This window comes from Cupressus sempervirens, chromosome 8 (assembly GCF_028749045.1).
Source record: "Cupressus sempervirens isolate cs-2001-9-10 chromosome 8, ASM2874904v1, whole genome shotgun sequence".
NCBI classification, from domain to species: Eukaryota; Viridiplantae; Streptophyta; class Pinopsida; order Cupressales; family Cupressaceae; genus Cupressus; species Cupressus sempervirens.
The window spans coordinates 759658967-759731055 of NC_143125.1; the positions used below are offsets into that span (position 1 = coordinate 759658967).

The following is a 72089-nucleotide window of genomic DNA, read 5'->3' on the forward strand; positions in this document are numbered from 1 at the left end:
AGAATATGAACAGCTTACATAAAAATTGCAAACAACTATCAAACTCATTAATAGCCCCTTCAATAGAAAGAAAAAATTATAACATCCTCACCAAAATAGCATTGTCATACGAGTTGTTTTAGGTAATCATGAAAATGAATCTAGAAAAGGAAATTGCTGACTAATCTAGCAACAAAATACGGAACTTGGCATTTAAAAATAGCAAGCCCAGTAAGCAAAATCAAATTACAAGCTGTTATTTCATGGATTCATTATAGTGTCCGTAAGATCCAGTAAATTAGTGAGTTAAAAAGAGTTGAGACAAAACATATATAAGTCAGGTTAAATGCACATGTGAGGAACAAAATGGTTATGTAAACAAGTCCTTTAGACTCACGGAATCTCAGTACAGTATTTGGGAGACATCCCTGGATCCAAATATTCTTGTATTCAGAAAATACATACATTTAATTCTTCGGTACCATCAATCCAATCTTTCCTAATAAACTACAAATTATCGGCAACATACATTAATCATGTATGAAGGTAGTTCGCTGCCATCATCAACTCTAAAGTAATTTCGGGTTCTATATGGAACTCGGTTTCCTTCCCACTGTTCACAAATTGCAAAAAAATGTTAGCACAGAGGAAACAACAAAATCTTTAAATGAGCTGATGGAAAGTAAGAATAAATTTTCTGCCAAAAGTTTACGCCTCCTTTAGTAAAAGCCAAAACATAATTGTTAAAGCCTTTTGCTCTCTAGAGCTTAAAAATTAGACGAAAAAGAAAATTATAAATCATAATAGCAATCCATTTACAAAGGATGACAAATGTGTAGAGGTAATTCACTTGCGCAGGTTTTCAAAAATAGGTAACAAAAAGAGAGTATTATATTTGTAAAAATATAAGAAAAAATTGATATTGTTATTTCAGTATTATAACGCATTATCATTATTGGACTGCATAATTTTTGAGTCAAACCCATTAATCTTCTATTTTCTATTTCCTGTCAAATATAATGCATAGGGACAAGAAATATTTAATAAACATTATAAACTAGTAAAAGCCATTTGTAACATTAGGGATATGTTTTAAAAGATACATTTTACTTCTATTTCAGAATTCATGTAATCAACTTATTAGTGGTCTTACAATAGTGAGCAGGCACTACCGTGATAAAAAACAACTTACCATTACAACTGCAAACATTAGACAACAATAGTATATGGTAGGTAAGCATGAAGATAATAACAATAGCCCCTCCTTATGCTGCCCGCATTTAGGGATATTTGTTAATTTGTTTTAAGATTTATCAAAATCACTCATTTAGGATTTGTTGAAGGAGGTTTCCTATCGTGTGGGATGCGGATATCCTATAAGAATGTAATCAATGATTGCACAAATCAACGAGTAATAAAATATTATCAGTGTGATGTTTGCAGCTGTAACGTAGCATCCAAAAAACAATATGGTATCAGATCAGATCTGGGTGGGAATTCCTCACAGAAGCACCCAGGAACATGAAAGAGCTTTGAACATTAATCCCACAGGTGAGCCATATTTCCTTCAATCAATCTATGATGAATACTCTACAGTCTACCCAATACTCACTATGATGATTACTGAGTTTGTTGCACTCATGTGACTGAGAAATAAGAGTGTCAGCAATTATTTGCTAGGTCAAGGTGACCAAGCGAAGAGGTCTTACATTAGAGGATTTCAATTCATCATCGAGCCATGGTAGATGCAGAATCTTGAAAATGTAAAAAATGGAATGAATAATTGTATTAACAATGCACTCTTAATTAGAGTTTGCAGATGCTAATAATAACAGTCTCAAAATAGACTAAATTAAGAAAAACTTAAAAAGAAAGCCTAAGTGACCATTAACTAAGAATCCACCGAAAGATGCATTATTCATGATCCTGGACCCTCCCGTGAGAGTCATACCCAGGCCAGCACCTGTGCTCTAATACCATGTTCAGATATTTGATATAATCCAATGTATTAAACTAGGAGGAAACAAGGCTCCGTAAATAAAGATTACAAGGCTGAAGCACAACAATAGCAAGCCTAAAAATAGTTACAAACTAATATAACCATAAATAGAGCAAATAAGAAATGCTAAGGATAGCAGACTAAAATCCAAACTAAAAATAGAGAATAATCTAATAAACCTGTTGATCCTTGATCACTTTTTGAGGAGTCTTGTTAACCAAATTGACTATAGCCACTTCTTCAGTACTAAGCATGTCGCAAGAGCAAGGAAGCAAATGAGATTGGTCGCAATGGAGATATTTTCCATTCTCAAGTAATAAGATACCATGATGACAACAATATATCAATGACTTCTGTATATTGACTATTGCTAAGTAATTTCTCTTTAAATCTCGATTGTTTTGTCAATGAAGATTGAGAAGGGGCTACTGTTATTCTCTTCATGCTCTTATACCATATTGATGTTTAGAATGCTACGTTACAACTGCAAACATTACACACCAATAATTTTATAGTACTCTCCTTACTTTATTCAATCATTGATTCCATATATAATTTCCATATCCTATAATATTCAACTACTCCTAATTATATCAGTGATTTTAGTAGCTCATAAAACAAATGAACAAATACCCCATAAATATTTATTTTTCTCACATAGAATAGATTTGTGATTTGTTACTATAATTCACTTTCCACACATTAAACTTACCAATGTGAATACTAACATGATTTCTAAATATCAGTCTAGACATATTTATGACTATACATGCAAATTTTGGAATCTTTTTAGTGCTGTCTTGAGCGAAAATTTCAAAATTCAAAAATCACATTGATTGCAGACATTTTGGACCTTATAACTAGAAAAATGAGCATTACATATTAGCCTATCAAACTACTATAATAAAAACATAAACAGGTAGAGATTCATGTTATTGTGGGATAGTTCAGTTGTGGCACTGTTGTTGTTGCCACTAAGGTTCCAATCTCTATTGTGCTGTTGTGATCATGGGCAGTGTGCCCTCACTGACCCAATGTGCTCACAGGTTTGAATCTTCCCACTGATGCTGCTGGTATTCATGCCAAGTGACTTAAAGATCACTGTGCTTCAGACCCTCACTGGGCTAATGTGTTTGCAGGCTTTGCACCCGTGTTGGACTACAGAGCTCACAAATCTAGATTATTTGCATTGGCATTGTGCATTTTGCCAGGATAAGGTCCCCTATTTGTGGCCTCGCCTGGCTCGGGCCAGTCTAAAAATTTTGTGCTTACCAAACAAAACACAAATAGGTAGGTAAAACTTACCAATAGATGCCCGAAAACAATTTGATAAACAAAACAGAAATATTATTTAAATCAGAAGTAGAAATATTTACATATGAACCAGAAAAAAAATATTCACAATTAAGATTTGGCCTGTCATTAAATTTCTATTCATACATTCTTCATAGCACTTTACCAAAATTTCAAGCTTATTGTATTTGGCCAGCCTTCAGCCAACTGGTCCATTCATGTAAAAAGCAACCTTTTGAAAAAAATTATATTTATAATTTGCTTAGAATAAGAAATTATGGTTTATCTATATCTGCAATTCAAAAGATTAAGATCCAAAACAATAATAATAAATGGCCTATAGATACACACCTGGCAAATTGCAATGACCAATAAAAGTACTGACAAACTTTTTCCAGAACTGGAGTACTTATTTCTGGAAACCTCACTTCTCCAAGTGTTGTCTCTGTAAAACCCCCTGCTTGCAGGAACATTGAAAAATAATCAATTTTCCAAAACAGAACATGGTTTTGATGAATGATGGGAACTAAATCAAAATGGTAGCTCATTGACAAAATTTAGAAATCCACGTGCTGCCGAAAACTCCAACCCAATACAAAAAGTAAACTGTGATGGGAGTTAAAAACACCTACGTCTATTTACAAGGATGCCTAATTTTGAGTTTTGGCACAAAAGACACCAGCAAAGTCAAACTGTGAGTTTGTAGCATTAAGTGATTATTATGGCATTGGTTGGAGCTTGGTACACTGCTTCACAATAGAACCCTTTTGTAGGAATATTTAAGAGATACTAAAAGAGTAAATCTGTTTAATTTGGCAAAAGATAATTATTTCATCATGTTAATAAATATGACATGATCCTATACAATTCATGTACAGATCGAAGGGGTCTATCAATGCCGAATAAAGTTAAGGGTTGCATCGTTCCATAAGAAAGTAATTGAGACAACACAACAACAAGGCAGCTTTGGTGATGAAAGTAAATGTAATGTCCCCTTTCTATGTTTTCGGAGTATATGGACTTTTTGTGTTTTTTTCAATAGTTACAAACTAAAATAACAAGAAATGCATTAAGTTACAGTAACATTCATAACTTAGTTCTCCTCCAATCATAAGACTCACATTTGTCAATTTGAGCCAGCACTGCATACCACAAACAAACTGGAAATTGATTAATGAATGACATGCAATGCTGATTTAATAATACTCTGATATGGACTACACCATATTAAGATCATTTTTCTTAATCGGCAATTTTGAGATACGATGACATGCCTTACCTTTTAGCACTCAGATAGTAGCCACTAGCAAAGGCCAGTATATAATTATCAGAGCTCCAAAATTTGCCCAGGTCTGCAGTGCATGCCCCAGCAGTCCTCCAATATCGTGCAATAAAATCACAAAGTAGTGTTTAGGGCTTGTGCAGCTGCAGAACCAGCTTCAAAGTCTCCTCTATTAGTTGTGCTCACTAGAACATATTAGTCACCCTTCTTAGTATGCAGGTATGCAGTGATTCCCTAGCGAATGTGAGGAATGTTGTGAATCATCAAGGGATTTCAGCAGATCAACAAATTAGCGATTAAAAATGGTGCTCCTTCAATATTTGCTTGCAAATCTTGATCACTCAACCTGAAAGTATGCACAAAGTCTCCAAATCAGCTCATCATGCAACCCCCGACTGGAATTGCCAATGCTAGGGATGAGGGTTTTCGTCCTCACCTCCAAAGTACAAATCCAAGAGGGGTTTTCAACCTCCTAGATCTCTGAAAACAGACAGTAAAATGTTTATCCTTGAATGTAAATTCTAACAAAAAGCTTTAAAATGACAAATGCCAACTGAAATTGTGATACCAAATAATTTCGTGCCACCTTTTTAAATGTTTCCAAAATAGGGCCCTGGAAAAAAATTACTCTCTTTAAAAAAACATTTTGTAATTAAGTTTTATAGAATATTTTGTAAATTAATTTAAATTATAATAATATTATTAAGAAGCCCCTTAAAACAAGTTTGTCAGCCCAACATAAAATAATAATATTATTTCTTTAGCTTTGGAAAGGGAACATGATAATCTGCCCTTTCCAAAATTGCTCTCCCTCAAGCAATAGCAAACCTCAATGCTAAAGTATTACATGCCAAAACAATAAATTGTGTTGTAGTCCGTCAAAAACACTATGAAGTCTACTCTCTCCATCATCTATAACATTGTTAAACAATCCATATAACGTAATCTCTTCTTCAAAGGAATAATAAAGGAGTGTGCATAATTTGCAAAAATATAAATGCAAATCTTTGGGATGCCTGTGATAAGATATACAATTGTAGCTTACACAATTGTCTCAGATGAGGCAAGCAATGCTGCTGTCTGAAAATATGTTCTTTGGTGTGATGACAAGTAATGCCTTCTCCCATAAGCTTGATGATATCTTCAAACTCCCAAAAGGCCAAGGGTTGTCCTATCACTATGTACTCATTAATACATTATCGTTTTTTGTAGCACCACTTCACAACTCCTATGTGATAAAGAATTGGAAACACTTCTTTGATCTTCACAACCAAAGATTCAATGGGTTTTCCAATGATGTTGTAGGCTGTATACTTGAAAATGTGCTTCAACTCGAATTGTATATAGGCTGGAAACAAGTTACAACAGCCACAAATCAAAAGGAATCTTCCCCAAATCAATAGTATACTGGTTGAAATGATTGTTTCCGACAGTTGAAACCAACACCATCCACCAAAGAAACTCCTTCAAAATGTACAAGATTGCAGGCTTGCATCTATTCATGACTACTAACATCAATTCTGATATTTTCAAAATCAGCAACATAAAAATGCTACAGCAGCTGCAAAACTTCCTGACAAAAGTTAGAAATGTGAGCAATGTAGAAGCTGAGAATGGCCATACAAAGAATGAAAACATTCCATGGCAGTTGCAAAGTGAAAAATCATCCTTCCAGTGTCCAAAAACACTTGCAACAGAATTTGCATGAGTGCAAATGAAGTAATGTGACAGCAGATAATAGTGGTGACAGCAGCTTCAAAGCTTGAAATTAGATTTATAACTGTCTAGAGTATGTTTCCTCTACCATGTAACAGTAGGATGCTATCACCAACTAGTCCCTTCATACCTTGTTGGTTATCCTTTGTACAGCTACCCAAATTTGAGGTTACTCAATGTCCATGTTGCATTACTCTTAACATTCGTATGAACCTCTCCTTGTGATCTTCTTGTGGTGCTTCCAACTTGCACAATAGGACGCATACATCCAACACAATTATCCCCAAATTCTTGATGGTTACCTCTACTCAATGGCAATCTCTGAAGTACAAGACCAAGCACCATGCAAGGCTATTCCAAAGTAGACCAAATATCATCATGTGAAAATATCGCACCTTTAAAATGTAATCACGGTCTGATGCTTCGTCCTTTAACCATGACAACTTATGGAGCTCCTCCTCCAAAGCCATGAAGTACCACCTTTTTACATCAAATTTGAATTAGCTCCTAATTTGATAGTTAAAAGGCAAACTCTCCAAGCAAAAATAACCATTGCATACCCAAAACCATAGCAATTTCTCCTAATCCTGCAATATAGAAAACATAATGCATTTCATACATTCCCAAGGTAAAGTTGAGCAGCCTTATTTTCTATCTCCATAATGTGGTGAAGCCATCCACAGCTATGACATTGAATCCCTCAATTTTTTTAAAGTCTAGTCCTCTCCTAGAAACGAAATCCTCATCTATGAAATTTTGAATGGCTCCACTATCAATTAACATTATAATCCTTAGCCCAAGAAAATCCCCACGAGCTCTAAAATTATGATAATTAGGTGCAACAAAAAGTGAGGCAAGAGTATCCCTTAAATCCTCCTCTTCTTGGATTCCCCTATGCTCTCTTTCTTCAATTTTGTGTTCAAGATCCTCTAAATCTTGATCTTCCTTCACAACTGCTTCAATGTAGATTACCTAGCCTACCAACACAAAAACATTTGCACTCATAGGTCTCCTTACAAGAGAAGCCCAATGTCTTCCTCCTAAGCTCTTTTTTTGTATCTTCTTTATTGAAACCTTTTGGCATGTCCTTTGGATGAGGAACTTCCTTCAACAATGATTTCTTTTGCAATGCTAGAGGTGCTTCCTTAGTCTAAAATTTGATTTCAGCAACTGAAGTCTCCAAGTTCAACACTCTTTTGATGGCATCCTATTAAAATTCTAGTTCAAACTCTTTTGGATGAGGAACTTCCTTCAACAATGGTTTCTTTTGCAACGCCAAAGGTGCTTCCTTAGTCTAAAATTTGATTTCAGCAACTGAAGTCTCCAAGTTCAACACTCTTTTGATGGCATCCTATAAAAATTCTAGTTCAAAAGCCTTAATTAAATCTTTCAAAGGTTTGGCAAGTCCTCCTATAGATAACACAAGAAGTCTTGTTTCTATAACATTTGGTACCATCACAAACAATTTCTCAAAGTTGGCCACATAATTTTCCACACTTCCCTCTTGTTTCAATTATGGTAACTCATTAAATGAAGATATGGATTCTTCCTATCAAATCTTTCTGTAAACCTGTGACTAAATTCTTCTAAGAGCGCAATGGTGACACTACGCACTTGTGTAAGTGTACAATACTCCCAACACTAATAAGCTACACCCTTATCTCCTCTTCATACATAGGTTTCAATGGAAATTATTTATTCACCTTTTGCGCCCAAGTTCTTGTAGTGCTTCCAACTTGCTCAATAGGATGCATACATCCAACACAATTCTCCCTTAACTCTTGATGGCTACCTCTACTCAATGGCAATCTCTGAAGTGTGAGACCAAGCACATGCAAGGCTATTCCAAAGTAGACCAAATATCATCATACGAAAATACTGCACCTCTAAAATGTAATCATGGTTTGGTGCTCCATCCTATTAACCATGACAACTTTTGGGGCTCCTCCTCCTAAGCCATGAAGTACTACATTTTTACATTAAATTTGAATTAGTTCCTAATTTGATAGTTAATAGATGAACTCTCCAAGCAAAAATAACCATTGCATACCCAAGACCATGGCGATTTCTCCTAATCCTGCAATATAGAAATCATAATGCATTTCATACATTCCCAAGGTAATGTTGTGCACCCTTATTTTCTATCTCTATGATGTGGTGAAGCCATCCACAACTATGACATTGAATCCCTCAAATGTTTTTTAGTCTAGTCCTCTCCTAGAAACCAGATCCTCATCTATGATATTTTGAATGGCTCCACTATCAATTAACATTATAATCCTTAGACCAAGCAATCCCCCACCAACTCTAAAAGGATGATAATTAGCTACAGAAAAAAGTGAGGTAAGAACATCCCTTAAATCCTCCTCTTCTTGGATTCCCCTACTATGCTCTCTTTGTTCAATTTTGTGTTCAAGATCCTCTAAATCTTGTCCTTCCTCCACAACTAATTCAATGTAGATTACCTAGCCTACCAACACAAAAATGTTTGCACTCATATGGCTCCTTACAAAAGAAACCCAATGTCTTCCTCCTAAGCTCTTTTAATTGTATCTTCTTTATTGAAACTTTTTGGCATTCCTTTGAATAGGGAACATCCTTCGACAATGGTTTCTTTTACAATGCTAGAGGTGCTTCCTTGTCTGAAATTTGATTTCAGCAACTTTAGTCTCCAAGTTCAACACTTTTTTGATGGCATCCTATAAAAATTCTAGTTCAAAAGCCTTAATTAAATCCTTAAAAAATTTAGTGAGTCCTCCTATAGATAACAAAAGAAGTCTCATTTCTATCACATTCGGTACTATCACAAACAATTTCTAAAAGTTGGCCACATAATTTTCCACAATCCTCTCTTGTTTCAATTATGGTAACTCATTAAATGAAGATCTGGATTCTTCCTATCAAATCATTTTGTAAACCTGTGACTAAATTCTTCTAAGAGGGTGATGGTGACACTATGCCCTTGTGTAACTATACAATAGTCCCAACACTATGAGTTACACCCTTGTCTCCTCTTCATACATAGGTTTTAGTGGAATTATTTGTTCATCTTCTGCACCCAAGTCATAGCTAAAGTTTTGTTTGATACATCATACGTAGATATGGTAATCTTATCCAATCAATTTATGTCTGTAAGAGCTTATCATAATGATATATGCCCTTGTGTAACCATACCATGGTCCCAACACTAATGAGCTACACCCTTCAAATGAAGGGGTAGCAAACTTAATTGTCTCCTCTCCATAGGTTTAAATAAAAATTATTTATCCATCCTCTGCAACCAAGTCCTAGCTAAAGACTTGTTCGATATATAGTAATCTTATCCAATCAATGTATGTGTCTTTACAGAGCTGATTATAATTATAGCTCCTCCTTCTCTTATACCATTCTCTGTCCTTGAATCATAGAACCCACTAAAGAATAGGTTGTGATGGATTGACTGACTTAGATATTGTATTCTTCATGATATTGTGCCATTTATCTTCCGTGCAATGTTGAAATTCTTATTCCTCTTCCAATGGATCTCCTTTGTGTAGAAAATTTGTCCACGAAATCTTAGTGGGATAGTCAATTGAAATAACTTATATTTGCAGCAATAATTGAGTTTAGAATTCAACATAATAGTGTAATAAAAGAAACTGCCATAGAATTCAAAATGAAACATCAATTAGTCAAACATATATGTGACTATATGTATTCACTGTTCAAACATGAAAATTGAAATAAAAAATAATATCAACAAACAACTATCAAGATTCAATGTCATATATGAGTCTTCCAAAATGTCATCATCATCATCGATTGTAGATGATATTGGCACTGGTATATTAGAAGAAACACAATTAGCGCCATTGGCTCTTGCATGCTTGCTATTTGGCTCCTCAAATGTAATGTGTGGGGAAGTGGAAGCATACAAGTTATTGTGCTTTCAATTGATATCATAGGCCCATGTAACCTATTTGTTAGTGCAAAATGAAGTGCAAGTTGACATGTTGGCATACATGTACATTGACTTCTCCTCCTTTCTTGACTATTGTCAATAGTTTGAGAGGATGGATAATGTATGTCAAATCCTCTTAGATGTAAAATAACTAGCAACCAAGGTCACCGAGAGACAGGGAGACTTGGAGGTCTCTGGTACTGGTATTGGTATTGTTATTGGTACAGCAATTTTTCAAAAATAGGAGATGAGGGTACTTGGAGACGACCATTTTTTTAATAGTTTTAAGAGTCTAATACCAAATAAAAAATAGTAATACTATAAAACCAAACGACTAAAGTAAATAATAATAGTTATGTCACATTAATATAGAGTCAAAATTTTCAAAACTCACATAATCACATTACTATATCGCATAGTGATACTTGTTTTCCATTGCATATGATCATTATCATATGAGATTGATAATAGCTGAGATTATCATTACATATTCAAATTTTAAATTAAAAAAAGTATAGTTTGATGCTAAATTGTTGATATGCAAACAAAAATGAACAAACTTAGTACAGTAAACAAACCAGAAATCTATCCAGTACTAGTATGTTGGTGGTACTATCATCTACTCCACAAGGTTGTGATCATCCATCTCAAGGTCTTCAGCTATAATGCTCGCAACACCATTTAAATTGTCATTAGTCTTAATTTTAGCATTAAAAAACATCAAAATGAGGGCTAAATACATAAAATAATTTAATATTATATTTAACTTTTAGTTTTTATCAGGAGACTTTGGGGAGACTTCACTTTTTGGATTAGGAGACTGACGGACTTCAGTAGACTTCGTCATGAAGTCTCCAACCTTTTTTGAAGTCTCCGGAGACGCAAAAAGTCTCCGAGACATACCTTTTAGGGGGTAGACGGGTCTCCAAGTAACCATGCTAACAACCCATTTATTTAAACAAAGTTAGAGTTAAGAATTCAGATTTTAAATTATAAATTAAAATTAAAAGATAAAAATAGAAGTATATTTAACTTACTTGCAATAAAAATTTGATTGTGAGAGGTTATAGGTATTGCTATGCTTGTCATGGAAGTACCTCCAGCTATGAGCATCTTTCTTGAATTTGTCGTAAAAAGCCTCAATACTTTGAGCATCAGAGAGGTCCAAAATCAATGAACTTAGTCTTGACTGCACCTTCAAGTCAACATCAAGAAATCTCCATATGGTGCAACCCTTGTTGTGACAGAAATAATCTCAACAGTATAATATTTCAAACTCAATGCAAAGCTAAGAAGATGCATGTTGTTGTGTTCTATCTTGTTCCAAATGCACTTGTTTAAAGAAAGTATCTTTAGGATCTTTCTCTTTTGCAGTTATACTTGTTTGATCTTCCCAATCACTGAGTCAATCCCACCACAGATATCTTTCAAACAGGCTTATCCATGGTAGTATGACAGACCATAGTGACAGTGGACTGGGTGAAACTAAGAAGAGATATTTACATGATCCTAACAGATTTCATCTAGAATTATTTGCTCAATCTTTGTTACTCTCTCTGTGTTGGAGAGTCTCCATATGGATCAACTTGACTGATGATTTTTGTCACCTGTTGGAGACCCTAGCTGAAAATGGAAAACCCAGTAATCGATTCACATCTGAGAAAATTGGCTTAAAATAAGACTTCATGGTTTTATCCGTTTGACCAACATTGAATTACCAAACCACAAAAGGATATCATGGTCAATGAAAGGAATCACAATGAAGTATTTTAAGTGAAGTGATTAAACCACAATTATATTTGTTGAGGAGGTGATCAGAATTTCAACTAATAACTAGTGACTATTATGATGCAATTAAGAGTTGTCAATAAACAAACTGGTCCGCAATGAAGGGATGTGATCTGTTATGAGACATATCCCTTGGCTTTCAAACATTGCAACTCTTCAGTCTTATAAGGTATTTAATCAAAACTGAATCCAGATTACATAGAGCAGATTACAAACTCAGACCTGTGATCTGTGAATGGATAATATATGGCAAGTACAGCACAAAAGAAATCTATTTGTAGTTATCTTCATTGAATTATATATGCAGTTCTGACTCATGATATTATGTGATTGTTCATTTATTGATATATATTATATGCACAGTTCTTACTCAGTCCATATTGCACTTTGATCTGAGAATATTTTAGTATAAGTTTTGTTGTGTGAAATGCTGTGTGTATATGTAAAGTTCTTATTTAGTCTGTATTGCATTTTGATCTGAGAATATTTTATCATAAGTTTTGTTGTGTGAAATGCTGTGTGTACTTTCTGCCTGCAGTTGATGCAGCAGCGTACAAGGTGTAAAAACAACCTTGAAAAAAAATAAAATTAATTAATTAAAAAAATCACATCATAAAGTTGATTTTTGTAACTTGTCATTTATCAAGGTGCATTGGTAGCATTTATTAAATTACATCATACACTTAATATTTGTAGCATGGTGGTTGCACCTACCTTTCATCCCACAATGCTTGTGTTTGCAATCTCATAGGTGGGAAGTATTCTAGATACTCGAGGAAATCAACTGTAAAGATTATTAGAGTTTTGTAAGGTCCTCAAAAAGAAAAGATTACATCCTTTAGACATCGTAAGCTTGTAAATTCTAGCTTGTGTATGTAATGTCCCCTACTTAATGTGACCATTAGGGTCAATAGATTAGCCTATGACAGGAGCTTCCGTAGGCTAATGAAGTGGTTAGGGAGCTCATTTGGCAATATTTTCAAGAGTTACTAACTTTAGTAAGTCAATGGGAGTCAAGTGATATGGAAATTTCAAGTGTTCGGCTTGGTAGATTTGATTGAGCTCTTCCCGATGAGCTATTATACATGGTATTCTGAGTTCGAATCTCATGTGATTTTAATACCGAAGTTAATTTACTTAGTATAAAATGATAATTAAATAAAAGACTTATCAATTAAGTCACTTTATTATAAAGTTGTTTTAAAAAGGTATTTCCCATTTATCCCACATTGCTTATGCAAATGAAGTCAAGTTCGGGGGCTTTATATTCTCTTGGCTCAAATGAGTTGGGGCATGCTTGGATGATATTATTATTATGCCACTGGAATTTTGGGTAATCTAATTGTTGAGCTTGGAAGACGAAACCCCTCTTTGCTAGCCCTCTTAGCTATTGAAAGACACAATCAGGAGGATTATCAGGTGTTTTCATCTAGGAAACATAGTGGGATTTATTGGTGATTTTACACATGATTTAAGAGCTTTTAAGTTCAGGTTATGCAGCCATGAATAGTGTTTTGCTATAGTGCACGTGAATTGTGTTTTTGCTACAATGTCCATGAATAGTGATTTGCTACAGTGCACGTGAATAGTGACTTTGCTACAATGCGCATGAATAATGATTTTGCTACAGTTACAGTGGGTGTGAACAGTGTTTTGCTGCAATACACGTGAGCGATGAAATTGCTACAGTACAGTGAAGAGTGCTACTACAGTGCCTGAATAGTGTTGCATTGAGCTTTCTTGCCCACCCTTGCCGGTTAAAAGTTGGGATGCTGTAATTTCATCTACAGATCACTATTTCCAGGTTCCTTCCATCATACTATTCATTTTAGACATTGTAATTGTTAAATACCAGTCTGAATATTTGCTGCAGCCTATAAGGCATTTGTATGTAAACATTTATATTGCAAAATCAATATTGTATCAACAAATACAGAGGTTCTAGACTCTGCATAATTATTGTTGTATGTTGCTAAGTGTTTGACAAAATGCCATTTTCAAAATAACACTATAATTGATAATACTTAGTAGTTTGCAAGTCTCCTCAAAAAACAAAAAAAGGGTGGTTATTACAATGTATTTGAAAGTTAACTTGGCTAATATCTGTTGGAATACAAGTATCACTGAGAAGGGGCGTGAATCAGTGATACAATAATTTTAAATTTAAACAATTTTTAAATTCCAAACTTCAATTTAATAAACTTAAAGCATAAAGTAAATGCAGTATCATAACATTGCAAGAGAAACTCATGCAAAAGATTTGACACAACATTTGTCCTAAGTGGAAAATCCTTCAGCTAAAAAACCACTCAAATTGCCTCACTGGCTTAATTTAAAAAGCTTTTTGCGAATGCCTCACTTGCCAACTTGTCTCGCTGATGAAATGCCTCACTGGCTAATGTGTATCACAGACAGAAAAGCCTCACTTATCTTATCAACAACTTCATGGACATGCAATGCCCTACTGGACTTACAATGCCTCATACATGAAAGAATCAGTTACAGAGGTTTGCTCTGTTTCATCATATAACATTTCACTTTCCAAAATAACACATTCTATATCCTAAAATTCATTAGATCTGGAATCTTTAAAATATAAAATATATCAGTCATACAACTGGTTTTTCATATTTGCTTGCAAGACTTCATTAATGGAATCTGATTTCTTTATCCACACAGTCTCTATATCATAATGGAGAAAACATAAGCTCATTTATATAATACTTCTCTACAGAATGAAAAACCGAATAGAACTGCAATATGATAGCTTAAGAGTAACTGTCACATTGCAGTTTTTAAACTACCATCACTTTTCAATAATATATCTGATATGCAAATGCCAAACTAAAAATATGATAATATCCAAAAGATAACCAGCTACATATAGTTTAAGCAAAAAACAAATTCTTAATATTTTCAACAACTTCCTGAAGTATTCACTCCAAACAATAAACCAAATCACATAGTCAAGCCTCAAAGGATAAACACATAAGATAATCGCAACTGATTTCAACAAGTTACCCATTCTTCTATACTTGGATAAGATATTAAACAACACAGACCCGACAAGGGTTTAGGATGAACCAAGTGGAACTTAAACCCTAAACTCCCAACTAGGGTTTAACCAAACAGAGCTCAGGTATAAACAAAGGCCTTTCTAATTTTAAGATAGAACAAAAAGATATTAAATGCATTAAATAAATCTGGCCATCACCCTTAAAAAATCATCAATGAACCCTAACTAGGGTTTCAAATTTTCCAAAAAGAACACAAACAAAAAGATTGTTTTATTTTGAAACATAATTTCAGATTAAAGATAAAAACCCCTTAACAAATAATGGTAATGAAAAACAACTAACTGAAGAATAGAAAAACTAAACACGAAGATTAAGGCCTCTTACCCAGTTTAAACAAACAAAACTAATGAGAAAGCAATAAGACCATGAAGGGAACACCTGACTAAAACCTCAGGCTGCAAATCTTTTCAAAATCCTGCAATCTCTATGAACAATATTTCTCGCAACATTTCAAAATGCTTTCCCAAACTCACTGATCAAACTCCATCTTCTCTGCAACTACATTGATGGCTAGACAACCCAAAAACATTGAAAACTGCGATCTCAAAGTGGCGTGCCCTAGCACAGGCAGAGTCCTAGCTCGATTCAAAATGAAACCCAAAATAATCTTTCTAAACTTTTCAATATGAATGACAATTGGCATAATACATAATCTCTATTGAATGCCGATAAATATTTTACTAAACCCCAAATAGCTAGGAGGCTGACCAAAAAGCCTGCACGTCAACTTTACAAATGCTATGGGGTCACAATCTTGACCCCTGAATCACTTTGTAACTTAAAAACTCAACCTTCAAGTTTGATCCTCAATACAATTATAAATTTAATCTGCAAGTATAATTAAAATAAGAAAGAAACCATATGTATCACTGTCCAAACAGTGCTGCAAAATTTGGCGATGTCTAAAGATGACTAAGTGATCTCAACCTCAAGAAGTAATGCTCAAAGCCTACATCTAATACCAAAAAACAATCATGAAGAGTATTGTTCACTGCCTTAATAGTGGATGAGTAACTCCTCATGATCATCAAGTTATCAAGAAAGAGAACCAAAACTGTGAGAGTTTCATCCTACTATAATATATTAGATCATAGTTACAAAAGTGAGCCCAATGATAGAAGGAAGGAATCCGTTTTGGTATAACAAGCTTAGGGGGGCCTTTTGTTGTAGAGAGAAGTTAGAAAACTAGCAAGGAATCTCGAATGAACCCTTGTGACTGCTCAATGTAGATTTCCTCTTGAAGAAGTCTGCGAAGAAAAACTCTTTGCACATCCATCTAATTAACTCCCCAGCTATGGGCTGCAAATATAACAAGGACAAGTTGGATGGAATTCAATTCGATAATCTTTTAGACAAATCAATCCCAGTAACCTGAGAGAATCCTTTGGCAACCAAGTGAGGTTGATGCTTGCAAGTCATCCCATTTAATAAAATGTTCAATAGATCCGCTTGCATTGAAAAAGTTTCGGAGAGGAACTCATTCTCCACAACAGTTTCTCGCTTAAAAATACTGAGACGATGAAGAGATGTGGAGCTTGCTAAAACTGTGACCATGATTTTCTAGAAAATGAAGCATCCCAAAACTAGTTGCTTGTTGAGTGCAATGTCCCACAAGCCCAAAGAGGACCAGTTGTTGAAGAGCCTAGAGACAAAGCATCAAGCTTTAAATGATGATTAGGAGAGGAGGGAGCTGAATCCCCGTCATTGTTCCTGTCCTCTGAAGTCGAAGAAGAAAACTTCTCAGCATGATGAGGAGAATTTCAGGACCAAAGGATAAGGATCCTCTTGTTGGTTCCCAAAACCGCAGATTGGAATCCTACGAGCCTTGCCTGCTCAATGCTAGGATATCCAACTGGTTAAGGCCAACTTGACGGAACTGAACAACACAGTCCGAGTTCCCTGCACTTCCGGCTCTACAAAACCGAGGCGAGTGTACCCGATCCTGGACAACAGCCTTATATCCAAGATGCTTAAAGCAGATTGGTTAGAACGTGAATACAACAAAAGCTTTCAAAATGGCAAGAATTATTGAAAACTTCAAACTTGCGATTTATGAATTGAGAACAAAGGTCAATGATTGAAATAATGCTTTGAATAAAGAATAAATATAGATTAATGCAACAAACAAATACATTAATTCCTCAAAGGCAACAAATGTAACATTTGCCAGCATATGGATTATGAATTAAGAATAAAAGACCAGTGCTTAATTAAATGGGCAATAGAGTCAATATTATTAGTTGAAACGTACAACTTTATAAAGTTCAATATATTAAACCATAAACAATTTTAATAATTCAGACTCGACGGACCAATTATATTAACGCAATTTAAATTAATCTAAAATCCACTTTAACTCCTATGGAGACAAATTCGATATAAATATGGAAACAATAAAATATTTCACAATATCTATGTTTATCAAATTTAAAATGCACTAATGATCCAGTCCACTTATCCGAATATTAAAATATTTATAGAAAGTAATAAAAACACTTATAAAGGACACAACTTAATAAAAAATTAAAACTCTAATGCAAATAAATTAAATAAATACTTCTTACTGATTCGGAAATAAAATCGTATTGGAGACACTCCTTACGGATGATCCATCCAATACAACTCGACTCCAAACTCGCACCAGAATTCAATCGAAAATCCACCATCCACAGGCTTAGTTCAAAAATTTATTTCTCCACCAATAAAAAGAATATAATACATCATAAAGCGTAGGCTAGGCAAAAATTAAAAATATGAATAATGAATGTGTCTCTTAAGTCTCTCTTGGTTTGGCCTTTACATCATATATTTATGAGATGCAAAGAGGTATTGGTTTTTTAATCAAACATTGCACCTCTTCAGAACTAACTAATCAATATTTATGATGTGAATAATACAAAGCATTTAATCAATGGCTAATGTATTCTATTGCATATAAAACCAGAGACTATTTTCTCCAATCTCGTGAGCATATCTATAGACTTTCGGCTTGCTCATCCTTCCACGTGTATCCCATTTCGATCTCTGTTGTTTCATGCAAACATCATACTCTGACTTAAACGTGGGCGCCTTCTTTGTGCAATTCCGACTCATGAATATTAATCCGCTTGGAATTCTCCATATGTTCTCCAAACTATGCTCAAAAATCTTCCGCCCATAATACTTTTCAAGTCTTTCGCTGGCTCCTCCTTGCATTTGATTCAACACTTGATACATATTCCGTACCTACAATCAAAAACAAGATGATAATAAAACTTTAATTACCGAGTGACATAAAACAATTCAGACTCTTCCTGTGGCAATAAGAGATGATAATTGATAAAAAATAATGTTCAGATGCCCGTCATGTAGCAAACTACAAAAGCACCATTTCAACTAGCTGATCGATGAACACTGTGGCTCCTTTATACCATGATGCTTATGTTCTTTCTTTCAAACACAAAGGGCGAGGATAGCTATAATCCTTTGAACCGTAATGTTCCTAAAAATTTCTCTAGGATACATAGGCGGATCCTAAGTAAGTGTCTGCTGTATTAGCATAGTTGAAGGAGTCATTCCAAGTACAGTATTCACTATTATCAATACCTCTCCAGTATCTGAGTGAACAAAGGCATTTATTCCAAACTGAGTTCCTCACCATTTACAAAAATATGAAATGCAGGTCCTGCTAATTTAATGGAAAGATTTGATATGCCTCCACATTTTATGAGTGGCTCATCATCACCAATTTCTACTCGTCATGTACCACAAATGATCAGTATTGTCCCTTGTAGTACTTATCTACTCTAGCAAACCCATATATGTGATGGAGTCATCTTCATATGAGGCAACATTTTCTTCCAAGCAAATCTGCCAACAGGTGTCATATTCACTTGAGATCTTTGTACAGCAACCTTTGCAGTATTGAACACCGCTCTCCTACAATCAGGGAGAATACTGACAGGCCACGCAGGTATGTTATAATGTTTATTGTTAAATGTGACTGTTGCATCAGATTTCATATCAAAGTCTGCAAGGAATGCAGCACAATTTCAGCCCCTGCAGAATATACATAACACTTCTGGTTATTTCCTAAAGAATTCACAACCGGATCACCACTAACTAAAGCAGGCTCACAGAGCTTTATAGCCTTGTGTAAAACCTTCAGGTGCACCCACTTTGGCTTCCTGGTAAGCCACTTTTACCATCATCTCCAAAAGTTTTGCAGTCCAAGGCAACAGCTAGCTGTTCCATTGAAAGAACAGATGCAGCTGCTTCAGATCCTCTACCATCATCACATTTCCACACAGCAACATTCCTCTTACCATCAGCAGAAGAAAATATATGCTTCCCACTTTTTGCAAACATCATAACCCTCACAGAAATTGGATGCCCCAAAGTTTAGTGTTCCATCAGTGGCTCTTTCTGGGGACATATGCTCCCTGTGAGCATAGCGAGATCCTAGTTGTCTCTGGAGGAGCAGACCGAGCATCCATGCTGAGTAGGATGGACATGAAATTGGGTGGCCCCCAGCCCCCCAAAAATGAACATTGATTCTTTCCCCAATCAAATACTCGATTCTGATCCTGCAATACTTTGAACCTTGCTGAACTAGATGCATGATGTTGTTCCCTAGCAGAATCTGATCGGTTAGAACATAAATCATCACATAGCATATGCATCTTTTTCATCAATTGTTCAGGATAATTTGCCTTTGCCTTATCAATAGGATCATATGAGAAGAAATACATTTCACTATCATTTAAATCAAACATCTGATCTCTTGCTTTATTCAGGGGGCCAGTATACATGGAAGGAAAATCTTCGAAAGAAAGATGATGATAATTTAAAAATATCTCACTAAGTGTGTTGTTAACAAATATGGTCATAGAGTATTTAGGAATACTTACCTCAGTACATCGCTTATACTCCATACCTGTGTCAAATGCACCATTCTCATAAGCAATACCTGCTGATTGTGCTTCATTAATGCAATCCTTGGTTTTTAACTTTTGTTTTGTCTTTGATAAATCTTCAGGTACACTGTAATTCATGCTGAATAGAACACCCTTATGCTTTTGATCTGTCATAGACAATATTGCTTCAGTTTTATTAAGAATCTGATTAGGTAGGATATTTGGAGAACTTTCAGCACCAATTTGAACCACATCCTCCTTATTTGATTGCATCTCATCTTCACATTTTAAATATAAATATTGATCATAAATTGGATTCGAAAATGGGTCTTCTTCAAGGGATAAAACTTTTCTTTTACCAAGAATTTGGTCAGATATAAAATTTGGAAAATATTCAGAACCATGCTCATATGATTGCATTTCTTGTTTATATGATAAACTAGGAGATGTATCATCTTCTAAATACATATCATAAATTTTGTCAACTTCAAAATCATTAGGTAGATGATTGCATAAAAGATCTTCAAATGATGAATTCAAGAAAGCAACCCCGGGAATATCTTTATGAGAACTTTCATTTGAAACCTTTTCACATTCATGTACTGTCTCGTATGTACCTTCTTCCTGTCCCTGAATGTCCGCATTTCCCTCAAGATCCAGAATTGTATAAGAGCTAAATTCTTCATTCCCTTGTACTAATTCATCATATATAGGATCTGAAAACTGTTCGAAACTGTATCCAAATAGATCTCTTTCTATACTTAGATAGCAGTGCATCCCAAATATATCCTCCATCTGAGAAGTGTGATCCTTCTGGTTCATTATTTTCCTCATAAAAGTAACATGGATTTGACAAGATGAATGAATTTTCTTTTTCACTAAATCTTTCATTAAACACATCTATTACCTCATTAATCTGCTTTTCTTTATATACAGGAAGAAAAATTTGACCACCCTTTTCAACATACTTTTGATATTCCATATCCAACAAGGTTGAAATCTCATACACACTCAGAGAATCCTCTTTATCATTTCCATTTTCACCATCTAATTCCTTACTGGTCTCATCATGATCAGCTTCCTTTTCAATTACTTCTACACTTGAATCTGAAAAATTACTATGTCCTTGTTTAATTTTAGGACCTTTTGCTTCATCTTCAATACCTTGATCCCATATCTGAAGAAGAAGTTTCACATCAGGGTCCTTTGGCGAAATTTTCAACTTGACGATTTTATTTAGAAATTCCCTATAAGGAGGTTTTATATTTGACGGAATCTCATGGTAAGCATTTAATACCCTCAAAAACAAATGCATTTAAGTCTCGTCTTCATATCTTTCTATATTGAAGAATGCATCAAGTAAAGACATATTAGGATCTTCTTCCATGTTGCAATTCTGATCTTCATATTGTTCATACCACATCTTTTCTTTATGGCTTGCATCATCAAATTCATATAGGAACCATCCTTCAAATTCTTTCCAAGAGGAGATACAATGTGTGGGTATTGATTCGTATGCCTATCTTGCATTGTCCTTCAAAGTCCTTGCAAACAATTTCATTACCTGATCTTCCGCACAAATCTCATAATCTTCTACAAATGTATAGAATGCATCCAAATGTCGAATTGCCGATTCATCCCATTCTCCATGGAACTTTAGTACCAGCTATGAAAGCTTTGGGGATAACTGGCTAGATTCATAATTAAAATTGCTAAAATCCAATGGCCTGATGCCATTTGGAACAAAAGGCTTTCTTTCAAGTGATTTATACATCTGAAATACCATCTATCATTTCCTTTTGAGTCTACTCCCTCAACAGAGTCACTAGTGATCCGAGCGCTCTTTTTGTTAAAGTACCAATCACAATATAATAGAGTCACCACCTCAAAATAGAGGAAATGAATAGTCTTCAATAACCTAAATATTTCCTTCCAGCAGAGTATAACTTACCAAAAATTGAATCTGCAGAAAAGCTTAGAGAAATATAGAATGCTTCTACAAGATTAAATCTTTACAAAACAATTCAAGATTAAAATGATTACAAGTTTGAAATCTTCAAGGAAATTAAAATGCAATGTAAAAACTTATCAATTTGGAATCAAAATGTTTCAACAAATTTAAATATAACCTAACTCTTACTAATCTTGAAAACAAAAATTCTTAGGGTTTATTTTGCAACTCTTCCCCAACGAAGTTGCCAATCTGTTGGTTCCCAAAACCGCAGATTGGAATCCTACGAGCCTTGCCTGCTTGATGCTGGGATATCCAACTGGTTAAGGCCAACTTCACGGAACTGAACAACACAGTCCGAGTTCCCTGCACTTCCAGCTCTGCAAAACCGAGGCAGTTGTACCTGATCCTGGACAACAGCCTTATATCCAAGATGCTTAAAGCAGATCGGTTAGAACGTGAATACAACAAAAGCTTTCAAAATGGCAAGAATTATTGAAAACTTCAAACTTGCGATTTATGAATTGAGAACAAAGGTAAATGATTGAAATAATGCTTTGAATAAAGAATAAATATAGATTAATGCAATAGACAAATACATTAATTCCTCAAAGGCAAGAAATAAAGCATTTGCTAGCATATGGATTATGAATTAAGAACAAAAGACCAGTGCTTAATTAAATGGGCAATAGAGTCAATATTATTAGTTGAAATGTACAACTTTATAAAGTTCAATATATTAAACCATAAACAATTTTAATAATTCAAACTCGACGAACCAATTATATGAACACAATTTAAATTAGTCTAAAATGCACTTTAACTCCTACGGAGACAAATTAGGCATAAATACGGAAACAATAAAATATTTCACAATATCTATGTTTAACAAATTTAAAATGCAATAATGACCCAGTCCACTTATCCGAATATTAAAATATTTATAGAAAATAATAAAAAACACTTATAAAGGACACAACTTAATAAAAAATTAAAACTCTAATGCAAATAAATTAAATAAATACTTCTTACTGATCCGAAAATAAAATCGTACTAGAGACACTCCTTACAGATGATCCATCCAATACAACTCGACTCCAGACTCGCACCAGAATTCAATCGAAAATCCACCATCCACAGGCTTAGTTCAAAAATTTATTTCTCCACCAATAAAAAGAATATAATACATCATAAAGCGTAGGCTAGGCAAAAATTAAAAATATGAATAATGAATGTGTCCCTTAAGTCTCTCTTGGTTTGGCCCTTACATCATATATTTATAAGATGTGAAGAGGTATTGGTTTTTTAATCAAATGTTGCACCTCTTCAGAACTAACTAATCAATATTTATGATGTGAATAATACAAAGCATTTAATCGATGGCTAATGTATTCTATTGCATATAAAACCAGAGACTATTTTCTCCAATCCCGTGAGCGTATCTATAGACTTTTGGCTTGCTCATCCTACCACGTGTATCCTGATTCTATCTCTATTGTTTCATGCAAACATCATACTCTGACTTAAACGTGGGCGCCTTCTTTGTGCGATTCCGACTCATGAATATTAATCCACTTGGAATTCTCCATATGTTCTCCAAACTATGCTCAAAAATCTTCCGCCCCTAATACTTTTCAAGTCTTCCGCTGGCTCCTCCTCGCATTTGATTCAACGCCTAATACATATTCCGTACCTGCAATCAAAGACAAGACGAAAATAAAACTTTAATTACCAAGTGACATAAAACAATTCAGACTCTTCCTGTGGCAATAAGAGATGATAATCGATAAAAAATAATGTTCAGATGCCCATCATGTAGCAGACTGCAAAAGCACCAACACCGTGGCTCCTTTATACCGTTATTCTTATGTTCTTTCTTTCAAACGCAAAGGGCGAGGATAGCTATAATCCTTTTAACTGTAATGTTCCTAAAAATTTCTCTAGGATACACAGGTGGATCCTCAGTAAGTGCCTGCTGTATTAGCATAGTTGAAGGAGTCATTCCAGGTACAGTATTCACTATTATCAATACCTCTCCTGTATCTGAATGAACAAAGGCATCAATATGAGAGAATCCTTCCAGACCTAGAGATTATTGCCAAAATCTCAATCCTCCTTATAGAGGCTTGAAATGCATCCTCCCTTAAATCCACTTAGAGTGATTGGACCAATGAGTCCTGTAATCCGAGATTCAAACCTGGGTCCAATATACAGTAGACCAACTGTCATACTCAAGAGAGCAATTGTGTTTTGTCCCAGCTCTTAGTTTTACAGAAGATGAATACCTTAGCCTCCGTCTTGTCTTCATTCCAAACTGAGTTCCTCACCATTTACAAAAATATGAAATGCAGGTCCTGCTAATTTAATGGAAAGATTTGATATGCCTCCATATTTTATGAGTGGCTCATCATCACCAATTTCCACTCATCGTGTACCACAAATGATCAGTATTGTCCCTTGTAGTACTTATCTGCTCTAGAAGACCCATATAAGTGATGGAGTCATCTTCATATGAGGCAACATTTTCTTCCAAGCAAATCTGCCAACAGGTGTCATATTCACTTGAGATCTTTGTACGGCAACCTTTGCAGTATTGAACACCACTCTCCTACAATCAGGGAGAATACTGACAGGCCATGCAGGTATATTACAATGTTTATTGTTAAATGTGACTGTTGCATCAGATTTCATATCAAAGTCTGCAAGGAATGCAGCACAATTTCAGCCCCTGCAGAATATACATAACACTTCTGGTTATTTCCTAAAGAATTCACAACCGGATCACCACTAACTAAAGTAGGCTCACAGAGCTTTATAGCCTTGTGTAAAGCCTTCAGGTGCACCCACTTTGGCTTCCTGGTAAGCCACTTTTACCATCGTCTCCAAAAGTTTTGCAGACTAAGGCAACAGCTAGCCGTTCCATTGAAAGAACAGATGCAGCAGCTTCAGATCCTCTACCATCATCACATTTCCACACAGCAACATTCCTCTTACCATCAGCAGAAGAAAATATATGCTTCCCACTTTTTGCAAACATCATAACCCTCACAGAAATTGGATGCCCCAAAATTTAGCGTTCCATCACCTCTAAAGAACTATTATCACGCTGCAATGTCTCCAACATGATAGTAGATGGAGAAGTAAGAAAACAATTGGAAGAACTCTCCTCAAAATGAACGCTCCTCTATAAACATATGTCAGTGCATACTTCGTACAAAATAGATGTCAAATGAGCTATGTTCTTGTGTTTTTGTGATTGTACATATCTTCTCTTCTACTCGTGCTCTTTGTTTCTTTCACAAATGGGCCATATTAATTTTCCAATGCAAACAACTATGCAACATGACATCAAATTGCATGACATACTTCAAAGCAGCGAAAGGTTGACTAACCCAAATATGATCAGGAAAAGATACAATCATGGTTACCAGGAGACCCGTCTCCCCCCTAAAAGTGGCGTCTCGGAGACCGAGACGCGTCTCGGAGACTTTTCGCGTCTCCGGAGACCTCAAAAAAAGTTGGAGACTTCATGACGAAGTCTCCTGAAGTCTCCCCGTCTCCTAATCCAAAAAGTGAAGTCTCCCCGAAGTCTCCTGATAAAATATAGATGTAAAATATAATATTAAATAATTTTATATATTTTAGCCCTCATTTAAATGTTTTTAATGCAAAAATCTAAGGTACTATATGAATTCCGTAACAACTGCTTGGTGATGTACGTGACCTACAGGAACACGATACAAGTCTAAGACAACATATTGGAAGCTGTACAGGATTGCAGTAAAGATCCCAAATCACATAAATTTATGCGGCTGAGGAATTAGGGTGCAAAAACTGTTGTTAGTGCATTAGAAGATAGTATTACGTATGTTACAAAAATCTGATATGCAAATGCTTGATAATAGTATTATTCCTCATGAAAACCAAGCATCTATTTGCTGATAAAGACTGAGTGATAACAGTGATAGACTAGAGGTTTTATGTATGTTGACATGAATGTATTTGGTCCCATATTTCTGTTTTTTCAAGAGGATATCATGTTTCAGTTTGATGTATAAGTCGTATTTGTTATTCGTACCTGTTTATCTGCTGTTGGCAATATCCTAGTACCAATATAGGAATCTTTGTTAGTTGAATCTGTGTAACTGGAAAAAAAACACTATTACAAAATGATTTACTCCCTTTTAAACTAAGCAATCCTAACTCTTAGTTAGAAAATAGAAATCCTAAGTGTGTCTCTATGCATGCATTGATGTTGAATAATTCAATAATTTTCACAAATTTTTTGTAGCAATGCCAATTTTTCAGGTTTTAAAATCTATTTCAGTAATGTACTTCTGTATCTGACCGCTTATTAGTATTATAATCTTTGACAGTTTGACTCTATGAATCTATTTTAATTTTTAATGTGACAACACTAGTATTATTAATTTATTATTTACTTTAGTCTTTTAGTATTACGGTATTACTATTTTGAAATTTTGAAATTTTGTATTTACTTTTAGTATTAGACTCTTTAAGTTTAAACTATTAAAAATTTATTTATTAAAAAAAAAAAAAAAAAAAATTTGCCGTCTCCAAGTACCCCCGTCTCCTATTTGAAAAATTGCCGTACCGGTACCAGTACCAGTACCGGAGACCTCAAAGTCTCCCCGTCTCCCGGTGACCTTGGATACAATGGATGCTTGAACATTTTAGAGCACTGATGTCTTTTCAACTATATTTACTTTGATCTTCTTTTTCAAATTGAATCTTGTATAAATTCACAAGTGGCTGGGAAAAACTAAAATCATTGTACGGTAAAAAATTAAAATGATGATGTCAGTGGATATCACATTCACAACAATTTTATGAGCCTTGATCCAAAATTCTTGACAACATCCATATTAGAAATTTGTGCAGAGATATAGAAACCAAACTGTAAATTTTACACTATAATATAGTGTCTATGTTATCATTCTTTTTTCAATATACTTTACATATTTATAGGAGATTCATTTCTACATTATAGTAACCATTCCTACAACACCACGTTTGAGTTGTTTAAAATTTAAATAACTCAAAAAAACAAACTCAATGAATAATTATTATTCTAAGTCTAGCTACCAGAATGATGTAATATCACATCATCCACAATAAATATGTGAGTTGTTATTACAACTTACTATACCTCATTTATTCACTCAAAAATATTCTAACCCATGTGAACACTAATGTGAATTCCTAACACCCCCCCCAGTGTGAACATATGGAGAAAGCACATCACATGAATTGGAATGAGAATCAATCATATACCCGTGGATACTTTTAGGTTTGCATACTGCTATTTAGATCTTGCTGCACATGATCACCCACATACGAGGGTTTAATCCCCTCTACTTTCAACACAAAAGTCAGCAGATGAGGTTGCCTCTACTTTCAATGAAAAAATCAGCAGATGACCACACTTCCACAACAACTTGTAGTTGATCTCTATAGCCAACTACTTCCCTATACAACAATTTACAACAATGATGATGTACATATACTCCTTTCAAACTTTAGTACAGGAATGTTTTTAGTGTTCTCAATTGTAGCCAATGTTGTCAATCATTGCCATCTTGATCCTTAACAGCATAGGAGACTGTGATTTCCACTAGAATTGACCCTTGACTATAATCAATTTGGCACAAATAACTATCACTAATACAATTTCCCAACCCTGTGAATAGTGATTGATAAGAGGTTGCTAAATATCCTCCAACCTCTCCTGCCTCCATCCTCCAATTGGTTTGCTACTTGGCAAACCTGGTTTTGAATCTTAGTTTAGAAAGCCCCCCTCAAAATGGATGTCATGTACAGGAGCTAATACTTCCAATTACAATTGAAGCAATTATTGAGTCTGACACTTTTGTTTTGACAGATATACTTTTGATGACACAAGAACTAATGACTCATTTTAAAATAGAAACTAATCTACACAAAATACAACTTGACATTGTCAATACTAAAATATTGATAATAGAAGGATAATACCCAACTGTGTTATTTAAACAAAATAAGACAAATAACAATGCTACCATGTACCCCTCTAGAGCTAGAGAGTTAATAATATTATTTTGAGTTGAGCTTTATAATATTATATTTAATGGGAAACTTAATAGTATTATCTAGTAACTTTTTGAAGTATTTTTTAACTGATTAGTTAAAAAGGCGTTTTCAAATATTGTGGAGTGAAGCTTAATACAAGGCCCTGCATTGGACACGTTTTCCACTTTATAGTTCTCTGTTCAAATTTCATCCAAAGACAAAAACTCTTGGCTGTTTCTACATACCTAGAAGGACTGAAGTCTTTTTGGGTTTCTAGTTTGGAGGTGAGGAGGAAAACTGTAGCCTCTAGCATTGGCAATTCCACGTGAGGATTGCATGATGAGGCTTCTTGGAGACTAAATGCATACTTAAGGTTGAGCAATCAAGATTTGCATGCAAATATTAAAGAAGTGCTGTTATTTATGTCTGATTTGGTGATCTGGATCAATTCTTTGATAATTCACAAGATTCCTCACATTTATCCAGGAAATTGCACCACACTACAAACTAAAAAGGGAAACAGAGATTTTTTAGTGAGCACATTTTTAGAGGAAACCTTGAAGCTGATTCTGCAGCTGCAGCAATCATTATCGCTACCTTGTGAGTTCAGTGCACAACATTGGAGGCCTGCTAGGGGATTTTATGCAGACTTGGGCACATTTTCAAGGGGTGATCAATATGTACCATTTGCTGCCAGTGATGTGCAACACCCATTTATGTCTTGCAGGAGACTGTGGAAGGTAGTGCCTAGTCTTAGATTTCATACAGATATGCTATCTCATCTGCTGCACGTATCTAAGTGTACCAATACTCATCTATGTGTGAGAGACACAGTGTAACAAATGTCATCGTAGACTACACACTGGTCTTTGGTCAGTTGTGATTTTATACCATCCACTTACCAAGAATTATTTGTAAGGCATGCCATTGTATTCTTGGAACTGCTGAATAAGATTAAAAATCTTAATATTGTGTAAGTCCATATTGGAGTATTACTGTATCAGCATTACATATCTTTCATTAGTCAGTTTCTAGCTAGCTTCTAGTATTTAGACGAAGTTCAAATTGAAAACCCTCAATACTATTATTTGCAGAGGAAAACTGACTAGCTATTCTTATGAAGGCTATTTGCATTTCTTGTTATTTTAGTTTGTAAAGATTCAATAAAAAATCCATATATTTGAAAAATAAGCAAAGTAGATTAGAAGGTATCAGAGCATTGACCTTGCTAGCCTGTTTGGGGAGAGAACTAATCATTTGATGCAGATCTAGTTTAATTCACAAAAGTGATAGAGAATTCATAAATTATAAAAGCGAAGAGAAAAGAGGAAAGTACAGGTCACTCAGATAGGAGAGAGGAAACAAGCTTCTAGAAAATTATCAATTAAAGTATTAGGGAGTTAGCAGGGAAATCCAAATTTCCATGGAGGAGTACATGTGAATATAGCCCAAACCTTGAGGAAGCTGAATCAGTATTTGAATGCATCTAGGTCAATCTAAAACCCTACAGAAGGAAGTAATTGAGTTTACTATAGGATTTCAAATTAAAAACAAAGATTCTTCTGCGCTACAGAAAATGTTAAAACACAGAAAACATTTTTCCCAATTTAATGGTGGTAACACCGAGGGCAGAAATACTAAGCAGCATATGTATAGAATGCTTGAGTTCAAAACTCTGCTGCAAATAAAATTCTCCAGCATTTAAATGAGCTCGTCACCATAAGACATTCAGTTTTGGTGACGCCGGATTTACAGCTAATTGCACAACAAATTGATCGCAATCCTGTTCCTAAATATAAAATCTCTGCATCCCTTGTAAGAAGCTTTCCCTACCCAAACAGGCATCTGATGAAACACAACAAGTGTCTAGCTATAGCTAATGGCATTGCCCCTTTTTCAATCCACGGATATTCACTGAATAGACTGTCAGTGCAGGAAAAACAATTAGATAAGCTGGTAGTTAGTTTCTGTTTTAGTTGAGCAACAAAACATAGCAGAATAATTGGGCATGTTTCAAGAAAATGAGCTGTTATACCAAAGGGGGTGAATTGGGATGTAAAAACGTATTAATGGGTAAAGGGCTTGATGGTAGACACAGACATGCCCTTATTTTAATATTTAACTCTCCTCACCATAAAAAATCATGCTGGGTAACAATTCAATGTGATCTGTGTTTAGAAGTCGTCCAAAGATGTCCAGGCTTACCAAAGATTTAGAAAATAAAAAATAACATTGATTACACAAAAATCCATGATTGAATAAATGGGTTTGTCAAAAAAATTGTGTGGCATCAAGAACGGGATCAGCATTCGAATGTGACCTATGTTAAGAAATATACAAAAGGTGTACGTTAAGAAATATTCAAAAAGTGTCCATGCCTATACTGGGTTTACAAAATAAGCGATTAAAAATGTCCGAAGTTTGATGACTGAAGAAATGGGTGTGTCAAAAGAATTTATGTTGCATCAAGAAACGGAATAAATTGAGACCAAATGAAAAACCATTATAGTAAATTCAAAAAAATTGATACATAACCATATGTGACACTTGCTTATCCAAATCTCTAGCATTTTTTTGTATCACAGAATGTATATTGCTTTATGGATTGAGGAAATATGAAGTTGACCAAGTGTTTAATCTACTTATAGGGCTACATGGAGCTACGGTACGAGAATTAAAATAGGGTACTGGTAAAAGCATGTTCCAAGTTGAAATCCTTCTATTATAAGAAAAAAAATGAACAGAAAAATCCTAATGTCTACCAAATCGAAGATAGTTTATGAGACAGCAGACTCTGCTTTTCAAAAAACCAAAATTGTAAAACGACTGGTAGAATCCTGCAGCAAAATGACCCCTAAAATGTCTGTGTAAATCAATGATAAACTTACCTTTCGAAAAGTACTTAATACATTTAAGTAACTTATAATGTACTCACTGAATTCTGCAACCTAGATTTTACCTTATGACCAAGTTCAAAAGTGAACCTGACATGTGGCAAGGTTGTGATGTAAAAGTTTATATAATATAATAATACAGCGGAGCTCAATTCATCTATAAATCGCTAAAAAAGCAATCCAAGTTAGCCCCCGCTGACAACCCAAGATTTATCTATCAACAAAATTTTCACGAAAAATATCATATTTTACAAGAAAAAACCTACGAGATACCGTAAATCTCTCAAAGAGAGATATTGATTGTTGTTGATAGCAAGCGATTACAATTTAGGGACAAAGGAAAATAAACAGCATGAAATTTAATTTACCTGTAGAAGTGAGCATATTCTTAAGGGTGTTGGAGACGAGAGCGGCCTTCCTATCAATGACAAATTCGAAACCCTCTGCACTAATGAGTTTCACTGTGTCCTCCTTCTTCATCGTTGCTTCTATCGCAAATGGCCTCACCAGATCCAATTTTAATCGCCCAACTTATTTGCGGCCAACCCGTCCAATTTTGGCCTCACCCGACTCAATTTCGATTACCCCGTCGAATTTTCGTCACTCACACCTTGAATTTGACCACAGAGATCCGATTATTATAGAATGAACATTTTCCAGGCCTTCTGAATGGCAGAGGGAACTTCAGTAGGCAGAGAGATTTTCTAAGCACCTCTGCGTCACAGAAGGAAAAAATGATGTGGCCTGAACTCTGGGAATAATCTAGAGGGATTAAAGTTATAACGAGGTGCGTTTACAAAACCGGGAAGACTCTTATTTTAGAACTTTAGCAGGATTAAATGTCGCACTCGAGTTTGAAAGTGAGTCGATATAAGTTTTGATTTGTCGGCCAGTCCACGATGGCTTCATTAATAGGCTAGTATAATTGTGTTCCCTTACTTATTTTCCAATGGCTTAAAATCATGAGTATCATATGAACTAGTGATTGTATTTAATAACTTCCATGGTTATATTGTTCGGAAGTCATGGTAATTTTAGAAGACTATTAATAGATAACCTTCATTTGAGAAACTTCTATGATAATAATAAAAATGATAAAAATAATAGAATGAAAGAATGAAAGAAAATGTGCAAATTATTTTTATTGCAAAATTATAGCAAAATTGGAAAAAAATAAAAAAAATCCTAAGGTGTTTAAAGATACTAAAATGAATTAAAATGAAGAGCTTCATTTATTTAGGCATTTCAATTACATGATTAATAAAGTGCATGTGTGGTTTGACTATATGAATATATAGTATTAGTATTACACATCTATGGAATGGAAGAAGATAAGTAAGGTTTTCTTAGGATTCAAACTAATTATTTAATTCTGCAATTATAAATTCAAATTTTAAAATGGGACCTAAGACATCTCTTTGCTTCCATCCAAACTATTATCAACACATAATTTTTCAAATTCTTTTCATAGATGCAACATGAACATATAGATTATATGTAAACCATGTTCACATCCTTTGGTATCTATAATCCACTTCATAGATTATTGTCTAATTGTAAAACTCTTTTAAGCTATCTTGATTTTCTCATTGAATCGCTATACTTTAACATTCTTTAGTTATTTCACTTCTTTGGAAAAAAAAAATTCCAAACCTTAATTTTATACTACATCTTCATTATATTTATATTTTTAAATTTTAATTTCCTTTTCATTAGAGAAATATCTAAAATTTTCTTTATATAACTTACTTTGTTATCAAGCATCATTAAATCAAATACAAGACTTGAGAAATCACATCTTTAAATATGAAACTCTCTAAATCTTTATCAAGATGTACAATCCTCATTAGAAGTATAAACACCAAAATATTTTTTTATTGACGAATTATTATTTTTTACAAATCGTAGATGCATTTCTACAAATTAGGTTGAGATTCACATAAATCTATTATATTATTATTATAGCAGTGTAATATTTTAATTAATACTTTCTATTATTGTATTTTTTAATTACAATATATATTATATTAGAATACTATTGAATGCATATAAAAATATGGTTGAACTTCCATACCTAGTCACGTCACATGGTTGGTCTTTCCAATAGATACTTTCTAACATAGATTGTAGCTAAGAAAGTCTAAGGATAATGATTGCATTTATGGGTTCAAGGGTTTTGGTTTTCAAAGTTGCATAAGACTATTGTTTAGCTTGTTATCACTTTCTCTGCAACACCCTTTTCAGTAAAACTTTACAATCTCCCACTAGTTTGCAAATTAGAGGATAAGATTTGTATCCTAGAGCAAATTGTGTCTTTCATTAGAATGGTTCTTGTATGTATCATCTCTATAGATTTAGGTGCTTGTCATCGACCATGGACTCTACAGAAGAAATGAATATATCCAACAAAGCACCATAGAAGCTATGAATAGATATATGAGCAATAAAACTATTTGTTATAGCCCAATGCTTAATGCTTAGGAATATTCCATTGTTCAAAACCTAATATAAAAAAATTGTCACACTAAATCATTTCAGATTTCAATCAACCAACAAAAAAAAATGACTATGGGAAATTCTCAAAAAAAAATTACACAATACCTTTCAGAAGATTAAAAAATAGACCATGCAAAGATTAAAAATCATAAAGAAGAAAGTTAGTTATCAGTTTACTATATAAAAAACTCAGGTTTATCTTATTTATCATATGCATGTATTTGTGTGTGTGTGTGTGTGTGTGTGTGTGTGTGTGTGTGTGTGTGTCTACGCGCACGCGCGCGCACACACACACACACACACAAATATGGCTTTTTTAAGAACAACACATGTTCATTATCAATAGTTGCTAATGTGATGAAATGTCAATGTGTATTAAGTTGTATACATTCTTCATTTGTTAGGATTTGATTTTGATCCTCCAACCAATATTAGAGTTTGACAAGTATTTTTGAACTACAACATGTATGGTTGAAGATTGTTGATGATTAATAGTTAAGAAAAGCAGATGTGACATGATCAAAACTTATAAAGCCAACACTTCCAACAAACAAAAGACTTGACTTCATTTGAAACTTTAAAAACTAACACTACACACTAACCAAAGTCTTAAATTCATTGTATAATAGTTGTTAGGCTTAAACCTGGTTTTCAAATAAATTATTTTATTAATAATTATGGACTCCTCTTTAGATATATAAATATTATTAGCTATTCATTACATGACCACAAACACATAATTGCTAATTTAAATATCTCTAAGTAAATTATTTTTGTGTTGAAGTTCATCTTCATGGATGTAAATTTTTGTATTTGTATTTAAATTAATACAACTATTTTAGTTTTAAATATTATATATGTATCTCTCATAATGATAAATAATAATCTAATTTTTCATTAGCATGTTGTAAACTATCCTAAAGATAAAAAAATTTAGCATGAATGTGTTTTTTCTAAATAGTTCAACTAACAAATTGTAAACTAGTTTGAGTTTTATTTAGTATGGAGAATTCAAGACTACCCCAATTTAAAGTTATATCACATTCTTAAAAAAATTACACTAACACCCCAACTACAGTCCTATGGTAGAAAAGCTCTGAGAAATAAATAATCAATAACATATTAAAAAATAAAAATATTTTATATTAGTTTACAAGAATATAAAAAATTACATCCATGAAAATGGAAGAACTTCAACATAAAAATAATTTACTTAGAAATATGTGAACTAGTAGATATGTACTTGCAATCGTTTGATAAATAGTTGATAAGTTTTAGATTTTGAATGGGGAATCTATAATTATTATAAAAATAATTTAGTTCAAAACCAAGGTTTGGGCTTGGAAACTATTATAAAATGAAGCTAAGTATTTGGTCTCTATGAAGTGTTAGTTTTTTTGAAATTAAACTCTTGATGAAAACTCCTCGGGCATGTATGGTCCTATTAGGAACAAAATGAACATACAAAGACCACATTGGTTTACCTAGAAAAATTGTCATGAAGGCTTTTTTGTGTTTATTGAGAAGGTTGGATAGATTATTTACCTTCAAGACATTCAACTCACTTGGATTTGGAAGTTGCCCATTCATATCACTTGCCCATTTTTATTACTTTATCATTGACCTATGACCCAACTTTGCACCATGATTTCCCTTATAAATTGAATATTTCTCATCATCAAAATTAAGATTGCATTAGTTCCCTCTTATCCATTTGTAATGTTGAACCTAAGCCACAAAATTATAGATGGATCAACTAGTGGGAAAAAATACATCTTGTTGCACTCTCTTCTTTCATGATTATGGAAGGAGATTTGTAACTAAATGTAGAATATTTGAGAAATCTCTTAATGAGAGACTTATTTGTGTCATAAAAATCTTGCACAAAAATCATCATAACATCTCTCTTCAACAACCAATTTCTCATTTTGAAAATCAACTATGTAAAATGGAGACTTGCAAGGGTGAACAAGCTCAATTGAGGGCTCATTTTAATGGATGAAAGAAGGGGATAAAGGTAACCATTTTTTCTGCATTTCCTTCTAAATAAACTTTAAAAAGGATGTATTGCAATCATTAATTCTACTAATGGTACACCACAAACTAGTCAAGATGTTATAATGAAAACCTTTTATGAACATTACAAACAAAAATTTATTAATGAGTCAATCAATGACCGCTTACTTCCTATCTTGGAAAACAACCTCTATGCAACTTATTAAAATGGATGCACTTCATTTTGATACATTTTAGCCCTCCTTAGTGTGTTTTTGGTTTCCTTTTCTCCTCACTCCTTCCATCTCATGCTTCTTTGACATCTCTCACCTTCTGACATGGTCTTCTAGGCATTTCTTTTCTACCTTTATGATCATAGCTCCTAGTAGGACCTGTATTTTCTAATTTCATCTGCACCTCCTTCTATGCTTTTTTTGAAGCATGTTTCCTCCCTCCTTTGGGTCAAGGTTGACTTTTGAGGATCAAGGTTGACTTTGGAAGGTCAAGGTTGACCTAAGCTAACCTAGACTAGGTTAAGATCGACCAGGTCAACTTGTCTCTAGTGGTTACGAGTTTCAAGGCCTAAAAAGCCTCAAGTTTGCCAATTATTTTATTTTTCTCCCTATTTGGCTAAGTTATTTTCTCACCAAAAAATTAGTATAAAATGAGGCTTGGGGATTAATTTTGATATCTCATATCCACAATCAAGTAATCAAGGCATTCTTCTTTGAGCAACCATCTTCAAGCATTCAAGTCTAAGCACCTCCTTCTTGCATCAAGCTTCTTCCTTCAAGGTGGTAGTGGAGTTTGGCTCTAAGGAGAAGATCTATCGTTCCAATTCATCCAAGATCTTATAAATAAATTCATCCATGGCATGTCACGTACATTCTTATTCATGAGGTTTCAAATTCTTTGATTTCCGTTGGTTTTTTTTAGTCGAGGTTATTATACTCAGAAGACTTGATCACATATCAAGTGCAATTTCATATATGGATGTCATTATATCTTTCATTTGATACTATTTAGTCTTATTATATGTTGATTCCTCAATCTAGGGCTTGACCAAGGGAAGCCCTTATCCACCAAACAAAAAAACCCTTCATTTTCTGTGTGCAGGAGCAGGATATCAATTTGGCGCATACAGATCTATAAATAACTCCTCAATAGCTTTCTAAAGTTGGTTCAATTTTTTTATAGTGGCCCTGGTACACGTCAACCTCACAAGAATGTGATCCTCCAGGTCGACCTAGACCATGCTTCTTTTCTAGAAAAATGATTTATGGGTTTTGTTCAATTTTTCATTTCATTTGGGAATTTGCAATCAAATATTTAGAAAATGGCTCGGATCCTTGTTTTCATAGCTAAGATACATCTTCTATTACATATTGCAAGGTGATTCTTTTATATTTTATTCCCTTTCATATCTTTACCCTAGATTTATATTTTAATCGGGTTGATTGACTATGCTTAACATCTAGATCTAGATCTATATTATTCAATAAATTAGTTCAATTTTGCATGCACATTATTCCATTAGGGTCAAAGAGTATATTTCCTTGTTTCGCATTCTTCTTTATAATTCAAATTTAGAATTGGCACCCTTTGGGTCCTAGCTAATCTAAATTAGGTTATAAAGAGGAATCATATTTGGAGATTTCCCTCTTTCCCTCACATACATATTTGAGTGACTTAGTGGATCAAAAAAGAGAAGATTTACAATCTTATTAAAGTGTCTCCCTTTTTCCCCTGAAAATTTTGGTGATCCCGACATTGTCAAATTTTTGTTTTGTGGTGTTAGACCACTCATTTTTATTTTATTGGGTGTTTACCTTCTTTTGGTGAACCCGACAAGTCCCCCTTTCTTATGGATTTTTAGAGTTAGATCCCTTGATCTCCCTCATTTCCTTCTTTACATTAGGTGTATCTAGATCTACTTTATATGCTATTATTTGCATTAGTGATATTTAGATCTCCTTTTACATTGTTTTCACATATATAAAATTTCATATATTTGAATTTTGAAAATGAAATAAAAATGTATTGGAATTTACAAGTGGGAAGGTTTGCTTCTTGGGGGGGGTGAATCAGAAGTAGCTAACCTTAACCTTTTAAAACCTTTAGTTGAGATCATTCACATGCATCTAACATATCTATGAAAAATAAAGACATGCATGGAGATAGACAACACATGATTTTGGTCACCCAGAAACCCTCCAAAATGAGAAGGTAAAACTGGGGTGGCGATGACACTCGCAAATTATCACTGCAACAATATGTAATTGTTTAAGGTTACAAAATTTGACCACTTCCATGGTTTGCCCTATGAAAGGCCTACCCTATTAATGGCTTTACACTCTATTAAAAACAACCTGGTTAGAGGATTTACAAACACTCACTTGGAATGTTACCTTGTTAAAGGATTTAGCACCTTGTTGAAAGGCTTACAACATGGTTGTTAAATCAACCTATCATCATAGGATTTTCATTCCTATTATAATGGCTAGAGAGTAATAGAAATCCTTGACCTAATGACTTGCAATCTTCAATTTGTGATTCCAGATCCTCATTTTGATCTCTGTGTTATGATCCTTTCTTGATTTGATATGTCTCTCATCGAAGTTCTGATGCTCTATTCTGATCAATTGAATTCTGAAATGTTGTTCTCTCTTTTCTAAGTCTTTACACCCCTCTGCACTTTGCTAGCATTCTCCCACAAACTCTCACACATGTGAATTATGGGGTATCGACCTCCTTTTAAAGGTTTTGAAGACTTAGGGTTAGGTATGAATCTACGATAAATATTCATTCTTCTTTTCCCGCTCAATTCTTTCACTTTTCCTATTGGTTGCATGCATTCTCCATTTTTATTATTGGTTGCAAGCTAATTACATAGGGAATGCAAAAGATTTGATCTTATCTTCAAGATCCTTTGAGATTCATCCTGATTCAGCTCAAAAATGATTTACATCTGAGTTTGTGAAGGCACAAACTCATATGTCGATTATGTGTTACTCGGCACTTACTAATTGTTGATGCTTGACACAAATAGGAATTTTGTCTCACTTGGCATCTGTAGTAACTCTGTCTCGCTCAACATTAATACTCTACTCGGCACCTATAGTAACTCAGCGTCACTTATCACTCGACACTTGGATCTTGTTCGACACCTGAAGTTCACTCAACACCTGTTGAATTTCTAGCTCAGCACATACTATAGCTCGGCATCTGTATTATGCTTGGCATCATTTTGGAAATTGGTTAAGTGTGTTGACACTCAATTGTCAAAACCAATCTGAGACCAACAATCTCCCCCTTTGACATGAGTGCCAAAAATACTTAATTAAGCATTATGGAATCTGGTCTCTATGAGTATAATACACATCCTGTTCGACATATGTACAAAACTTCAAAAAACTTGTTCAAAATTTTGTAGAAGACTATATACCTTAAAAATTTGTAACTCCCCTTGAGCTGATATGTCATTTCTATATCCAAAATTCCTCAAGCTAAATTTGCCTCATGTTGTTCCCATTATCTACCTTATCATTCCTTTGCCTCTATTTCTATCTGCTCTATTTCTGATCTGTATCTACTATGTTTGTACTCCCCCTTTATTTTTGCTCCCCCTTTCACATATCTCCTTGTAGTTTTTGATATCCTTTTAGATTTATAAAATTTGAATATCTCTCCCTTTGGATATTCATTCTCCTTTGGGTCTCATTTATTATATCCCCAATTATATCTCCCCTATTCTTATTCTCTCATGTCTTTATTATATCATCTCGCCCTTTTATCTACATAATGTATTATCTCCCCATTCTTATTATCTCCTATCTTTATTATAGCTCCCCCTTTTTGACACTTATGTCAAAGGGTCCTAAGGATGAATGGAATATTTAGCCAAAAATGTTTTATTTACCTCCATTATCATCTTCAGAGAAGTATCCCAATTATCTAAGGCAATGTCCAGTGCTTTGAGCTGGATGGTTGTCTCTGGTGCAAGATGTACTAGGCCTTCTAATGTAGAAAGGTTTGGATCTTTCTTCAAAACGTTCTCTACATAGGCCATCTCTTTATGTAATACTTCTAGATGTGGGGTTATTACAGACTAAATTTGTATTAATTTGGCCTTAATATTAACCTCTTCTACTGTTAATACAACTACTTCCTCCTGAGTGTGAAGCGTTGTTGCAAAATGCTTCTCACTTTGAGTTGGATCCTTAGGTAGTTGTGTGCTTGATATCTTAAGGTTCCTCTCCAAGCTCAATATTCTCTAGCTAGTCTCTTGTGTGAAATATGAAGAGTCACTCAATTTGGAGTACAATGAGAATATGTTCTCAAGTACTGCTTTCACTTTCTCAACTTTCTTAGCCAATTCCACTTGTGATAGTGCTATCTCACTAGATATCTTTTCATTAACCTTCATTTGAAATTTCTTTTTAGACCATTCTAATAATTTGACATTAGTATCAAGGTCTTCATTTTGTGCATGGTCCACCATGTTGGATAGTTGCTCCATAATGGACTTTGTTTCATCAGGTACAAGCAAGCTGAATGCACCAAGGAAGATGTCTTTGATTTCTACTAATGCTTGTTTTTGTCTATACTCATTTATGAGTATCTCCTGCTTCTTCTTCCTCACCAGTGCCTGTTGTACTTCATTTATCTGTGCTAAGTTCATTGTATTGTAGTCATAACTTGGTATGACTATTTCTTCATTAAGTGCAGGGTCTCCATAGTGAAGTACCCTTGCTACCTTGGTGGAGCTCGAGCCTAGTGCTGAAATTTGCAATGGTACTGTATCATTGCTCGGTTGCTTGGTAGGAGTCCCTGTAGTAGGAAAATTAACCAATGTTTGTATTGCCTCTTGCTCTCTTTCCTTGGGGGTTTTCTCCTCTTTCTTATCTTATTCGCTCCTGCCTTGATCAATTACAATGATTTGAGGAGGTGCACCTTTGCTTTATGCTATAGGATCTTTTTGTCTTCTCTGCTCCTTTGTTGACTCCTCGACAGTTGAAGTTATTGTTACTGTGGAATCAACCTTAGTAGTTGTGTCATGTGCTTCTTTCTCTTTTGGTTGATCACTTGTAGCTATGGGAGGTTGTGAAGGTGGTTCTTATGTGTTCACCTTTTCCTTAGTTATTTCAGCTATAGTCTTTGTAATTCTTCTACACTCACCAAAATAGGATCTGTACATAACTGTGATTGCAAAGTTGTTTGGTGAAAGATCTTTTTGCTCTACAGTCAATGGATTGATGTTCTAACCTAAGGTTTCAAGAGCATCCTTTACAATTACTTTCTCTGTAGATGTAGGTGGTGCATGTGGAGGACTCGGTGGTGGCAATTATGTGTCTTAGACACTCTATTCTTGCTACTGCTCCTCAGCTATTGCCTCATCACCTTTATGTGACTTCTCCTCCATTGTAACCTCTTCTTTCTCTTTCTCTCCTTCTTCCTCCTCATTTTCCTCTCCTTCTTCTTCATCATTCCTTCCCTCAAAGGGATCTTCTTGGCCTTCTTTGACTGTTGTTAACCCATAAATCAATTTCCACATTTGTGTGGACTTCTTTACAACATCCTCAATTTTATTCTATAGAATTTTGAAGGCTCTGTATTTGGGTGCAAATTTGCTCCCATGTTTCTTACTAGCCTTACTTATTTGACCTTTTGTAAGGTTTGGCATTGCATGAGCCAATGTTGACTCCCTTATTTCCTTCTCCATATTTAGGCAGTAATGCCTTTTATTTTCAACAATGGAGCTTAACTCCTTAGGAATATAATTGTCAAGTTCAAGTGGAGTAGTCTTGAACTTGGCCATCATAGTGTAGATAGATTCTTCCACTATGTTTTTTTCTTCCCTTGAAAATTTATTAAAATCAATTGTCTTTAAACTAGTTAAATTTGCATTATCCCTAATGTCATCACAAACATTTTCAAGATCAAATTTGGTGGTGTGACTTACCACTCCTAATTGGTCATTGTCAGATTTTGTCCTTTCTTCATCTGACTCTGGGGGTACAACATATTTTCTTCTTTCCTTTTATGCAAGCCCTCCTTTCTATGTGGATTTTTGCTTCTCCTATTCCTTAACCACTTTTGTTGTTGCCCTTGTGTCTACCCTGGTAGTAGGCTTGGCCGGGCTCAACTTAGCTGCTTTCTTCTTCCCTTTGGGCTGTGTAGTGGGTTGTTTTTGTGCCTTTCTTTTCTTAGGTTTATCCTTCGGTGCTTCCTGCTTAGCACCTTCTTCTTCTTCTACATCTTCATCCATGCCTTGGGTTAGTGCTAATGGTTCTTGACCTTGTTCATTTTCAGCCTCTTCATCTTCTTCTTCTTCAGCAGTGCCCTCACCAAATGTTGCCTTTAACTTCTTTACCAGTTTGTCCTTTCTCTTCAACGTAGATGTAGTCTTCAACTCCATGTCCACCTTTGATCTCACCACATCATAAGTCCCAAAATGTGGTGCACTCTTGTCCACTTCTTCAGCTAATAATGCAGTTATAGTTGTAGATGCCTCATCTATGTTTATCTCATATCCAAGTGATCTTAATCATCTAACCCTTGGTATGGTTGCTTGTATGTAAGTATAATCAATATCTACAAGAAAACATACATCATTTACATGTTGTTCTACCAATGAAACTAGTATCCTTAGCCTCTGTTTCATGGATTTCTTGAAATCCTCAAAATAACTTGTCATAAGAGTTTCAAAATTGGCTCCCATTTGTTCAATATATTCATTTACTTGAGCTACTATAGACTTGTTGATTTTCCAGCTAATTTTACCAAAAGATGGAAATTCATTCTATATATATAAAAATATGCAAATCAAAATTGCACCAAATTTGCACTGTGCTCCCTTAGTTCTCCTTATTGCTGCTAAGTTCTCATTGATTTGTTGCAATTGCAATTCTACAAGATCATAAGTATGATCCTTTTTCACTAGTTTGTAGCCAACATCCACTACAATGCAAGGGACACTATTAAGCCTATTGGATTGATAAAACTTGTGAGAAATAACCCTAATAACAAAGTCAACAAGAGGGTCTTGGATAGTATCTATGGTCATTCCTCTCTTGTTCCATTTGGCACATGTGTTCTTCTCAATGGCTTCCTTTGAGTCACTTATGAGGGTCTTAGGCCGATCTAGGGTTGGATAACCTATTACTCTATGAATGACCTTGTTTGATATCTTGATTGGACCATCTTCCAGCCATAAACTTCCATTGTGAATCCTGCTAAGTACAATTCTAATCCATTTTGTTTTGAAGACAGTGGGAAATTCTAGGGCACGAGTCAAACCCTTCCTCTCAATGATTTGGTACTTTTCCTTCAAAACTCCATTTTCACACAACCTATCGTATGCTTCTCTTATCTCCATGTCTCCAATAGCACCAATATTACACTTATAACATCTCGTAACATCTTGGACCATAACTACCTTAGGAGGTATAACAAATAGGGCTCCAACTGGGTCATTTTTGTATGCCACTTTAGGGATTGGCTAGAAATTAGGTTGTTTAACTTCGTTTGACACTAGTTGGACCTCAAACAACTCTTTCTTTTATAGTTTCCTAGAACTAGAGGCCATTTGTGTGATCTAGGGTTTAAACATGAAGAAAATGTGAAACTACATAGTTCGGCACTAGTGTAAATACCTTGGAATCGATGAAACTGAGTTGAATCACTATTGAAATCACCTCAAATGTTGGATTCTCTACTTTGAAGTCAAACTGCACTCTTCTTCATCTTTGCTCTTTATTTTTGATGAAGAAAAATGGTTCAAAATGCGATCATATACCCTTATTTCACTACATTTAATGCTTAGTGCATTTATAACTATCCACTCGACTTCTTAAGCATTTTTGCATTACTCAGCTTCCATTGTCTTTCCATCACTCGGCATCCACTGAAGTATCCCTTACTCGGTTTCAACTGAAATTTCTCTTCACTCGGCTTCCACTACCAACTCGGCTACATTTAACCATTTGGCTTCTACTAACTTTGGTAATTAACTCAACTTGTATTGGGATCTTACTCGGCATTTGAAGACAACTTTTCTTATTCGACAACACTAGTGAAATCTTGAGATTTTTAGCTTTGCATCTCTATTCATGTTGATTTCTCCTTTTCAATACTTGCTTGTCTTACAACTAATGTATGATAAATCTTTGTATATTAGTCCCACATACCTTTTCTTTGCTTAGTTTGATGAAGTGTGACCACTTGACCTTTTAGGTGAAGTGATCCCTTTATTTGATGTGTTGTTTCCATCTTTCTTCTTCCATGTCTTATTCATTTCTCCTCTATTTTGTGTTCAACATCGACCTTTTATTTTCCTTTGTTGAACTCTAAATTGGGTACCTTTGACCTTTTTGGGAAATTCCTACTAATATGACCAGTCTTCAAGCAATTGAAGCATGTAGTCTAGCTGAGCCATCTATTGTAGTTTCCACTGAAATGTGTTCTTATGCAATTTTCAAGAATGTGTCCATATTCCTGACAGTAATGATAGCTATACCTGGTGTTGTAGTCCCAATTGTAATGATGTCCATGATTATTTCCCCTTGTTGGCTGATTAGGTGTCCACATAGGCTTTGATCTACACTTGAAAGCTCTATGCTTGTACTTATTGCAATTGTAGCAGTGACCTTCAAATCTTGGTGTTCTGATAGACCTAGTCCTGTAATCATGTGCTTGATGTCCTTGCTTGTTGCACTTGTGACAGTGATCCATATTCTTAGGTTTGTCATGTTGATGGGCATTCTTACTCCTGCACACATTAGAGGTATGCCCTTTTTTACCACAATAATGACAAGTAGGTTTAGTGTTCTTACCATTGTTACTTCTTTCTTCTGCACTCTTGGATGACTCCTTTTTCAGTGTTGGTGTATCCTAGTCCTGAAGTATCATTGTTGGCTCTTGGTTATTTTAGTAACTATTCAAAGTACTTGATGGCCTCATTGGGTTTATTGAACCTCTCTGCAATTTCCTTTTCTCTTTTCAGGTCATTTTACAATTGTTCATTTTGCATCTTTAGTGTGGAGATCTCAATATCCTTGACATTTATTTCATGATGTGCATTCATCATTTGACTTAGGATGTCTAGCTACATGTTTGAAATTATTGCAAGCTCAATTGACTTTTCTTCCAGTCTGTTGGCAAGGTTTCTCTTGTCTTCTTCTAGCATAACCTTATCTTCAATGGCTCTTTTCTTATGTTATATTACTTCACAAAGCATCATGGCTTGTGATTCTTGTTCAATCTTGAGAGTTCTAATCTCTTATGCTTGAGCTCTATTCTTTTCCATCAGATCTACTATTGCTACAATTTTGAGGTGTCAAACTCCTTGTATTGTGTATCATTCTCAACTATGACAATCTCTCTTCTTCTCTTTAAAGATTTTCTCAATTCTTCTCTGGCTTCTTCCAAAGTATGTAGAGCAAGTTGTATATCAATCACCTAGTTTTCTATGACCTTCCCAAGTTTGTAGACTTCCATTTCCAGATCTTTTCTCCAAGCTGTAAGGCTCCTCCTTGTGAGAACTAGTCTTTGATACCAATTGTTGGAATTTACAAGTGGGAAGGTTTGCTTCTTGGGGGGGGTGAATCAGAAGTAACTAATCTTAACCTTTTAAAACCTTTAGCTGAGATCATTTACATGCATCTAATATATCTATGAAAAATAAAGACATGCATGAAGATAGACAACACATGATTTTGATCACCTAGAAACCCTCTAAAATGAGAAGGTAAAACTAGGGTGGGGATGCCACCCACAAATTATCATTGCAACAATATGTAACTGTTTAAGGTTACAAAATTTGACCACTTCCAATGGTCTGCCCTATGAAAGGCATGCCCTGTTAAAGGCTTTACACTTTGTTAAAAGTGACCTAGTTAAAGAATTTACAAAGACTCACTTGGAATGTTACCCTATTAAAGGATTTAGCACCTTGTTGAAAGGCTTACAACATGGTTGTTAAACCAATCTATCATAATAGGATTTTCATTCCTAATCTAATGGCTAGAGAGTATTATAAAGTCTTGACCTGATGACTTGCAATCTTTAATTGCTGATTCCATATCCTCATTCGGCTCTCTTTGTTCTAATCCTTTCTTGATCTGATATGTCTCTCCTCAAAGTTTTGATGCTCTATTCTAATCAACTGAATTTTGCAATGTTGTTCTTTATTTTCTAATTCTTTATACCCCTCTGCACTTTGCTAGCATTCTCCCATAAACTCTCACACACACAAATTACGGGGTATCGACCTCCTTGTAAAGGTTTTGAAGACTTAGGGTTAGGTATGAATCTATGATCAATATTCATTCCTCTTTTCCCACTCAATTCTTTCACTTTTCCTATTGGTTGCATGCTTTCTCCATTTTTCTTATTGGTTGCATGCCGATTACATAGGGAATGCAAAAGATTCGATCTTATCTTCAATATCCTTTAAGATTCATCCCGAGTTAGCTCAAAAATGGTTTACATCTGAGTTTGTGAAGGCACAAACTCATATGTTGATTCTGTGTTACTCGACACTTACTAATTGTTGATGCTCGACACATATAGGAATTCTATCTCACTCGATATCTATAGTAACTTTGTCTCGCTCAGCACCTACAGTGACTCAACATCATTTATTACTCAACACTTGAATCTTGCACAACACCTGAAGTTCACTCGGCACCTTTTGAATTTTTGGCTCGGCACATATTGTAGCTCGACATCTATATTGTACTCAGCATCATTTTGGAAATTAGTTAAGTGTGTTGACACTCAATTTTCAAAACTAATCTAAGACCAAAAAAATGCATTTAGTTTATTCTTATATTGCATTTCATTTATAGTTATTTTGTTTCCATTCAATGAGACTGTTATCTTTCTTTTCTAGTTATCTTCATGACTTTCATGATATTCCATTTTATGCATATGATGATGCTTAAATATGTTCCTTTATTGAGGATCATCTTTTTAAAGATGATGTTAATTGATCTTTACTGATTCATGATGTTCCTAACCTTGATAGTGCTACTATTTGGGATGATTTGTTCGATAAGAATATTGATTACTCTCTTTCTCATAAAAATTCATGCTCTAATGGGTTCTTTTCTCCCTCCTTGGATGTGTTAGAATGATTAGAATAAATAAGAGGGGAGGGTGAATCAGTTATCCTCAGGTCTACATGTACCAATTCAACTTTTGACAACTTTAATTAACTTATTCAAACTCATAAATCCACTTGGTCATATATAGAAACTCGTTATCAATTTAACTTATTCATTCATCACTTAGCTCTATGTTTAGTGTATGTTGACTAATATAAATAAATAATAGTAATTAACATGCATCATGAAAATAATATTCACACATGTATGACACTAGGATTTAACATGGAAACCCAATTTGGGAAAATCCACCAAGTAACATGCTACCACTTTTCAATGTTTTGAAGTGAGATCAGTAAAGAGTCAACCCTGTTAAAGGTTACAAAATACATTATTAGGTGTGACCATGTTAAAGGATTTAAATCATCTTGTTAGGAGTGGGTAGGTTTGAGGCCTTTAGATCATTCCATTAGAATGTCACATTGATTAAAAGATTTTACAAATGAATGTTAGGTCAACCTTGATTAAAGGAATTTTTCTTCCATAATGGTTAGAAAGTAACAACTAGATAGGTTTGATCTGATAAGATACAACTCACTTTATAAATTAGATCTCTATTCGGCTCATTCAATAGTTCATTGACTTTCATCATAAACTCCATCTTTGATATGCTTGGCAACCCTTCAAGCAATCACACTTCACCAACCTTCTCACTTTTCCTCTGCTACTCTATTCTTCACAAGTTCTTCACAAATTTTCCAATCTACAATGAACAAACCAACCAACAATAAAACATTTCTTGTCCCTCCTTAAATAGGTAGCTTTGATCTTTTGCTGCTTAAAAATTAAATAGATCTTAGGGTTTGATTAGATTCATTAAATCTGTCCATCGTTTTGTCCTTCTTCTCTTTTTCTTGGAACTTCTATAAACTTCTCCTTAAATCCTTACCTTAGATCGCTTGAACAAACTCATTTTATGCATTAAATACACTAGCTCATATATCCTTATCATTCACACATGTTGACCAATCCAAAAATTCAACTATGTTAGCCTCAAAACTTGATTCTTTCACACACTATTATTTTGTTGACACTTAGTCATCACTGTGTAGTTTGGTCTCTATTGTTTTGTCTCTATCACCTTATGCTGGCTCGCTCCATCTTCATCATGCTCGGTTGCTTCTTCATTTTTCTCATTCATCTTACTCAGCCATAACTATTACTCGACTGATACTATTCTACTTGGCTATCTCATAAGTTTCTTAATCATTTGCTTCAAATTCTTCATTGACCATGTAAAACTAGTACATGGTCAATATTTTGTTTTACTCAGCATATCATCTATACTTCAACTCAATTGTTTGCTTCACTTCATTTAATGATCAAACAACACATTATGTTGTCAAAGACTAACCAAACAAGTGCCCATTGTAATTCCAACATACTTACTCCCCTTCACTCAACAACTTCACTAGTTCATCTAGTTATCTCTCTTTTCAAATCCTCTTCATCAATCAACTAATATGACACTCTACATTGTTAGAAAATGTCTCACTAGTAAGGCTTGACATCAATGACAACATAACAATTGTTCCAATTGTAGTTTCCAACACAATGATTCTCCTATTTGGGATGAACCCTTAGATAGGACATGGATTATTATTTTCCCCACAAGAGACATTTTGACATGGTTATTGCTTATGATCAACCTATTTCTATTCATTTCACTGATATCCCTTCTATACATGAGGCACTTATGATTTTTTTTTATCCTCCTCCTAAGAGTGCCTTAGAAATAGAAGACCACACATTTGTTGCTTCTTATTATCCCTCTCATGACATATATTACTTCAATTCAAGTCTTGTTGAAAAAGATTATTCTTATTACCTTATGTTCACAAACCTAGCATTAGATGCTAAGGGTCCTACTTATATTTATTCTATAAGTGGTTTCTCGCCTCTTTAAGATTGGGAAACCCTGTATATCAATATCAATATCCTATATTCTTGACCTTGTGATTCCATCACCTCTATTTAATGAGAATACACATATTAAATCTTTATATTTCAATATCATTACACCTAAGAGACCTTCTTTTTCTACGATCCACCCTTCTTTTCAATTCATTACTTATGTTATGTTTTGTATGAATTGCAATGTTGAATGGTATATTTTTCATGAACATTTTACTTGATACATTCACATTCCTATTATGTTTCTCCTAGCTATGTGAAATTTAGCCTATCTTTTGGGAGCTCATTGTTCTACTTTGTGAGTTACATAATAGTCATTTCCCTTGTCTCCTCGCTTGGGGGGAAATACCCTATTATTCCTTCCTTTTCATATCATGGATAAATTATCTCCCTTTATTGACTTGTTTTCCTTTTATATGATGAAATGTTTTCTTGCATTCATTTATTATGATTTCTTGTGGGTTAACATCCCAAGTGCAATCTTATGTTTTCTATAAATCACATGTCTAGTATAAATTGAAACTACTTAGGGAGGTATAATATGATTCTTCTTCTCATCTTTTTTTCAATATCCTTTATGAGCTTGCATTCTCTTATAATTTGGTGTTTTCTCTTCCATGCATTTATTGTGTTACATAGGGATTAACATCCTAAGTGCAATCTTATGCTTGTAAGTGCATCTTTATTAAAACATAATCTCTCATTTAGAACATATTTTAAATTTTCCTTTTCTTTTATCTCAAGGATTTGTTCTTCCTTTATTGTCTCTTTTGTGATAACTAAGTGGGCATAATGTGGTATCCTTTTATCTCTTTATCTCATTTCCCTATGGATTGCATTATTTTATGGTACATTCTTAACTTTGGATATGAAAATATTTGTTATATGCAGGATCATGTGTCTATTGCCTAGAAAATATCTTTTTATACCTTGGGTAGTAATATTTATTATTTAATAACCATCTATAGTTTACTTCATAGGTTTAGAGTTGGGTATCCTATGATGTTTCTTTCTTTAATCATTTATGGTGTTTCATTATTATATGTGGCATGTTTGTATTTTGTGCACAACTATCAGTTGTTTATTATGATTACTCTTTATATCATATGAGATTTGGTTATATAATATTACCATAGATATCTCTTTCTCACCTTGTGGTTGGGGGACAAGGTTCCTTTGCACATTTTTTATCTCTCTTTTTGATTGACCTTCCTTAGCACAATGGAATTTGTTTATAAGGAATTTTGTCTTGATCATGACTCTCTCTTATATAAGAGGTGCATGCCCTTAATCATCACCTATTCTTTATTATCAAAACTATGTTTAGAATTAATGAATTTCCTTACTATGTGCTTTAAAGTTTGTCATCCTTCATCCAAGGATCCCTATTCCACCTATACACAGGGGGATAACTAGGTGCATTCTTGTTCTTCTTCCCCTCTTTTGTCTTGAAGTTGTATCTGTGTCAATGACACTCCTCTTGAAGGTTGATGTCTTGTATTAAAGATCTCTTCCTTTCAAGGTAGATGTCTTGTATACAAGATCTCTTCCTTTCAAGGGTCTCTTCTCACAATCAACTTATCCTTTCATAATTTATCTATTTCCTTATATTATTAGAGTTCACGCTCTTTGCTAAGTTTATGGTATCTATTATTGATAGAATATATTTCCTTGTTAATAGAAGTAGTTATCCTTGATTCTCTTCCTTGTGATGTCTATGGATTCATATTCATCATAAGGAGGGGGCATACATATGCCCTCTTTGTACATAGTTTTGATTGACAAGCATGGGGTAGCAAATATGAATTGGAGTACTTTTAGCCTTGTTCACTTTGTATGATTTCTAGGCCATCCTCAAATCTATGCATTTTTGCTTCATATATCCTTTGCACACACAAGCACATATCCTAAATTGCATATATATGGGTGGCACATGTACATTTTCCAAATCCTCAATGGGTATTAGTGATACTTCTCCATCCCAAGGAAATACACCTTTTTACTTTTTGATTTTGGCTAAATCCTAAACTAGTATCAGTGATACTTATCCATCCCAAGGAAGCACACCTTTTTTTTTGCTAAATCCCTCCTAGTGTAATACACACACATTTATATTCCGTAGTGATACTAGGAAATTGATCCACCGGTGGACACACATATACACATGCATGCATAAGCCACCAAAAGGTGCATAGAATTGACTATCGGGCACACAAACCTACTAGACCATTTAATCTTGGTTTTTAATTTTTTAATTTTTGGGATTGTTAGGATAAACCACGGATAGAAATAAAAACTACATGCAAATATAACCAATAACAGAAAAATAATAGATCACACAAAAATGAACACAAGGCACCAAGATTTAACGTGGTTCACCCAATCCTTGGGCTACATCCACCAAACAGCAAGTTCGATCTTATTACAATCTAGTGATTACAACCTGATTATAGTCTGTAATCCCTTACAGCTCAATACCACCGCAAGAAGCAATTTCGCATCACAACATAATGAAAATACCCAACCCTAAACCCTTTTATACAAGTATTAAACCTTTTTAGGGTTATAACATGTTGGCCATAAATTAGCCATAATTTTAGTGGTGAATATATGAATGGTGAATCTATGAATATGGAGTATGTATAGTACTTTCTTGATCAGTCACCATAATCTAACAATCTCCCACTTGGGGACTGATCAGGCTCCACACTAAACAATAATCTCCCACTTGGAGACTGATCCTGTAGCAATACTACTACCACATGGGGATCCCACTGGATTAAACCACCCTGGACTCTATTGTTCTTTTATTCATGTTCAGTCTAAAAGACCAACTGAAGCTGAAGAGGAGTTCAACTTATCCCTTGTTACAACCTTTGTCAACATATCTACTGGATTGTCATTGGTATGTAGCTTCTCCAGCTTTAACTGTCCATCCTCCAAAACTGATCGAATGAAATGGTATCACAACTGTATGTGTTTGGTCTTAGAATGCAGAGCTGAATTCTTTGCAAGATGAATGGCACTCTGACTATCTGTGAACAAATAATTACCCTTTTGAGGATGTCCCAATTCTTCCAAGAAGAACTGAAGCCATATCATCTCCTTGGCTGCCTCTGTAGCAGCAACATACTCTGCCTCTGTAGTAGATAGAGCATTAATCTTTTGTAACCTAGAAATCCAACTCAAAGCTGCCCCACCAACAGTAAAGACATAACCTATAGTACTTCGCCTGGTATCAATATCCCCTGCCAAATCTGAGTCAACATAGCCTTGTAAATCAGCAGTAGAGCCCCCAAAGTGTAAACACTTATTGGATGTTCCTCTCAAATATCTGAGAATCCACTTGATAGCATTCTAATGCTCAAATTTTGGATGACTCATATACCTACTAATGACTCCCATTGCATGTGCAATATCTGACCTAGTGCATACCATAGCATACATCAAGCTTCCTACAACTGAAGCATAGGTTACCTTGGACATCTTATCCTCCTCTTCTTGTGTCTTAGGACACATCTCCTTAGTCAACTTCAAATGATTAGGTAAAGGTGTGCTGACAGCTTTAGCATTCTCCATAGAGAAACCTTGCAATACCTTCTCAACATAATTAGCCTGAGATAGCGTTAATGTTTTTTTCTTCCTATCTCTACAAATCTTCATACCAAGGATTTGTTTTACTGTTCCAAAATCCTTCATAGCAAATGCATGTGCTAACTGGCATCTCAGCCCCTTTATATGATCCATGTTAGACCCAACTACAAGCATATCATCAACATATAAACATAAAATAATGTAGCTATCATCATCCAACCTCTTAAAATAAACACAATAATATGAATGACACCTGTTATAGCCATGCTCATGCATAAACCTGTCAAATTTTAGATACCATTGCCGAGGTGCTTGCTTCAAGCCATATAAACTTTTCTTCAATTTGCACACTAAGTTCTCCTTACCTTTGACCTCAAATCCCTGTGGCTGAGCCATATATATTTCTTCATCCAAATCACCATGAAGGAAGGTTGTTTTAACATCCAGCTACTCTAAATGCAAATCTTCAGTAGCCACAAGACTTAAAACAGTACAGATAGAAGTCATTTTAACAACAGGAGAAAATATCTCATCAAAATCAATTCCCTTTTTCTGTGCAAATCCTTTTACAACTAACTTGGCCTTAAATCTTTTCTTACCTCCTTCCTTTTCTTTTAACCTATAAACCCAATTATTCTGTAAAGCCTTTTTACCTGCAGGCAACTTGCATAAATCCCATGTCTTATTCTTTAGCAAAGAGTCCATTTCATCTTTCATTGCAGACTCCCACTGAATCTTAGTATCCACCTGCACAGCTTCATCATAACTTTCAGGTTCACCAGCATCAGTAAGTAAAATAGAATATAAAGAGGGAGAAAATCTTTGTAGAGGTCTAATTTGCCTCGTTGACCGTCTAACATTCACTGGTGTGTGTGGTATTTGTTGTTGCGATTATTGCACATCATGAGGAATGGATGGAACATCAGCTTTTGGAATATCATCCAACACTACATAATCATCTTCTTTCTTCTCATGTTGCTACAACAGATCTTTGTACAACACTTTCTCATTGAATATGGCATCTCGGCTTCTAACAATTTTATGATTTTCAAAATCCCAAAGCCTATAACCAAATTTATTAATTCCATATCAAACAAAGACACATTTTTTGATTTAGCTTCTAGCTTGGTTCTATTTTCATAGTCTATATGAGCAAAAGCTTCACAACCGAAGGTCTTGAGAAAAGAATAACTCACCTTCTTACTAGTCCATGCCTCCTCTGGAATACCACAACCCAAAGGAGTAGAGGGACCTCTATTAATCAAATATACTAAAATATTGACAACCTTTGCCCACATGTGTAAGGGCAACCCATCATGCAACCTCATGCTCCTTACACGCTCCATTATAGTCTTGTTCATGCGTTCAACCACTCCATTTTCTTGTGGAGTACTTGGAACAGTTTTCTACCTACAAATACCATTAGTGGAGCAATAATCTTCAAATTCATGACTACAATACTCACCACCATTATCAGATCTGAGACATTTTAATTTCTTACTAGTCTCATTTTCAACCAAGCATTTCCATTTCTTAAAAGTTTAAAATACATCAGATTTCTATCTAAGAAAATAAACCCATACTTTTCTAGTTGCATCATAAATACATGTAACATAATAATGAGAGCCACCAAGGGAAGATACCTGAGCTAATCCCCATACATCTATGTGCACAAGCTCTAATTTATCCTTTTTGTTTTCCTTCCCACTCTTTACAAAACTCACTCTCTTTTGTTTTTCATACACACAACTTTCATAGAAATCCATATTAAGACATTTCAGACCTGGTAAAAATTTCTTTGAATGAATTATTTTCATAGCTTTCTCACTCATGTGCCCAAGTCTGTTGTGCCACAACGCTGTATCAGAATCTACAACAACTATTTGTTCTCCCTGCTCAACTATAGCAATTGTTCCTAAACATTCATTTTTCTCTGAAACAATCAAAGTAGAAGGAATAATATGATCTATACAAAGATATAAAGTGCCTAATTTCACACCTTTTGCTACTACAAGGGAACCTTTTGAAACCTTCCAATTTTTATCATTAAAAGTAACTACACAACCCTCATCACCGAGTTGCCCCGCTGAAATTAAATTCCTACTCAGCCTTGGAACATGTCTTACCTCATGTAATAGCCAATGATTCCCATTCTGCAACTTAATCTTAATTTTTTCCTTTCCAACAATTTGATAGGTTTCATTATCCCCCAAATAAACAAGCCCAAAATCCCCTTGGACATAATCAATGAAATAACTTCTATGAGGTGTAGAATGAAATGAAGCACCAGAATCTAAAACCCATGAATCATCAACACTTTCTAAAGACAGAAGCAAAGCATCCTCTTCAGATTTTTTACTTACCACATTTGCCTCCTTGTCTCCATCTGATTTATCTCCTTCATTTTTCTTTCGATTCCAGCAATCTTTCTTTTTGTGCCCTGGTTTCCCACACTACCAAAAATCATTTGGTCCTCTCGATTGAGACCTCTTCCCCTTTGACTTTCCTCTTGATTTCCCATGATTTCCAAAGTTACTTCCTCTCTCAGTTGTTCTGCACCTGCTTTGTGCATTCAAAGCACTTCCTGATGTAGATCCACCTGAGGATTTCCTACGAGTTTCCTCACTCAAAACAACACCAATCACATCATCATATTTTAGGGTATTAGATCCAAGAACAGAATTACTCACACCCATTACCAAGCCATTCTAGCTTTCAGGCAAAGAACACAAGATCAAGAGAGCTCTAATTTCTTCATCAAAATTGATACCCACAGAAGATAACTGACTAGTGATAGTATTAAACTCATTTAAATGATCTGCAATAGATCCACCTTTTGCCATTTTCATATTAAATAAATGCTTCATGAGAAATACCTTGTTTGAAGTAGAGGGCTTTTCATATAGTGTCGCTAGGGTTCTCATCAACTCTTCTGTTGTCTTTGCTTTTGTAATATTAAATGCCACCGATGGTGCCAGGCATAACCGAATGCTTCCAAGTGCCTTTCTGTCCAAAAGATCCCATTCAACATCTAACATAGATCCCTGATTCTTGGCTTTGCCTTCCAACGGCTTCCATATAAATCCTTTTGATACAGATAGTCTTCGATTTGCATTTTCCATAACTGGAGGTTCTGCCCATTAAACCTATCAACCCTCAACTTACCCTCATCTTCCATCGCTCCCACTCAACCATGAGACTTTCCTATAGAGGATAACTAAAAGACAACCTCGCTCTAATACCACTTGTTAGGATAAACCATAGACATAAATAAAAATTACATGCAAATATTACCAATAACAGAAAAATAATAGATCACACAGAAATGAACACAAGGCACCAAGATTTAACATGGTTCACCCAATCCTTGGGCTACGTCCACCAAATAGCAAGTCCGATCTTATTACAATCCAATGATTATAACCTGATTACAGTTTGTAATCCCTTACAACTCAATACCACTGCAAGAAGCAATTTCACATCACAACATAATGAAAATACCCAACCCTAAACCCTTTTATACAAGTATTAAACCGCTTTAGGGTTATAACATGTTGGCCATAAATTAGCCATAACTTTAGTGGCGAATCTATGAATGGCATACTAACCATTTGCATTATTATCATGCTAGTTTGAGTTTAAGGCTTTCATAGTGATTTTCGTTGCATACTAACCTTTGGTAGTTGATAGTTCATTGCATTTGCATTGTTAGATTAGCTTGTTCATGCATTTACATCTTCATTTCACTTGCATACTAGCTTAGTTTGCACATTAGCTTAGTTTCTTTATTATATTCTATCTCCACATCCATTTGAATACTCTCAAACATGGCTTCCTCCATAGCCATTGTTTGAGGTGTTCTTCATTTCATATAGCATAGTTTCATTATCATACTTACATTTTCACATCAAGAGATTCACCATAGTTGTGTTTTGGGAGAGCACACCAACATCCCTCCAATCCAACACACCAACAAGGCCTCTTGTGGGTGCCTTTGTTGAGCTATTTGAGGTTGTTTGAGGATTTGATTTCTTGGTTGTTTTGAGTTGCAAAACTCAAAAAAATGTTTGTTAGTTTTTTTCCATTGTTTAACATTTGAAATATGCATATTGGCTAATGTTTATTTGTTTACTCTTACTTCCAATAGGTCAAATTTTCTAGTATACATTTTGGCATGCCTAGTGGGACCCATGTCCCTATTTTTCTTTTAAAAATCTATCAAAAATTCATAACTTGTTGCCAAAACATGTGTACTATCGTCTGTGCTAGATGTAGTGTCATTTACGTTATGTCGTCTCCGTAGATTAGCATCTGCATAGACCAACGTCTGCGCAAACTAGTGTCTCTGCCATTACCAAAAAAAAAAACTTTTTGTAATTTTTGTTCTGTCATCTCTACTATTTTTTCGCCTATGAATATCATATTGTCATCTCTAACATTTTGTTGTTTCGACATAATAAACTATCGTCTACGTTGTGGGCAGCCACAAATTTGTAATATTTGTTAACTATCATCTGCGCATACTAAACTATCATTTTTGCTATTCTATCATCTATGCTAACCTATTCTGTCATCTGCATTGTGGGTAGCCAAAAAACTAGTCATTTTGGTAGACTCTTGTCTCCGCAGTTTGGTGTCTTCGATCTCTACTTTATCGTTTGCGATCTGCAAGTGTAAGTATCAGGTATGTCACACTTTTTTTTATTTTTTCATCTATGAGTTTTTTCGTCTCTACTATTTGTTGTCTCTACCTACATTTTGTCATAAAAAAAAGAAGTATAAATCAAATTTTGACTTTTGGTGGTTCCGTAGGATTGGGGTCATTCTAAGCTTATTTAGGTATAGGAATTTTTTTTTTTAAAAGTTAAAATAAATTTTCCCATGGTAAAGCCTTCATTTTGGAGATTTTTTGTGAGGCTAATCAACTTGTTTATTATAGTTTTTATAGATTGGAGCATTCTAGAAATAACTAATCATGTTTCTTGCAAGTTTTCTTTAATATTTTATTGCTCTTGGGAATAAACTTGCATGATATAACCACTTGTCTTTTGAATGCATGTTGCAAATTAATAAGTAAAATCTAAATACACTCTTGAATGTTTTAAAGGAAAACTTTACATCCAATCTTGAATGCCTTAAAGGAATTTATTCATATTTCATTGGAATGGATGTTTAGGTAGCAAACACACTCTTGAATGTCATTAAAGGAATGAACAATTTTTTTCATTGGAATGCATGTTTAGAATAACAAATATTTGGATTTTGGTGCTTAAAATGAACTCATACCCTCTTGGATGCCATAAGGAAATTGATATGCATGTTTAGGATAGCAAACATTTGGGCTTGGTGCTTAAAACGAATTCACACACTTTTGAATGCCTTGAGAAAATTGACATGAATGCTTAGGCTAGCAAATATTTGGAATTGGTGCTTAAAATGAACTCACACAATCTTGAATGACTTAAGGGAATTGGTTTCATTTTTAGCAATTTTCTTATTTTCATGAGCAATTTACTTTCTTGTTGACGAATCCATGCTTTTATTTATGTTGATGATGATTTCAAGTTGGAAAGAACATTATATGCTATAAACACATGTGTCTTCAAAGTAGATTACACAACCTAAAGCTTCATTGGGAAATAACAATTATCTTTTCAACTCCAAGGCCACTTACATATTCTCTCCCCTCGTGCCTTTGGGTGATCTTGGGTGCACAAGAAATAAGTGGTCTTGTTTTTATTTTTTTTAGGAGGCTTGCTTAGGATTTCATCACCCCTTGGGATGACCTCAACTCTAGCATTTTGGTAGAGTATAAATAGCAAGAGGTGAATCGAAAGGCGGCTCTCTTGGAAGCAAAATCTTGTCACTATTGGCTAAGCCCCAAAGAACTTTATACCTTTGGGAAGTGAAGGTAGAGATTTGGGTTACTATCTCCTCTCGATTGTGTGGCATTATTTTCTTTCATCTATAGATTTGGGCCTCACGTACCTTGTGTATATTGAGGACACCCCTAGCTGAGCTTGTATATCCTAGTCAAAGCCTTATAGGATTGTTGGTGTGTTCTACATGCTTGAATGTTAAAAACCTCCCAATTTGAAGGGGACAAACACCATCTAAACTTTTCTTGTATATATTTCATTGTGTGCTTTACGTGTTAAATTTCAAAAAATCCAAAAAAAAAAATCATAAAAGTTCAAAACTCAAAAAAATCTCAGAAACAACAAAAACAAGTCTCGTTTTAAGTCCTCTTAGTCAAGTCATCCACATCAATTCCATGTCATTTCTTCTTTCCATCAAATTCATCACCCTCATGCATCTCTTGTCTTAATCATTCAGACCATTCCTTGAAGTCTTAATCATCTCTATTCATCCAAATTATTTCCTCGTCTTCCTAATCATTCAATCTAATTCCTAATCTTCATCCTAGTCATGGTGCATAATCCACATCATGCTTCAATTCCCTCATCCAATGCTTCATAATCATCATCCTTCTAATCCAATTCCTTGTCAAATTTAGTCATTTCTAATAAATTCTTAATTCAATCCATTTGCATCTTCATCCACAATCAATCTTTCTAATTTCATTCACGTCGTCTTCTAATTTGACTTTGCATCACATCTTCTACTTTGGACATAGGAGCACTGCCATAAACATCAGACTTTAATTCAAATCCCACATTTTCTTGTTTGCAATATCATAAGGTTTTTATCAAAGCTATAGCAAAACCTTCATCCAATATCGAATCAAATTAAATCACATCAAATCCAATCAATATCAAGTCAAATCCAATTCAAATCAAGTCAACACAAAGTCCAAAATTGCTCCTAGTCCCAACTTCATATTTCATTCATCATCAAATCTCTCACCACTCCTCATCTAATCTATGGATAAGACTTGGCTTAATCAAATGGTTGATGATCTTCAAAGGCAATATGGATTCATACCTCCCTTTCAACCTACATATCAAAGCCATCCTCAAAACTTCATATCCCATTCTAATCCACCTCATGATCATTATTCTTCTACCTTTGACAAGGGAAATCCACCTCATTATCCTTCAACCACATATGATTCCATTCATAGCCCACACAATTCCTCAAATAGAAATGTCATTGCCAAAGAAATTGAGGAACTAAAGAATTCTATCTTGAACCTAGCAAATCAATATAAAAAGGCCACCTTCCATGCCATATTTCCTCCTCCCCCATGTTTTGAAGACCATATTCCTCATGTCCCATCCAACCCTATCCTCCATGTAATTCCCCATACTTTGAGTTTAATGTCAAAAACCATCACCCCAATCCCCTACCTATACCTCCACCTTCACACAATCCTAATCCTCTGAAAATGTTATCCCCACCTCATAATAGGTTTTTCTCACCCGAATTCTTGTCTAAGTACAACATTCAAAATAAAGTGATCCAATCACCTAGAGTCATACCCCCAATTCCCTCTCAAGACCTTCCTGCAAAGCATGACATTATAGATTCCTCTTCTCCTCTAGATCCGAGCATTTATCCATCCCATCATTCCCTTTTACCTCAAGATCCATTTATTCCTATTAGTCCATCTCATGATTCCATTCCTAATCAAGATCAGGGCATTCTACGTACCACACACCTTACTGATTCCACTCCATCTCAAGAGTTAGCATCCGTAGATCCTCCACTTCATGAAGAAGTTCCTTCCACTCCATCAACTAATACTCCTCCATGTCAAGATAAAATCACTCCATCTTATGGTTCCATTTCCTCCACTCCATTATATGATTCTATTCCATCTCATGATCCACTTATTCTACTACATGATCCTATTTTAAGTCAAGATCAAAGCACCCCTTCATTTACCTTTCATGATCCCACTCCATCTCAAGATCCTATTATCCCTCATAATCCCCTTCATGATCCTAATCCTCCACATGATCCTATCACACCTCTACAATCCACTCATGAACCCCATATACATGGACTCGCATCTTGTGTTGAAAATAATAAGTATCCTATTGAAGAAATAATGTCTCAAGATGTTGGTATTCCTTCCACTCCTTCCAAACCTAAAATTCCTCCATCTAAACCTAAATGTTCCCATCATCCATATTCCAAGTCCATTTTGGGCCCTTATATTCATATTCCCATTCCTTCCTCATTTCCATCCATTTTGGGTCCTTATGTTCCACAACCAAGTCCTTCATCCCTTCCTTCCATTTTGGGTCCTCATGTACCTCCATCCACAATATCCAATTATTCCACATCATCCCATCATGCTCCTAATCAAGATCAACAAAGGCATACATCCTTGAATTCCTTCCAATGTTCACCATCCATAAGCTCTCCACCCCATTTATCTTCATGCACCCATACCATGGCCAATGGAAGCAAATTGGATGCCAAAGAAAAAGAAAATAAAGCCACAAATCCATAAAAGCCCAAAGATCAACATGTTCCCTGTAAAAGACATGTCCAAGAAAAGAAAAATATGATCCAAAGAAAAATTAGAATGCCACAAAGGCTAAAAATCAAAAATGCAAAAATCATGTGGATTCCAAAGCTACTTAATGAAGCAATGAATCTCAAAGAAAACTTCAAAAGGGCATCCAATTTTGCTAACCCAAAGGCTCCCTCATTCATAAATCATCCAACCTTCCATTTTCCAAATCCATTTTGGGTCCTTATATACCCAAATCTACCATCCTAAATCCATTGTCTCCTTCATCTATTTTGGGTCCCTATATCCCAAAATTCAAACTCTCTCCTGCATATCCTCTAAATTTCCTCCTTTCCATCACCCTTCAAGGTGTGTGTCAATGAAGATATTTCCACCTCCTTTATCCACCCATCCATAAGTCTTCCAACCTAGCATCCATCAACCATGTCTTCCTCCCAAACACTCTACCCCCTTAATCCAAACTTTTTCATAAGTCATTGTCCTCCATTTACTATCCTACCAAAATCTATGAGAAAATAGTAAAAATTCCTTGAAAATAACAAAGAAAAAGAAAAGGAAATGATATCAAGGGATCCCATCCATGTAACTAGATGCTTGAGTCATCCCTTCATTTTCTTGTCATGTATCCAAAGTCTTCCCATTCCACGTATCCATCCATTCACTTTTCCTCTTCCTCTTGCACTCTACACTGCGGGCAAGCTCCAGCCATACTAAACTTCCATACATATCTTCCATACTTCCATCTAGCGTTCACCATCCTCTTCCATCTTTGATCTTGAATTTCACTTTCTTTCCATCCATCCATATGCTTACTTGACATATCCCTTGCACATTATCCATACATTATCCTATATACTCCCATAATCCTTTCACATCTTTGATCTTGACATTCTATCCATATCTTGCCTCCCATAGTCCTTGTCATGTTCATTTCATCCATTTTCTATCCATACTCCTATATACTTCCATTCCCCCTTTCATATGTCCTTGATCTTGGTTATCCCATATATCCCATCCACTTCATATCCCACATTTTATCCATATCATTGCCCCTTTTCCATACCCTCCCTCCCATATCCCTTCTTCATTCCACTTTCATACCCATGCTCATGATCACTATTAGAGGAACAACAACAAAATGTTCATACATGCTTTGGAGGAACATATGCCTTCCCTTCCTCCATACAATAGCCTTCACACCATCTTTCCATGTTCACACATACTTTCCCACCACATTTCCTTCCATTTTCATATCCTTGGTATGGGGCATTGTTGGTTACTCCTTTGAAACATGGTCCTTGGCTCCCCATTGTCCTATTTTGGATCGTGTGGTCCCCCATATTATTCCTCCATTCAGATATCCCCAACCTTCTCATCCATTTACCATTACTTGGTTATCCCTTGTCATTGGTTCTAATCTATTCCACCTTCCATCAATTTTTACTTCTTCCAATCCATTCAATTAATTCATTTCTCCTCTAATCTAATCATATTCCCTTCTTCTAATCATTTCATTCAAATCATTTCCATAATCAATTCCTTCATTTTTCCATCTATTTGCATATACCTTGATCAAATTTCTAGTCTTCCATTAAACACACCTTCCTCTAGAGAACATTTATCACTTTCTCTCTAGTATTCCTCTTCCATCCCAATTCAATTCACCCATCATCTTATCATATCTTATCCAAGTTCTTCTATTCATCATCTAATCTCATAACATTGAGCTTCAACCCATCAAACTAAGCTTATCAAATAGTGATTGCAAAGAAACTTACACAAATTCACAATGAGATTAAATTATTTGAGAACATCATTCCTTTCACTGCCACTGCTAATGAACAATCACAAACATTTTAATACAATTCAATCAAACAATCAATTTTTGCCTTATAGGATGAATCCTTCCTACATAGGCTTTACAAACTTCACTATTAGACTACAGTTCATGGAAAGCATTGTGGATTGAACGACTACTTGGTCATAAAGTCTTTTTGTTGAATTTATCTTTGTGTATCAATGATAACCTTCTCAAGTGTGCCTCGATCTTCAATATCTTGGTATCATTTGAATGAATTAACCTGATTACACATGTCATTTTGCAATATGATCTATTTTCATGATTCTTTAGCACATCTCTATCAATTTTTGAGTTATGGTTATGCATTGCTCACTGGGGGCAACGAGTTAGCACACTTTCCACCAAGATCCCTAAAAAGACTTTGGGTGTGCCTAGACCTCTCTAGTGTGCATATGTCATTTGTTCCATCATGACTCTAAAAACTACATTTATTGTGTTGAGAGTCTAGTCCATGCAAAGGAATCTTATAATTTATTCTACTATAGCATTTGATGCATAACTCCTCTTGCAATATCTGTTAGAATAAATAATTAATAATTAATTATTTACTCTAACACCCCTCTTAAGTGCAACTTAGGGAAATGCCTTAAGCTCACAAAACTAAGATGAAATGTAGAATGGGTCCCGACAATGAGGCCATGTTAGGTACCCATGAACAATGCAAGAAAATGCAACCTCTGAAAGCGAGGAAAGAGAGAAAACCACGTGGGAAAAATGCTCCCCCAAAAAGAGGTAACCTAGTGAAGAACTGAAGAAGCCTCCAACTAGGGAAATGTCCCCTAAAATAGGAACAAGGAGTGATCATGATGAGCATCACTGAAGCATGAAGAAGCCGCAAATCTGCCAAACTGAAGAACTAAAGAACCTCCATGGAAGAAGAAGGCATGGAGCAAGGGAAAAACCCTAAACGAACATGAGAGACAATATGTGAAAACACAAGAAGAAAATGTATTTACAATATGCACAATGCCTTATGTTATGTTATGAAAATACAAAGAGAGAGCACTTTTATATATCACACTAAGATAAAGTGCCACTTTTGCATTTTGAGGGTCATGAACGTTGTTTTGAGTCAGTTGTACATGCACTATTTTCATAAAGCACCATGGGGGGATAGTTGTTTGCTATTTTAGGCATTCTCCCTTTGTCAAGTGAGTGTCCCTTGCACAACATTAGCCACATGCTGAGTCACTTTGACCATGTCTTTATAGGTGTCTGTACCTCTTTCCCTCTCTCGTCATTCTTGGTTCATTTGCAAGAGACTTTGGCCCACCTTCTTAGTTGCCTGTCATCACACCCCATCTGCATTAAGGGGGGGTTATGTTGTTGTTCTAATGCATCTGTGGTTCGATGGTTCATTAGTGTGAACTATGTATTTAGTGGTTGATCCTATATACAGGGCGATTGCAGTGGCTGGCTACCTATGCATTTCGGTGAGATGGATCATCTACCATATAGACATGCTCGATTCGTGCCTTCTTCTTCCATGGAGGTTCTTCAGTTCTTCAGTTTGGCAGATTTGCAACTTATTCATGCTTCAGTGATGCTCATCATGATCACTCCTTGTTCCTATTTTAGGGGACATTTCCCTAGTTGGAGGCTTCTTCAGTTCTTCACTAGGTTACCTCTTTTTGGGGGAGGGTTTTTCCCACATGGTTTTCTCTCTTTCCCCACTTTCAAAGGTTACATTTTCTTGCATTTTTCATGGGTACCTAACATGGCCTCGTTGCTGCAACCCATTCTACATTTCATCTTAGTTTTGTGAGTTTAAGGCATTTCCATAAGTTGCACTTAAGGGGGGTGTTAGAGTAAATAATTAATTATTAATTATTTATTCTATTTACTTAAGCTTACTTAAGTAAATGCATTTATTTAATATTTAGTATTTAATGCATGTAGTGGTTAGTTGTTGACAACACGGGAGTTTGTTCCCTTCTAGCATGTTCCACCTTTTGTGGATATGTGCTAAGTTGTCATCCTTATCTTCTACCACCTTCCAGCTTGTTCTACAAGCTTCCATGAGCTCTTTATAAGCGGGCTCTCTCTTTGTATTTTCATAACATAAGGCATTGTGCATATTGTAAATACATTTTCATTGTGTTTGCATATGTGGTCTCTCATGTTCATTTAGGGTTTTTCCCTTGCTCCATGCTCTTCCTCTCCTTGGCTTCTCTTTGACAGGTTCTCGCATGCAGGTGATCTTGGGCATCTTCGGAGTTGGCTTTCATCAGCTCCAACAATATCAAACTAGTGTGTGCTCTCCCGTATGAACACAACTAAATCCCATGCATTCATTTAGTTAAGTTGCATTTAGATTAATCATTATCCAATTCACCTTGCTTCATTCTGATCTTACCAACAAGTCATGCAAAGTCATTTTTTGAGCCTTTTCCCCCCTTCCCTTCCGATGTCTATTTTTGAGAAAATGGGGCAAAATGTGTTCCTCTTTCACCCCATTTCCTCGAGGGGGCACCCTCCTCCCTTGTCATCACTATGACATGACTCCTAGGACTCCTATCCTCTACGGGGAAACCTATATTTTCTTTTCTTTGATATAATGTCATCCCGACATCACATCAAAGAGGGGCAAAATGTAGACACTTAAAATCATCCCAAAAGACTATATTAATTTAGTTAATATTGCCCTTGACATTATAATTAATTATTAATTAATTAATTATATTTTTCATATTTGTCTACCTATTTAATTAAATTTATTTAATTAAATAGGTTCACTTTTCTAAGGTATTTAAATTTAATTTATATACTTCCATCGTTAATGAGTTAAAATTATTTAATACATAACCCTCCATAAATCTCCCTTTTAAATAAATTCTATTTATTTAAATCCCTCCATCTCATTAATTCCTCTAAACATATGATTAAATTAAATCTTACTTAATTTAATCTTAAACCTAGCCTACAACTGTCACTTTCATCCTCCTAAGCCTATCCGCCATTTAATCCCACTTAATTACCTTAATCATCTTGCTAAACCCCTTCTTAAGCCTAAGTGTGTGCTCACACATGTGTGAGGACCACTCCCACTTCTCACACCTCTTGCAACTTTGTCCCCCACTCCTCTCTCCAAGTTTGCTCACACATGCGTGAGAAAACTTTGAATGTTGACCACTTGGATGGCTTGGTTACATGTCTTCTTGTGGCACCTATGTGGATGCCACATAGATGCCACCTCACCAGGGCCTCTCTCAAGCCTATAAATAGAGCCCTTGTCTCAAGCATTTTTATCTCCTCCATTTGCATTATTATCATGCTAGTTTGAGTTTAGGGCTTTCATAGTGATTTTCTTGTTGCATACTAACCTTTGGTAGTTGATAGTTCATTGAATTTGCATTGTTAGATTAGCTTGTTCATGCATTTACATCTTCATTTCACTTGCACACTAGCTTAGTTTTCACATTAGCTTAGTTTCTTTATTGCATTCCATCTCCACATCCATTTGAATACTCTCAAACATGGCTTCCTCCATAGCCATTGTTTGAGGTGTTCATCATTTCATATAGCATAGTTGCATTATCATACTTGCATTTTCACATCAAGAGATTCACCATAGTTGTGTTCGGGGAGAGCACACCAACATCCCTCCAATCCAACACACCAACAAGGCCTCTCATGGGTGTCTTTGCTGAGCTGTTTGAGGTTGCTTGAGGATTTGATTTCTTGGTTGTTTTGAGTTGCAAAACTCAAACAAATGTATGTTAGTTTTTTTCCATTGTTTAACATTTGCAATATGCATATTGGCTAATGTTTGTTTGTTTACTCTTACTTCCAATAGGTCAAATTTTCTAGTATATAGTACCAAAATCCATGTTCATGTTTGAATGTTGTTTATGGATGCTAATGCAAGGTTGACCATTAACAAAATTATCTCCTATCAATACTAAAAAAATCTAAGGTTTTCATCTCTCCCCATTCCTTTAAGTCCTCACAATTGATGCCCTTAAACACCTCTTACATTTTTCTTAATGAAGCCATATCACCCATGGAGTTTGTTTGCTAGATAATTCTATTACTTTTAACTCTCACTTCACTGATGATAATATGATTTCCATTTAAAATACTACAAATGATGTTAATAGTTTGCATGTTACCCTTGAATTGTTTTGCATTGCCTCGGGTTTAAAACTTCCATGCACAAAATGAATTTTATGACACACCCAACCCTATTCCTCATTTGATTACCAAAAAGTGGAAATAAATTATGTTATTATTATTAGGTACCTTGACATTCCATTTGGAATAGTAGTTTCATTTATGAAAATATGGAGGTGGTTCTTTGGTAAGTTCAAAGCTAGGATTCTATCATGGAAAAATCTTTTTTTGTTTTGTTTTGTTTATGGAGGGCATATTTAGGCTGCATTAAAGTTCTTTGGAATAGTCTAGGTCATACTTATTCTTGTTGGTTGCCCTCTAAAGATTGTGACAAACAACACAAGTCATATGAAGCTTCATCGATTCTAAATGAGGAAATAAAAAATGTATACCATCTATTTCTTGGTCTCAGTGCATTCTCCCTAAAGGGAAGGGTGGATTGGGCATGATAGACCCTTTATGCATGGGGTTTGCCTCTTATCATAATGGATTAGTGGAGCTCTTGAAGGAAGATCACCTTGAAAAAAAATGATTCAACATTATATCCAAATAGCTACTATGGGAAAATTATAAGGTGTTATTCAATGGTGTGATAAGATCCTTGTAGATCCCTACTTTAAGAATCATGGATCAACTCCTCTCAATGCATATGGAAAATATGGCCACTTGTATTCTCCAAGATATCTTGGTTTGATCAATCATTTAGCCATGGAATCAACTTTGCATTGTATTTGTTTTGGTAAAATCATTTGATCCAAAAGGATAACATCCAACTTGCTTTGATTACTATATTCAAGTCTAAATGCCTCTACAAGAAAGGAATTTAAACTTTCAAAGATCCATGATATCGTTCAAGTTTCATATGGAATTCAAGGAGATAATTCAAATCATGCTTTAATTTAAACAATAGTGATAAGGTTGTCATTCAATAAATTGTTCCATTCAACCTTCTTATTCTCATCTCTACTAATTTTCATGCATGATTCCTCAAGGATTTGAGATGGCCTAATAGTTATTATCTTAGATTTTTTATGCTCAAAGTTATCTATAACCAATGTTTGTCTAATAAGCCCATCCCTAGTTGTCTCAACTCTTTTTGGATATGAAAATTTAAATGATGTGCATGGAACAAACTCATCCCATACATTTGGAAGTCAAAAGATGATGCATGAACCAATTCATTACTTGGAAACTTCTACATGTTAAACTGCTAGTTAGTTCTTGCCTTAATTCCTCATCTTTCCCCCTTTGTATCCTTTTTGCAGAAAAAACCAAACCTTTAAGAATTTATTTTAGGCTTGATAGCATGTTAGAGCCTTGTGGGAAAAATTTATTATTTTATCACCCTCTATTTTTTGTAGAATTTTATTGGTTAACAGTTTGTCCCTCTTGCTAACTTGGCTTTACCTTGACTCTAGACAACCAAAATGTGAGGAAACAAAAGGATGTCACCAACAAATTGGTCAGTGTATGTGTTATACCATTGCCCTCTGAATTATAAGGTACAACTTTCTTATATGAAAGATACACAATGAATTGTCTCTTTAATAGATCATTGGGATGGGGGTATGCTCTTAACTTGAGAGTAGAAGAGGATAAACTAGATTTTTTGCAAACACAAACAACTTAGACATGATAAACCTATGACAACCAATAGAATAGCTATCAAAAATTACCTTGAAACTCTCTAACATCTAGTCCTACTTCTAAATGCAGATTGGACCTAATGAAATGTAATCTAGGGAGAGAGTAGAGATGCACATGAAAGATGAATGGAATCCACCTTAACTAATAACCCTTTACCAAAATGGAATCTGGAATGGAATTAACAACTCCAAATGCATATGTCCTACAATCCCATAGAAACTATTCTAAGATGCAAGGTTAGCTCAATTGAAGGAGATAATGAAAGGAGCCTAGGCATGCTACTCCTAAATGGAATCACAAAATCACATTACCTAACTGCAAACATCATACAAAGCCTTCATTCCATCTAACTCTTCAATTCTCACTCAACATATGGAAATCTAGGGGGAAAATTTGGATAGAATTGTCAATCCTTGTATTAGCTATGAAGCTACATTTATAGGCCTTTAGATACTTGGCCATTACAATTCATTATTACGTTTGGAGCACTTGAACCATTCAAAATAGGATAGATAAACAGTCACCCATTACATAATTATACATTAGATAGAGAAGAAGAAAATATAAAGATAAGGTTGATAATGAAGTGTCACATGATATTTCTAGCATGATCTTGGTGGTTGAGCTTCCTCATTGACACCTGACACCACCCATGGCCTTTTGCATCCTTGGATTTCCCTAAAAAATGTTTAATCTTCCTTCCACACCATCAACTACATCTTCATAAACAAACACCCAAGTTTAAATTACCATTATCGATATAGCTTTCCTTATTGCCTGATTGACGATTGTGATTAAGTCTTCACGTGTTGACAAAGAGAATGTCTTTACATCCTCCTAACACATGGCACTTTTTAATTTGTTTTCAGGCTTAAACCCTTTAGTGTGATGTCTTTCCTTTACTTTTTCCTCAGAGACCATTGATTATGGACCCATTAAGACATGTGTCCAATGCTCACATTCTTGCTTTGGTTATTCTTCATGCATCTTTGAAAAGTGAAAAAGTGACAAGCATTGATCTGCTTTTGATACACGACTTCCATAAAGTGAAGATCTTTTATAATAGGCAGAAACTCTAACCAACCTAAGCATGCCATCTGGACAAGTTGTTTTGACACATTCCTTTTTGTGGCCCGCAGTTGAGTCTAGTCTAGGGTAAACTTTAAGAAACCCCCCTCTAAAAAAAGATATAAATTATTGGTGAATCTTTCATTATTGAAACACCAAATTATTTTTATCAATGAAACCCTCAATTTTTTATTTTAAATATTATTTACATTGGTGGTTATTTTGGAATCATAATTTTTGAGTAGAAAATATTGGTGAATCTCAATAATAATAGGAAGTTCGCTAATCGTCATGGAATATTACAAATCAAAATTGAACTTGTTTCATCTCATGGAAATTATGAGGATAATTACATTATATTTTAAATCAATAGTGGAAACTAAATATTGATAATATATCCCTAAAGTAACTAATAATTGTGATACTTATTGGTGAAATAATTTTAATTTCTTTGATAATAGATAATATTTAGGTGAATCAAATCTAATCATGTATCAAATATTGTGGTGAATCTTTGAGTTTAAATTCTTTAATAAAATAAATTATTGAGCGATTTAAAATATTTTAGAACTAAATTTAATAAAAATGTGATGATTTAGGTTGCATTAAATCTTAAATTATAACCAAATTACTAGCAAAACATTTCTAAAATTTGCAAAATTATGAATTTTCACAACTAAAAAACACCCTAGTTTGGTCCCACCATCTCCATGTGTTGAATGCTTGCATTCTTGCTTTGGGTATTTCTCGTGCAAATTTATAAAGCGAGAAAGTGATAGGTGTTGATCTTTTAAGATCTAATAGTTGGAAAATGCATCATTTGACATCACTTGGAAACCAAAGAGGGGCCCACAGAGAAAGATTCTAACTCATTGTAACCTCACATCCCTAAATTTTGATCATAGCTTTAACCTTACAAGGATGTGATCATGGCTATCTCCTCTGCACAACTCTAACCTCAAGTTAACTTTAACTACCTACAAAGTAGCAATCACTTTAAACTTGATTGCACCGAGTTACTTTTCACAACTTTGCCACCTTAACTCAAGATTAACTTTAATTAATTGTGATGTTGCGACAGCTTGAACTTTAACCATCATGTTAACCCTTCACACCATCACAACTTGAATTTCTTTAGGCCAAAACTGAGTTACCATCACATGATCTTTAGTTTTCACTACTTTGCAATTTCATTACTACTTGCAATGATGCAATCACTAGCTATCTCCTTTTCATAACTTCAAAACCTTCTTTGAGAGTTAACATTGACACCTTGCAATGTTGCAATGATTGCATAGAAGACTGCTATCCTATTTCACGGCTTTGTAATTAAGGAATTTAATTTCTAACCTGTTTCCATGATTTGCATCATATCCTTTGGCCTTGATCTCAATATTCTCTATCATCTTTTGCTCTGAATATAAGTGTGGTCTTCTTTTTAATATATCCTATCTTAATAATGAAAACTTGATCAAAGCATTAGGGTTTTAGAACAACTTCCCTTTCATCTAGGAGATGCATAGATTTACCCTTCCTTTCCTAATCACCTAATATGAACGAATGCATTAGATTGCTTTTGAATGCCCAACTAGATGCACATAGAGGGATAGATGAGAGGAGAAGCTCCTTAAGGACAATCTAGACACATAAATGACATCAGATTGACTCAACCCTAATCAGGATAGGAATTTGAAAAATATAGGGGAACTAAAATCATGCTAACAACTAGCATTGACTGGGGAACTAGGCATGTTAGTGCCTAGGAAGGAACCTAGAAATCTCTAGGTCTTGCCAAAGGAATTGACAAAACACACACACACACACCAAAAATGAACCACCTTACTCCTTTATTAAAGAAAACCACCTTCCAAAGACCAATGCTTAGTCCATTGGGTTGTAGAGACTTAAATAGCACAAGAAAATGTAATTTTAATTGGGTGGTGGGGAAGTAAGGTAGCCAACACAGTAGGAAAGAAATCATGCAGAAAGTAGGAAAGTAAGGAAAAACAACTACACTAGAAAACAAGAAAAGACACAATTAAAACTAACTATATACAAAGGTGGAATGAATACCACCTTAAAATCTAGCGATATAAGTTACTTATGTGAAGCCACTGACTGGTTGAGAGAAGTAGGATCCTTTCCTCCATAATTGATTTCACTCTCTAAGCAGGACTCATAATTGTATCAACATCATGACAACTCAAACTCTCCAAGTAGTATATAGGACTTAACTAGATGCCCATTCAGATCCAAAAAACCACTCTTCATCATATATTACTTCATCCTCCTTAGGTCCTTATATAGTCTCCTTTTGATAATCTTCTAGGAGAGGAAGATGGTCACACACCTCCTTATTAGTAGTAAGGTGATTAGCATCAGGGCCTTCATTTACACCCTCACATAATTGGGTTTCATCAACCAGGGTAGAGAAAAGCTTATCCTTTATGAGTTTTTTTATTGGATGGGTACCTACTTCATTGCATTAAAGAATCAAATTACCCTCAGCTATGCAATAATCTCCATTCTCCCTATCCACTAATGAATCCTTATCATCTTTAGGAATGAAAATAATAGGAATAAACATAGGAGAAGGGGGAGAAAACTTACCCATTAATGACCCTTTTTCGACTTGATTTGGATTTCTACGTGGGCCATCAAGTGATTCTTTTGTTTTGAGGGGTGGCAAGGACCCATAGACAATCTCCTCTTCCTCATTGTAAGAAAAAGTTGCATCTACCAATGGAACTAATTCTTCTACATACTAATAGTTGATCTCAAGACTCTTTTCTTCAATCACATCTTTATCAAGGATAAGAGTCTTACTAGTGGGCTCATGAAGTTCCTCCTCATTCTAATACAACCATTCTTCAGGAAGAAATTCATTGATTCTTTCTTCAACTA

At 34.8% G+C, this 72089-nt stretch overlaps 1 protein-coding gene across 1 annotated transcript; it reads right to left on the bottom strand.

Moving 5' to 3' along the window:
* Positions 1 to 251: 251 nt before the first annotated feature.
* Positions 252 to 31726, bottom strand: LOC149544643 (BTB/POZ domain-containing protein). The gene is made up of 3 exons (XM_089795230.1): positions 31252 to 31726; positions 3623 to 3728; positions 252 to 592 (listed from the first exon to the last, which is right to left on the bottom strand). Exons 1-3 carry the CDS (start codon positions 31361 to 31363, stop codon positions 514 to 516), a joined length of 297 nt encoding a protein of 98 aa, XP_089651356.1. The 5' UTR covers positions 31364 to 31726; the 3' UTR covers positions 252 to 513.
* Between the last annotated feature and the right edge of the window lie 40363 nt (positions 31727 to 72089).

What these genes read in the sequence shown, in the direction of transcription:
- LOC149544643 (XM_089795230.1), bottom strand. Translation starts at nt 31,363, where the DNA reads ATGAAGAAGGAGGACACAGTGAAACTCATTAGTGCAGAGGGTTTCGAA. An exon ending in GAATATGCTCACTTCTACAG is followed by an intron (nt 3,729 to 31,251) that starts GTAAATTAAATT and finishes TCCTGCAAGCAG; the next exon opens with GGGGTTTTACAGAGACAACA. An exon ending in TGGTCATTGCAATTTGCCAG is followed by an intron (nt 593 to 3,622) that starts GTGTGTATCTAT and finishes ATTTGTGAACAG; the next exon opens with TGGGAAGGAAACCGAGTTCC.